This window comes from Lucilia sericata, unplaced genomic scaffold (genome assembly GCF_015586225.1).
Source record: "Lucilia sericata isolate MDLA Ls3-8-SP2 unplaced genomic scaffold, ASM1558622v1 Contig000125F_arrow, whole genome shotgun sequence".
NCBI classification, from domain to species: domain Eukaryota; kingdom Metazoa; phylum Arthropoda; class Insecta; order Diptera; family Calliphoridae; genus Lucilia; species Lucilia sericata.
The window spans coordinates 289,377-356,827 of record NW_023994157.1 but is presented as its reverse complement, the minus strand read 5'-3'; the positions used below and the strand labels follow the sequence as shown (position 1 = coordinate 356,827).

The window sequence follows — 67,451 nt, the reverse complement described above, 5'->3', positions numbered from 1 at the left end:
CATGGATTTCCTTAATACTAAAGACTTGATAACATTGAACTTAGGTAATAAAGCTACCTTCGTCAATAGAATCAGAGAAGTATTAGATATAACTATATGTTCAGAAGAGCTTATAAACGAAATTTAGGATTGGAGAATTTCGGACGGACACTCCAACCGGAATCTATGATCGAAGACACGGGCAGGAGGCTTGAGGATATGGAGGAGACAATGAAACTCCTAATGGATTCTCATTTCCCACCCGGTATATCGAATAACATAGACGAACCGATATTGGAGGAAGGGGAGGGTAACACGGAAATAGTTATTACAACTGACATGGTTAAAAGCCGATAAAGTTTCGGAATAAGTCTAAAACTAATTGGACAATGTTCGTGAAATTACTAAAGAATCGTTTAGGTCAGGACACTTTTCAATGTCGAAATAAAGAGGATATAGATGCCAAAGTGGAAACGTTCACAAGTGCCCTGGTTGAATCGTTCGAGGACAGCTGCCCTCTGCGAGAACGGAGATCTGCCAAGGAAAAACCCTGGGTATCTGGAGAGATCCGGAACCTTGGGAAGACTCTTCGCAAACTATTTAACCGGGCACGGCGTAAAAAGACCGCAGTATACTGGGATGAGTATCGTAATAATCTTGGTGAATATAAGAAAATTGTTCGAAAAGCCAAACGAGACTCCTGGAAACTTTTCTGTGAACAGGTAGATAGAGTAAATGACGTATCGAAGATAAAAAAAATTCCTATCCAAAACTCATGTCCAACCGGAATCTATGATCGATGACACGGGCAGGAGGCTTGAGGATATGGAGGAGACAATGAAACTCCTAATGGACTCTCATTTCCCACCCGGTATATCGAATAACATAGATGAACCGATATTGGAGGAAGGGGAGGGTAACACGGAAATAGTTATTACATCTGACATGGTTAAAGCGGCAATCAAGAGCTTTGCTCCCTATAAAGCTGAAGGGCCGGATGGCATTTTCCCGGCACTTTTGCAGATGGAGGCGGGACTGGTTTCCGTACATCTGTCACAGATATTTACTGCATGCTTAAAATTGGCATATACCCCATTTAAATGGCAAAATGCAAGGGTAATATTTATACCCAAACCAGGGAAACCTAGCTATGCGACACCTAAGTCCTATCGACCGATAATTCTTACGTCCTTCCTACTTAAAACCTTGGTTAAAAGCAGTATACCATACTAAGACCTTAAATATAAGCAGCATGCTTATGTAAAGGGACGATCGGTGGAAACCGCTTTAAACGAAGTCGTCTACTACATAGGTAAATCTTTCGATAGCAAACTGTATACACTGGCGGTATGCATTGACATCGAAGGCTCTTTCAATAATGTGCATACTGATACCCTTATCCAATCAATAGACCAGTTTTATGTTGACCGGGTGCTCCGTAACTGGATCAACTACATGCTAAGGAACAGATGGATAAGCTGCGAGATGTACGATATAACTATCAGGAAAAAGGTAATTCTCGGTATACCACAGGGTGGCATTTTGTCACCTTTACTCTAGGTTACCACAATTAATAGCCTCCTATTGACCCCAACCGAGAAAGGACTTAGACCTGTCTGCTATGCAGACGATGTCGTAATACTTTTAAAGAGAAAGGATCCAAATTACTTGTGTGGAAGAGCTGAGGAGGCTCTGAATACGGCCTTGAGCTGGGCTCAACCGAGAGGCCTCAATGTTAACCCGGCGAAGACGGAAATCTGTCTTTTCACAAGAAAGACAAAAATTTCTACATATACTGAACCTTGCTTCCTGGGCAAGAAGATACCGGTGACAGACAAAGTTATGTACTTAGGTGTAATACTTGACCGGAAATTAAAATGGAGACACCACATAGAGGATAGGATCAACAAGGCACATCGGTGCTGGGCGATATGTAGGAGAACCATAATCATGAAATGGGGTCTTAGTCCTACTATGACAAATTGGCTTTATAAAAGTGTAATTAGACCAATTCTAGCTTATGCTTCAATAATCTGGTGGACTGCTTTGGACTGCTGCTTGGGTATAAGTGGTGCCATGTGTACTACTTCAACCAAGGCTCTGGAAACATAAACAAACAAAACAAACCCTCCACCAGCTACATTTATGCTATTACTTTTTTAATTGATCAAATATTTGTAGAAATAAGTTTTCTCATGTCTTAAATAGAAAAACCCCAAGATGTAAACAGCTCAAATCTGTTACAATTGCAAGATTTATTGTACATTACCAACGCCATTTTCTTTTATATTTTTAAAGCGCCCTAAGAAATGATTTAGCGATATTTAATAATTTGTATGAAAGATTTAAGGAAATCCAAATTTTCGGATCACGAACTATTATGGGAGATATGACCAATTATGGACCGATCGTATAAAAATCGTTAAGTAACATTTCTGTATATAAAAGCTATATTTCAGTCAAATTTTGTATCTAGATAGTAATTTAGTAATAAGTAATGTGTGTTTAAGTGATTTTCGGAAGGGAACCTTGTATGGGACCGATCGCACCCATGTTATGAACCGATCGTGAAAAAATCTTAAAATATAATTTTTGTACACAAAACTAATATTTGTGCAAAATGTTGTATCAAAAGCTTTATTTGGTAATGAGTAATGTGCGTTTGAGAGATTTTCATAAGAGGACCTAGTATGGGAGCTATGACCAATTATGGTCCGATCGTAAAAAATTCCACAGTAACGTTAATGTATATAAAGACAAAATTTTAGCTAAATTCTGTATATATCATTATTTGGTAATGAATATTGTGCATTCAAGTGATTTTCTGGAGGGGACCTTGTATGGGAACTATGACCAAATATTGACCGATCGTGAAAAAATTTTATAGTGTGATTTATGTACATAAGAGCAATATTTGTGCTAAATGTATCGATATCAATATTTAGTAATGAGTTATGTGCATTTAAGTGATTTTCAGAAGGGAAACTTGTATTGGAGCTATGACCAAATATGAAAAGTGATTTTTATGGATATCACTTTTTGGTAATGAGTTGTGTGCCTTTAAGTGTTTTCTGAAGTGTTATGCGCGTTTAATTGATTTTCGGGAGGGGACCTTGTATGGGAGCTATGACCAATTAAGGACCGATCGGATATGGATATCTTAATTAAGTAATGAGTTATGTGCGTGCAGTAGAACAGTGTTTAGCATTTCGCAAAAATTTATTGCAAATTTGAACATAATGGTGTATTGGTAATAGGATAATATCAAAAAATAAATTTTATTCACTGTTCCAAAATTTGAATTTCGCACAGGAAAACTGGTAATTTGAACTATAGTGCAATGGAATAAAAATATTAAAAAATATATAAAAACTTAAAATTATGATTTTTAAAACAGTAATTGTCTCAAAAAACATTAAAAAATATAAAGAAATGACGCGTTGTGCGTAACTTACAGCTTATAAGGCGTGAAAAGTTTGAAAAGCATGAAACGCATTGCCGCCTCAACGCGTGTTGTGTATTTCCACCTTTACATTTTTATATTTATAAATTTCCGTTAAAACAGAAAAAAACTTCGTTAGTACTTTAAATAATTGATGTAAAAAATCTGAAAATACCAAGCATTTTATAAACGAATATTTTTATTATATAATAATTATAACAATAATATTTTTTCTATTAAATGTTAACAAATTAAACAATATTGTTTTATATTTACACTTTGTAGATAACGCGATTAACTAAAAAAATTCTCTTCCGAAACACTTTATATAAAAAACCTACATGAGGTATTTACCCTACCGGCGGCAGCTGTCTTCTAAATTGTGGTTAAATTTTGAGATCTAAATAATAAATTGTTTTATGTTTACACTGTTTATATAATGTGATTATCTAACCATATTCTGTTCCGGAAAGCATTTTATAACAAAACCGATATGAGGTCCCTACAAGAAATGTATGACCGAAACTAACACATACAAAATGATTTTAGTAGCACACGTCCAACATTTTTCTTTAAAAATTGCTAAAAAAAAATAGTTAACAGATAATTCCATCAATAATGACAGTCAAATGACCGGAAAAAATTAATGTTGATGTACTCAATGTGTGGTAAAGGATTTCATTTGCTATGAAAGAGTGAGACAACTTATTTTGACTAACATTTCCATCATCCTTGATTAGTAAACAACAAAAGAGTGAGCAGTTCAAATATATGTTTTAAAGTCGATAGAATTCATAAGTGCGAGGGTAATTTTCTCGAATCGAGAAAAAATTTAATATATAATAGTCTTCCAGTTGTTAACAGTGTGACTCTGATTATTTTTAAATTTCTTATATTCACCCTGTTTTACACAAGATGATCATAAAATTTTCGACAGATTTTCTCGATGCGAGAATTACAGAAACGGGGTACAGTTAGAAACTTTTGTTGGATATTTTCATCACCGGTTAAATGACTGGCACTGTTCTTGTAGGGGTATTTATCCGTCCGGCGGCAGCTGACTACAACGTGTAAATCTTAAAAATTACTCCGCCGGAGTAGAATTTTCCATTCACAACAAAGATTCTTTCATTCGGTATATACTTTTTCCATAAAGTTTTACATTTTTATGTTTATTTTTCACAAAAATATTAATTTTACACAATTTTGGGCAAAAATCTTTTTCATTTGGAACAAACATTATTCCACTCAGGGTATATTATGTTCACAAATTTATGTATTTTTATGTGTATTTTTTATAAAATATAAAAATTTCATACTTAATACAGTTATACTACATTTTTTGTCTTTTCTGATCGTTTCTTCATTTAAAAGGACTTTAAAGTTTGAAAGGAAGAGTAAGTATAATTATATTTAGCTAAAATTTGGTTTGGTCTAGTAGGTCAATATGGGTATCGAATGAAAGAGGATAATAACAGCCTGGAAATAATTTGTATACTTACCATAGAATTATACAGTATTATACCGAAACTTTTTATATTATATATGATAGGAAGATTTTTTTTAATTCCATTTTCCAACTAGGATATGACAATGCAGATAATATCCAAAGTCTGTATACAATTTCCACTACATACTTCAATAAATGAATTCGCCGCAATTATTGTTTTTCATATCAGTGCCAAGATATATTAATTATAAGGTAGTGTTATCAGAACAGCCGATCGTTTATTGCTACTATGTTCATTTTTCGCCGTGGTGTAGAATAAATGTCAAACTTTGTTTACATTTTGTAAATGTCAAACTTTGTTTTCATTTTGTTAATGTCAAATATCCATTTGATATTAATAATTTTATATAAATGACAATAATTGGTAGCAGTTCATTTGTAGAATTTTTGCTGAAGCATTTTGCTCTGTTTGTTTGCTTTCAAGGCCTTCTAAAAACGTTATTTAAATAATACCAATAATAATACTACACGAAATTAGTTTTATTTTTAAAAACATTTAATTAGACGTTTTTAAAAATGAAACTAATTTCGTGTAGTATTATTGGTATTATTAAAATAAAATTATTATTATATTATTTAACAAACAGACTCCAATTTATAAAAATTTTTTGTTCAACAAAAATTCGCTTTGATTTATTTGTCAGCTGTTTTTGAAATTTTTCCCTGACAGGCAATTCGCCTTCAAGTGCAGGCACAATGTCAAACAACATATGTAATAAAATATAACCAATTCGCTCGATATTCTGAATTCGCCGATGACACTACCTTATAAAATTAATATACCTTGATCCAAGGCGAATTCAGATATGGTGGTGTTATTCAATCAGCTGATAATTTTTTTCTTAATTCGCCTGGTTTACGTAGCTGTCAAAGTTTGTTATTGTTTACATTTTTATATTTAAAAATTTCCGTTAAACGGAGAAAAACTTCGTTAATATTTTGAATTATTTATGTAAAAAATCTAAAAATACCAAGCATCTCGTAAACAAATATCAGTTTATTTAAATAATCGCATAATTGGTATGTATACAAATATGTTATTTAGGAAAAATATTTTTTCTATTAAATGTTAACATATTAAACAATATTGTTTTATATTTTATATTAACATTGTGTAGATAAGGTGATTAACTAAAAAAATTTTTCCGGAACACTTTATATAAAGAAACACATATGAAGAATTTAGCCGAACAACGGCAGCTTACTTTTACATATGGCTTAATTTTGAAATCTATTAAATGTTAACAAATTAAACTATATGTAGATAAAGCGATTAACTAAAAAAGTCCCTTCCGGAACGCTTTATATAACAAAACCCATATGAGGTATTTACCCGGCCGGCGTCTGCTACATTATGGCCAAATATTGAAAATTACTCCGCCGGAGTAGAATTATCCATTCGCAATAAAGATTCATTCGTTCGTTATATATATTTTTTCGTGAATATGTACTTTTTTATGTTTATTTTTCACAAAAAATTAAGTTTTACTTAACTTTAGGCACTCACTTAAATTTTGCAAATTAATCTGCCGGAATAGAATTTTTTGTTTGAAACAAACATTATTCAATTCAGAATATATTTTCTTCACAAATTTTAATATCTTTATTTTTAATAAAATATAAAAATTTTACAAAAATTTTTTATTTAATGAATTCGCCGTACTTATGGTTTTTGATATCTACGTAAACCAAATGCAAAAACAAAATACATGTAAAATGTTGTTGTTGCAGAACTGCCACCACCTTATCTGAATTCGCCTTGCCTTGATCAGTGCGTACTAGGGTTATCGACTCGGCTTTTCAACCGGTTTAAAAACCGGTTTTTCTGCTTTTCCAGTGTCGGTTTTTTTAAATGTCGATTTTTCGAATATCGAATAACCCGGTTATTTTTACTTTTTAAAAACCGGTTTGGAATATTTTAAATTTTAAAAATATTGGAGTTCAGGAACTAGAGTATATTTTTCTAACGCATCTTTGGTTAAACTTTTTTGATTTTCATAATTAATTAACAAATTTTATTTTTAAAATTTATTGGAATAACTATTTAATAAAATTTTATAAATCTTAAGATTATATTCCAATTACAATAATTACTTGGCGGCTACACTATTATTGATGTGTTGGAATGCCTATGAAAATTGTCTAAACTGGGATTTAAGCTAGGATTACATAGTTGTTTATATTTAACAGAGGTGTCCCACTAATTTCCAATTTTTTACATTAAAGAAATAATGTGAATCAGATGACTATATCTAAATTTATAATCTTTTAAACCATTAAAAGTCACTTCGGGTCATCAAATTTAAACATAAACGTTAATTTTTTCAAAATAAAATGGATTTTGTTATTAATAATAAGAACCGGTTAACCGGTTTTTTCTGAATGCCAACTATTCGAACTATTCGAACTATTCGAAAACCGGTTTTTGGAAAATGTCGAATAATTGATCACCCTAGTGCGTACCAAATGCAAAAACATATTCCATGGAAAGTTTTGTTGTTGCCGAACTGCCACCACCTTATCTGAATTCGCCTTGATCTTGATCTGATCGTGTAACTTCCGATTTTAGCTGGCTTTCTTTGGTTTTAGACGCCGTCGTTGTTAATTTTGATCGTCGTAGGTCTCTGGTGCGTCGTTGAGATATTTGACTTTGGCGGAAAAAAATAATTTTGTATTATAGAAATATTTAAAAATGAATATAAGTGATATTAGGAATAAAGATGAATTTTCCGCAATTATTATAAGTGAACTTAAGACATTCGGAGTGAAATATCAAAAGGAAAAGAAGAAAAAGGATATTCAGGTACAATTATTTATATGTATTAAATTACTGTTTCTACAAATTAAAAATACCTATTCAATTTAAGAATAAAACCCAACGAAAAAACATATTTCGTACGCATTTGCATCTTTTGGACTTAACTGATGTTATTCTTGCAAATGGAAGAGTTGTTCAAATACCATCATTTGTCGCAGAGGCATGTAATCGAATACTAGAACAAGTAGAAACGGAAGGCATATTTAGAAAAGCTGGATCTTTCGTACGACAGAAGCAAATTCGGGTAATTGAAATATTTTACTAGTTATTTTTTGACAAGTAAAGTTATCATTAAATTTACAGGTCAGCCTTGAATCGGGAGTAGACTTGGGTAAATCTCATCATGTAATAGATGTTGCAAATGTTATCAAATATTTTTTTCGCGAACTTCCGGAACCAGTTATTCCTAAGTCTATACAAGAAACCCTTCTTCGAAGTTTGCTAGTAGGAGATAATTACGTGAAAGCCATACTGTTAGCATGTTTGCTGTTACCGCCACTAACAATAAACACACTATCATTCTTCATGCAATTTCTATACACCGTGTCACTTAGCGAACATCTCAATAAAATGTCGGTTGAAAATTTAGCCATTATTTTTACTCCAAGTCTTATGCCATTTCCAAACATTAACAGTCATCGTTTTAAAAATCATGTTAAAATTGTTCAAATTCTGATAGAAAATGCTAATGCTATTGGGACTATACCAAAAAATATTGAAAATAAGCTACAGGAATCTACGGTTTCGGAGAAAACTTCATCAGATCAATCAGTTCCTGATGCAGTAGAAAATTTAAGAAGTGAAACCGGCTTGAAGTCAACATCAGCTAAAAAAAAGAAAAAAAGACGCAGTGGTTCGCTAACCCGTAATTGTGTTTTATTCGAAAACGTTTAATTAAACATAATATTTTCTTTTTACATAATTTATAGAAATGTTTAACGGCCTGAGGAGAATAGTTGGATCGGCAATGGGAAGTTCGGAATATTTAGACTGTACCCCTAATGAGAATTCACATATCCCCAAAGTAAATAAAAATATACACAAAGAAAATGAGGATTATAATACAACACCCTGTTGTAAAGATAATAAGAAGCGAAAACTTGGTGATCCTGTCTCTACATTCAGTTCAAAAAAGAAGTAAGTAGTAACGGCCATACCTAAATAAAAGTATTGACCGTTGCGTTACTTGTAGATTATTATTGTTTTCATAAAATTTGTATGGGACTCAACGCTTTTATTTAGGTATAGCTATAATAGATTTACATATATAGAGATTACTATAAAGGTAACATGCCCCCTTCCTCCCGGGGGCATGTTACCTGGATGAAAGATACCGTATTAGTGTGATTGAATTCCGGGGAAAAGAGGTGGTACAAGTATCTGTAGTCTACTGGGACTATTAACTGATAATCAAATATATCCTTGGTAGAGTTGTGTCGGTCATGAGTAACCTAGTTCAATTCAACGATTCATTTTAGTAAGCGGTACACAGTTCAGTACATTTCGCTCTTTTGTTTCATTTGCTAGAGTTGTAGAGTAGAGTTGTGTTGGTCATGAATGACCTAGTTCAATTCAACGATTCATTTTAGTGAGCGGCACACAGTTCACTACATTTCGCTCTTTTGTTTCATTTGCTCACGTTTAGTAATTGGTAATTTTTCTTTAATTAAAAAAATATACAGTGGTGGAAAAAATAATAGAAACGACTTTATTTTGTGGTGAAAACTAAATTTTCTCGAAAACTACCCGTTAGAATTTGATGATTTGTATCTTAAATAAAAGGTATTTAAGTCTTATTTGCTATGATATATGGAGTTTTTAAGTTTTTTTTGCTCCGTCGCCATTTATTGGTATTTAAAAAATTTGGCATTGGAAAAAATAATAGAAACGATGCACAGTATTACACTGGGGACACAAGCTTTGATTTCTTAAACTGCGTTTTGTATTTATTTTAAAAAATTTTAATTATTAATTAAACTCTTAATATAAAAGTATTCTTTTTACCTTAATTTTTATGTGAACATTTGTTTTTTCGAATCTTGATTGACCATATGGATCCTGACAGCTGATTCAGAGGGCCGACTTTCAAGTTTTCTTAAATAAAAAGTTGAGATAGTGAAGGAAATGACTTCTAATGGTTAAATTATCTAAAAAATTAGTTTTTGAGATTTCGAGAAGAAAAAGTTTTGAAGCCACTTATAACGACAATCTAAATGAGGAAAATAAAAAAAAACATATTTTATTTTCCTCATTTAAAAATATTCTGTTTTATTTTTTGCAATATATCGTATTGGGTCTATATACTAGTATTGATTCCCAAACAGTTCTATACCTAAATTTAAAATTAATTTTCGAAATTGTTACATTTCTTGAAATTTTAGTCTTAAATTCAACTTATTTTACCTGTCCATCAAGATACTTTGATATTTAAGCCACTTTTTAACCACCAAGAACGGGTTGAGTTGCCAAAATGTGAAATATTGCTCAAAATCTGGGCTAAAAATCTGGATTATTGTTATCTGCAAGCGGATTCAAAACTTCTTCGGCTCGAAATCTGTTTTAACTTTTTATTTAAAAAAAATTTGAAAGTCGTGACTCCAATTCAGCCGTCAGAGATATGGTCAACCGGGCGTTGAAAATAACACAGGTTAACATAAAGAACCTAGGAAAAAGTATATTTTGATATTGGGAATATCATTCTGTTAAATCGTATACAGAGCAGAAACTGCAGAATTTATAGATAATTATGCTCTAATAATTGATTTTATAGGAAAAATCAATAAGAATGAGCTTAATTTCACACTTTTATAATGCTTCAAAAGTGCATTTAGTGTTATCCAGAGATGCAATTTTTCCAAAAAATATTTCAATTTTTTTTTCTTTGCACATAATCAAAGTATGCTTTTTGCTGAGACAAATGGTGCAAAAACAAGAATTTTATCATTATTCCTTTTGATGTGATGAGACTTTAAATGTTCAGATTTTAAATTTTACAACTCTATATTTCGAAAACCACGAAAGTTTTAAGGCCCAAAATTTGTCATTATACAAGTTATATATGTAACATTAATTGGATGGAGTTTTATTAAATTCGGAGATGATGATGAAAAATACCATTGTTCGATGGGAAATTATTAAACGACAAGCCAACATAATAACCATCATAACTCCTAAACGGATTACAATAAATTAAAAATTTTAACAGTATTTTTTTAAGGGCATTGAATATTATATTTACGAATGATAAAATCAGGTTTTGAAATAGTTTTTTTGAATATTTGAATATATATATATATATATATATATATATATATATATATATATATATAAATAATTGATGTCATACTTTACAAACGACATCTTAATCACATCTAAAAATGCGATTGCATACTTTTCGCTTTTATAAACCAAACATATCCTTACAAATTAAAACACAGTTAAAAATGAGAAAAGAGCTGTAGAAAAGTCACTACAAACAACATATTCTAAGTACTTCAAATTTTGATGAAATTTACATAAGCGTTTCATTGAAAGAATGTGGTTTATTTTTGACATACAAATATCGGATTTTTACCGCTTCTAAAGATAAGATTAGATGTAGTTCAAAGTTGTCAAAAATGAACAACATCCCTCCAATGACACGCTAATGTAAAATTCATAGGTTTTTCACCTGAATTTGAAGCACTTCGGGTTACTAGTTGTGATGAAAATTCTACATCTTTTTCCACACTTTTTTTGCTGGGTATATTCTCATAATACGACCTTATTTTGCGCTAGATAATAATTTTTCTGAAAAATTCCTTTGAATTTTATGTTTTGTATCTTAAGTAAGAGGTATTTAACTCTACTTTCTTACGATATACAGACTTTACAACTTTTTTTGCTCCATCGTATTTTTTTGGTATTTAAAATATTTAGCATTGGAAAAAATAATAGAAACTATTCATAGTATTAGTGGAGACATAAGCTAAAATTTCTTAAACGACCTTTTTGTACTTATTTTAAAAATTTTAATTGTAATTGATATTTCCAATATCAAAATATACTGTTGCCTCTGTTCTTTATGTTAACGGGAGCTTTTTTCAACGCCTGGTCTGACGCCTGAATTGGAGCCACGACTTTAAAATTTTCTTAAATAAAAAGTTAAAACAGTGAAAGACATTGCTTAACATTTTTAAATTATTTTAAGAATTAGTTCTTGAAAAGATTTCGACCCGAAGAAGTTTTGGATCCGCTTACAGATAACGATAATCCACCGATTTTAGACCCAGATTTTGAGCAATATTTCACATTTTGGCAAATCAACCCGTTCTTGGTGGTTAAAAAGGTGCTTAAATATTAAAGTATCTTGATGGAAAGGTAAAATAAGTTGAATTTAAAACTAAAATTTCAAGAATTGTAAAAATTTCGAAAATTAATTTTAAATTTAGGTATAGTACTGTTTTGGGAATTAATACTAGTATATAGAAAAATAAAACAGAATATTTTTAAATGAGGAAAATAAAATTTGTTTATATTTAATTACCTTTTCTAAAATCTAATACGTTTATTTTTTTAAAAAATATTACAAAGAATATTCTTTCTGATGTTTTTATATAATAGAGTGCATTTTATCTAAACTTACTTTACGGTAAACTACCTACAATTCCAACTGAATTTTATTTTTTTTTTAGATTTTGTGAACTTTTTGTGTTAAATTTAACTTATTTATAGCTTATTTCAAGTCCATAAACATACTTTGATATTTAAGCCCCTTACTAACCACCAAAAACGGGTCGAATTGCAAAATAGCGAAATATTGCTCGAAATTTGGCCCAAAAATCGGTGGATTGTCGTTATCTCCCAGCAAAAAATAATTGATGTCATCCCAGCAAAAAAAGTGAGGAAAAAGAAGTAGAATTTTCACCACAAATAACATACTTGAAGTACTTCCAATTTTGGTGAAAAACCTATGAATTTTACATTAGCGTGTCATTGGAGGGATGTTGTTCATTTTTGACAACTTTGAACTACATCTAATCTTATTCATAGATGCAGTAAAAATCCGATATTTGGATGTCAAAAATAAAACACATTCTTTCAATGACACGCTTATGTAAATTTCATTGGTTTTTCACCAAAATTTGATGTACTTCAAATATGTTATTTGTAGTGACTTTTCAACATCTCTTTCCTCACTTTTAACTCGGTTTTTATTTGTAAGGAAATATTTGGTTTTTAGAAGCTAAAAATATGCAATCGCATTTTTAGATGTGATTAAGATGTCGTTTGTAAAGTATGACATCAATTATTTTTTGCTGGGATACTTTACAAACTACATCTTAATCACATCTTAAAATGCGATCACATATTTTTCACTTTTATAAACCAAATATTTCCTTACAAATGAAACCCCAGTTAAAAGTGAGGAAAGAGATGTCGAAAAGTCATTACAAATAACATATTTGAAGTACATCAAGATTTGGTGAAAGAGTAGTGAAATTTACCCAGCAAAAAATAATTGATGTCATACTTTACAAACGACATCTTAATCACATCTAAAAATGCGATTGCATACTTTTCGCTTTTATAAACCAAACATATACTTACAAATTAAAAAACAGTTAAAAATGATAAAAGAGTTGTAGAAAAGTCACTACAAACAACATATTCGAAGTACTTCAAATTTTGATGAAAAACCAATGAAATTTACATAAGCGTTTCATTGAAAGAATGTGGTTTCTTTTTGACATACAAATATCGGATTTTTACAGCTTCTAAAGACAAGATTAGATGTAGTTCAAAGTTGTCAAAAATGAACAACATCCCTCCAATGACACGCTAATGTAAAATTCATAGGTTTTTCACCTGAATTTGAATCACTTCGGGTTACTAGTTGTGATGAAAATTCTACATCTTTTTCCACACTTTTTTTGCTGGGTACATAAGCGTATCATTAAGAGAATGTGTTTTATTTTTGACATCCAAATATCGGATTTTTACTGCTTCTAAAAATAAGATCAGATGTAGTTCAAAGTTGCCAAAAATGAACAACATCCCTCCAATGACACGCTAATGTAAAATTCATAGGTTTTACACCCCAATTTGAAGCACTTCGGGTTACTAGTTGTGATGAAAATTCTACATCTTTTTCTACACTTTTTTTGCTGGGCTATAAGTGAATTCAAAAACGTATTTTTTAGATAATTTAACCATTAGAAGTAATTTCTTTCACTATCTGAACTTTTTATTTAAGAAAACTTGAAAGTCGGTCCTTTGATTCAGCTGTCAGGATCCATATGGTCAATCAAGCTTCGAAAAAACAAATGTTTACATAAAAATTTAAGTAAAAAGTATACTTTTCTATTAAGAATTTCATTTATAATTAAAATTTTTAAAAATAAATACAAAACGCAGTTTAATAAATCTCAGCATGTGTCCCCAGTTTAATACTGTGAATCGTTTTATTATTTTTTCCAATTTTTTTAATTCCAAAAAAATACGATGTAGCAAAAAAACTTAAAAATTCCATATATCAAGCAAAGTAGACTTAAATACCTTTTATTTAAGATACAAATCATCAAATTCTAACTGGTAGTTTTTGAGAAAATATAGTTTTCACCACAAAATAAAGTCGTTTCTATATACATATATACCCAGCAAAAAAAGTGAGGAAAAAGGAGTAGAATTTTCACCACAAATAACATACTTGAAGTACTTCCAATTTTGGTGAAAAACCTATGAATTTTACATTAGCGTGTCATTGGAGGGATGTTGTTCATTTTTGACAACTTTGAACTACATCTAATCTTATTCATAGATGCAGTAAAAATCCGATATTTGGATGTCAAAAATAAACCACATTCTTTCAATGACACGCTTATGTTAATTTAATTGGTTTTTCACCAAAATTTGATGTACTTCGAATATGTTATTTGTAGTGACTTTTCTACATCTCTTTCCTCACTTTTATCTGGGTTTTCATTTGTAAGGAAATATTTGGTTTATAAAAGCGAAAAATATATAATCGCATTTTTAGATGTGATATATATATATATTAGTCTATTTATATATATACATATGTTATTGTTATATGCATTTATTTTTAAACAACTTAAAAATGGCGATTTTTCGCTATTTTTTGGGAAAAAAGTACATTTTTTAGTTACCCAGCAAAAAAAGTGAGGAAAAAGAAGTAGAATTTTCACCACAAATAACATACTTGAAGTACTTCCAATTTTGGTGAAAAACCTATGAATTTTACATTAGCGTGTCATGCTGGGATCAATTATTTTTTGCTGGGTATCTTTAAAAATTTCTAAGATATATGTGCAAAGAGTTTACTTTTGGAAAAGCTAACATTACATGAAATATTTTAAGTAAAAAAAATTAAAAATTTTCTATATCGTAGGGACCAGGTTCATACCAGAGAACTGCAAAACTGAATTTCTTTTCCTGACTTAACCATACAATAAAATTTTTATTCAGTTCTGTGCATTCAAAAAAATTCAATATTGAATAAAATCAAATTCAAATATTTCAAAGCAACACATTTGTATAAACAAATCAAACAAAGAAAAAACAATTTGAATTATTTTATGTTCTAACACAATTTTTTATTCACACATTTGAATGAAAAAATATGGTTTTGAATAAAATCAAAACATTTAAAAATGAATGAATATAATCAGAACGTTAGGATTGAACTGATTAATGTGAATTTAAGATATACGGACATGAAAAAACTACTTTTAAAAATGTTAAATGACCAATATTAAGGGCGGGTTTTTCTGATAAAGATAATCTACATTCTTTGTTTAAACCTAGCTTAGTCTATATTTTGTGTTTTTCAGTAATTAGTTACGTTACATATAATCTTAGTTTAACTGAGTGATATTGGCCAATTAAACCTAAGTTATAAATGAGAAGACACAATCAACAAAAACAATAAAATAATCAATTCGGAAGAAGAAAAACTTAATTTTTTTAGTAAATAGTATTTTTTTGTTTGTTTTATCAATATAATCAACAAAAACAATAAAATAATCAATTCGGAAGAAGAAAAACTTAAGTAAATAGTATTTTTTTGTTTTATCAATATTATTATAGTTTTAAATGTTTATTTTAATTTTTTCTAAAATTTTTAATTTTACAAAAGTAATATTTTCAAACAGCTCTTAATTGTTTATGTTTTTGACTGAAAAGTTGGCAGTACTGACAAAGATAACTGCTCTTAACTCCATAACTGAAAAACACAATTATCGGTTAAAGTCCGCCTAAATTTGTTCCGAGTTTAATCTAACAGCAATTTAAGCCTAGTTTAACTGAGTAGTAAGAAACCCGCCCTAAGTGTTAGACTAAATTTGTAAAGATTTGTATACATTATCGACGCAGTGCCAGGATAGACTTCAATATTACCCAAATTATTGGCAATTTTAAGCAATATAGAGTTATTTTTGCAATTTTGAGAGTCAATATGTTTAAAATTTTTGCAGCAGATGAGAAAGGGCATTAACGTGAATGGGATTACTAAAGATGTCCAACGAATTTTATACCTCTATGGTTTCATAAAACTTCCAGACTTTTTCATAAATATTTGAGCAATAAATCACACACATTGATTGTTGCCTTTTTGACTTTTATTTCTAATTAAACACTCAAATTGATTAGAATGAATTGAGCAATGATTTATTCATTAAACAAAACAAATTTGATTTATTTAAAAACAAATTTGAATTTTTTTGTTGAAACAATTTTGAACCTTTGAATAAAAATACACAAAAATACAATCAGCTTTATAGTTTTTTAATCACCCATTGCAGTTCTCTGCTCCATACAAAAAATGCCTATATTATACATAAAATTAAATTTTAGGCCAAAAATTCTAAAATCGCAAAGACGATTTCGGAATATATTAACCCATTTTAGATGGCCCAATATGTTCTTAATTATTTCCTAAAGGGTTTCGATAACCCCGTCCCTGTTGTGGATAGTATAGCCAAAAAACTAAAAAATTCCAGTTTTGGAATTTTCTTTTTTGTTAATTAAGGGATTTGTGATAACAAATTTCATAATTTTTAGTTTTACATTCTCAAGGAAAAAGTCTAACTGTAATTTTTCGTTAAAAAATATTTTTAAATAGCATTTTATTTAAATTTTAAAATTTTTGTCTTCGTACTTTTGGCATATTTTTTAAAAAAGTCTTCTATGAAAGTAGAAAGTACTCATGCTATATTCTTTCAGCGAAATGTCTGTTAAATGATTATTGAATATGCATTATATTATATAATATACATATTAACTAAATAAATCGCTGAAAGAATATAGCATGAGTACTTTCTACTATATTATTATATATGCTACAAAAATATGTAAATTCACTTTTTTGTCGGACTAAATAAAGTGTAAATTTTATATATCGCACACTATGAGAGAAGTCGTTAGATTTTTATTTCATACTGCCAAAACAAAATAAAATGAAAATTGGTGTGATTATAAAAAAAAAAAAAAAATCAAATAGAAAATATATTTTGTTTTTACAGAAATAAAATGAAACTTCAATTTGAAAAAATTCAAAGAAAAAACGTAAATTTTCATTTTGATTCTGTTTTCTTTTAAAATTTGTTTCTATTTTTTTCTTTGTTTGAATAAAAATAAAACGAAAAAATGCAATCGTTTTGAAATTGTTAAAAAAATTTAAAAAAATCATACGATTTTCAATTTTTTATCCGTATTTTTAGTAAGTTTTATTACATTTTGTATCTACACTATAATATTTTAAATTTTATTTGAAAATTTTGACATGTGGTTTTACTCATTATTAGTTAATATTAGGGCGATCGGCTCGGTTTTTCAACCGGTTTTTTCTGCTTTAACAGCGTCGGTTTTTTCTTAATGTTGATTTTTCGAATATCGAATAACCCGGTTTATTTTCTTTTTAAACCCCGGTTTCGAATACTTTTGTTTGCTTTGTATTCGAAGATTACTTAATTAAATTTTAAAGTAAATAATAAAATAGCTCGTCTAAATTTTTAAAATTTCTAGCGCACCTTTGGTTAAATTTTTTGGATTTTCCTAATTAATTAACAAATTGTATTTGTAAAATTTATTGGAATAACTGATTGATACAATTTTATCAATCTTAAAGTTATATTCCAATTACAATAACACAGTGATACAGCAAAAAAATGCAGGGGTTATATAGGAATATATTTTTAATTTTTCCCGATCACTTCGTTTAGTTCCTTTTTAAGAGCAAAAGATGTGAAAAAGAGCTATTTTTGAAGATTTAACTTTAAAAAAATATACGTTTGGTAGTTTGCAACCGATTTTCAAACTGGATATTTTGTTTTAAAGATACAAGTGTTGTCTTTCAACCCAAAAAAATAAATCCAAAATTTATGATTAATGTCTTGGTTACGTCCATTTAAGTAAAAAAACTCACACTTTTTTCACAATTTTTAATTTTCATACTGCTCTACGTTGGCCATGAAGCAGTAACTTTAGCTTTTATTACATTTGAAAAAAGGCACATTAAGTTGGGTTTCCAATGATGGTCAATTTATAATAATCGATGAAAAAGGTTATGAGTTGTGCTAAGTTTTTTAAAAATATTGCATATTTCTTCCATACAAAAACGTTCATGTTTCTGGTTTTCTTTGTAACAAGTTTAAAAAATGTTTATAAACATTTTTATACAAAAATTAATTTGTATGGAGAAAACCAAAAATTCGAGGAACATGCTATTAGAAAAATTGGCATAAATCATCCAGTTTTTCATAGATTTTTATGAAATAACAAGTTTTAGAAACCTTCCTTTATGTGATTTTTCAGGAAAGTAAGAAAACTCACTGCCTCATAGCCAAAGTAGAGCATGATGAAAATGAAATTTTTTTAAAAAAGTGTGAGTTTTTTTACTTAAACGACCGTAACTCAGACATTTGACCATAAATTTTGGATTTCTTTTTTTGGATTAAAATGCAACACTTGTATCACTAAAAAAAATATCGGATTTGAAAATCGGATGAAAACTACTAAACTTATGATTTTTCAAATTTAAAACTTCAAAAATGGCTCTTTTTCGCATCTTTTGCTCTTAAAATTAATATTCGTACTCTATGGACTATAACGAAATAGAATTGGTATATGAGAACGCCTGCCTTTTATTTTTCTTCACTTTTGTATCACAGTGTAATTAATTTGCGGCTAAAATAATAATCTTTTAAACTTAAAAATTCGTTCGGTCCATGTTTTATTAATCAAATTTAAACATAACACTTATTTTTTCAATAAAAATAGATTTTGTTATTTATAATGAAAAATCTGTTAACCGGTTTTTCCTGAATTTGAAAAATTTCACCGGTTTTTTTTTCAAATGTCAACTATTCGAACTATTTGAAAACCGGCTTTTGAAAAATGTCGAATAATCCATGAACCTATTTAATATACAATGCTACAAAAATAACAATAAAACTAAATTATTATACTTACAATTTTTCTGTATAACATCTATATTTAAAGTAAATTCACTTTTTTGTCGGACAAAATAAAGTGTAAATTTTATATATCATTATTTAAATTTCTTCTATATCAAAATTTTTAATCTGTTTTGGTTCTGATTTGAATTTTTGCATCTACTTAAGCCATTTTGGTAATTTTTTACCATTATCATTCGCAATCTCCTTCCCTTCCCCTTGCATTCTCCCCTACGATTATTTTCAAATGAAATCCGTTTTTTATTTATTTAAAATTCATTTTTATTCACCATTCACTATTTCATCGGAATTGTTCGATCAGTTGTGGTCAAAATTAAATCTATTGGATTTAGGACGGTTTTCTGATCAGGCCACTCCAATTTTTCAGTGTTTTTTCTTACAATAATGGTTTTTAGCCTTCATCGTGTGCTTGAAGTCTTTTTTACGGCATTTATTTTAAGATTTTTATTAAATATTCTCGTGTATAGCTGATTTTTCATTATTTACTCCATTTTCACAAAGATTCCCTCTCCTAAAGTTGAATATTGTACCAATACCGATAGCCCTCCACTATAATGTTTGAAAACCGGGACATTGTTTTTAAATTTTTGTATTTGAGCTAAAAAATACAAAATCTAATACTAAAATCGAAAAAAAAAAAAAATTCTACGCTTTTAAAAATGTTGGTGGAAGATTCAAGGTATGGATCAGTTGACTGTTCGTATGTGTCAAATTTTTAACTTTAGGAGTGTGGAACCTAGAGAAAGTTGGGAGATATTTTGTATTATTTTCATTTTATACTGTCAGGATAAAATGCTGTTCAAAATGCCTTTTAAAATTTTTATCCTTTAATATCTGTTTAGGTTTTCAATATTATTTAAAAAAAAAAAAATTTGAAAGACATTTTTTGATCCTGACAGAATAAAATAAAAATAACACAAAATATTTTACAACTCTTCTTGTTCGCCTGACATCAAATTGAACATTGTTTGATCAGTAGAAGTATTTTAAAATTTTTTTGGAAAAAATAGTTTTTTGTTGAATTTTTATGAAGACAAATATTTTGAAATTTAAATAAAATGCAATTTAAGCTAACTACATACCGTAATATTCAGTAAAACAACATGTCAACATTTTCAAATAAAATTGAAAATCATGATGTAATAAGTAAGATGAGAGCGTTTCGGCAACAAAAATATTTTTTTGAGTTAGAGTTAGTTAGAGTTAGGTACTGCTTGTTATACTTTGGTAGAAACAATATACATATGTATGTATATTTTGTATTTGATTTTTTTGATAGTCATACCAATTTGCATTTTATTTTGTTTTGGCAGTGTGAAATAAAAATCAAATGACTTCTCTCATAGTGTGTAGTTTGTAGAAACAATATACATATGTATGTATATTTTGTATTTGATTTTTTTGATAGTCATACCAATTTTCATTTTATTTTGTTTTGGCAGTGTGAAATAAAAATCAAATGACTTCTCTCATAGTGTGTAGGCAGCTTTAAGAATATGTTTTAACGAGAAATTTCTGTTATATAGACTTTTTCCTTGAGAATGTAAAACTAAAAAAATGTGAAATTTGTTATTATGAATCCTTCAATTCCCAAAAAAGTTTTGAAAAATTTCAAAAATGGGATTCTTTAGTTTTTTTTTTTTGGCTATACTATCCACACCAGGACCGGAATTATCGCGACAGTTTACTAAATAATTAAGAACATATTGGGCCATCTAAAATGGGTTACAATATTTTGATATCGACTTTGCGATTTTAGAATTTTTTGCCTAAATTTCACTTTTATATAAAAATAGGCATTTTTTGTATGGACCTGGTTACATAGATATAAAAAAAATTTTAATTTTGTGCTTAAAATATTTCATTGAATTTGGCTTTTCAAAAATAATAAATTGTTTATATGTATATGTATCTTCTCAGAAATTTGTTAAAATATTTAAAAAAAATAGCGAATAAATGCATATAACTTATGCCTCAGTTCCGCTTTTTATATAGTAATTCTTTTTTTTATTTAATAAACACAATTTGTTGTTGATTGAACAAAAAAATTGGAGAAATAGGGAAATATTAGGACCCAAAGTTACAAAAAAAAAAAAAAAAAATTACCAAGGGTGGGTGTTCAAAAAATATTTATATAAAAACAAAACAAAAAATATTTCAAATTTATGATGAAGATCTCTTTTTATTTAAACCAAAATATTATCATGTGATGACAATCGCACTATTATTAAATCGCAAATGATTTGAAAATCACCAAATTTATTTAACATAAAATAAAAAGGAAAACCGTCAATACAAACAAAAACAATTGAAAAAATTATGAGAAAAAACATACATACATATCGTCATCTGAAACGCAAACGGCCCTAACTAACCAAAAATTCAAAATCGATTTTATTGTTGATTATAATGCATTAATGCATCAAAACTAATGTCCACAAAAAATGTACTACTCCGACCAAAATTAGTGATTTAATTGACAAAAACATTTAAATATTAAAGGTAAAAAGTCCAATTTATATATATACGCCACTGTCAACTGTTATAACAACTGATAGGTTTCACGATTAAAAAATTTGTTTATTTACTACAATTAAATAGCTTTAATAGAAACAAACTTTTCAATTTAATAGTTTTTTTGTTTCTCCTGAAAATTTTTAAAAATGTTGGTTAGGGCCGTTTGCGTTTTAATTGACGATATGTTTTGTGACTCAAAATAAAAATGAAAATCGTCAATACAAAAGAAAACAATCGAATCAAATTATGAGTAAAATCCAAGGCTTTTTATACCCTTCACCTTCGTGAGAAGGGTATATATAAGTTTGTCATTCCGTTTGTAATTTCTATAATATAATTTTCCGACCCTATAAAGTATATATATTCTGGATCCTTATAGATAGCGGAGTCGATTAAGCCATGTCCGTCTGTCCGCCTGTCTGTCTGTCTGTCTGTTGAAATCAGTTTTTAGAGGACCCCAGATATCGGCGAGATCCGAATCTTCAATAATTCTTTCGAGACATGCTTTCGAGAAGATCGCTATTTAAAATCAGCAAAATCGGTCCATAAATGACGGAGATATAAGCAAAAATCCGAGACAACCTCTGAAAAAAGACAATTTTTTCATGCTTTGATTAATAAGCAACAACAACAACACTGCTTATTCATTGAGTATTTCGTTTCACATGTTTGGATGGCTGTGTGTTTCATTGGCATGTGTATATTGTTTTTGTTTCTTGGTGTATTCAGTTTTGTATGTTTGGATGGCTGTGTGTTTCATTGCATTGTGTATATTGTTTTTGTTTGTTGGTGTACAGTTTCGTTTGTTGGTTTTACTGCCTCGTGTATTTTGTTTTTTGAGTGTTTATTTCGTTTAGCGTTGTTGTTGTTCATTTGGTTTTGCTATTGCTATAATAATGATATAATCGGGAAAATTAATTAGGTACATAAATTTAAATTTTATAAAATTTATATTTTTTAAATACACTATGGTGAAGGGTATATAAGATTCGGCACAGCCTAATATAGCACTCTTACTTGTTTAAATTGTTATTATTAAATAAAATTATTAGTTATTAGTCTTCATCAACACTAGATGAAAACATGTCTGATTTAATTTTTCAATCATTTGATTAGCTTTTAAAATCGCAGATTAAAAAACATATTTCAGTGTGCTTACTTAGTGATAATCAAGTAAATTTTTCGATAAAAGTATTTCAGTTCCTATACTACCAAGTTGAATATTCCGGAGAGTTAATAACTGATTTAAATTGATTAGGATTAACTGGACCTGTCAGAATCGTCTTTTGTGCTATTAAAGACCATAATACGTTTTGGTGTATATCCGGTGAAATAATCCAGATCGGCTATCAAAAGGAATAAAATCCGCCAAACGAAGATTTTGCTATAATTTTTGAATGTCGGCGTTAACAGAAGCAAATCGAAGTTAGATCCGATTTTCAAAGAACAGACATTTCTTGAAACAACTGATATACTTTTATTAACACCAGAAAATTCAACATTCGTAGATCGCGCGGAAATGTTAAATGATTCCCATAATCGATCTGTGATAAACGAACATTCCGATCCCGGATCAATTAAAGCTTTTTTTTTTACTTTTTGTTATTATGTAATATATTAAAAGAGGCTGTCCCTAAGAGTACGGACTGATTATGATGAGTATGAAATACTTGACAGTTTGACGTAGTATTATTCGACGTATTCGACAGTTGAGAATTGTGTGGCAAGTCAATGGGTCGTAGAACAGCATCAGAATTTTGTTCAGCAGAAGCAGTAGGTATTTCTGTATGCTGAATATGAAGCATAGAATGATGCCTATTATTGCAAATAAAACAATGACTATTATCTTTACAATTGCTGACATTATATGTCTTCGAAATTAGAACAGCAATTATATTTGTCCACGGTAGAAATTCTTTCCATTATTGAAAGATTTTTAAACTTTCGACAATTTCGCAAAAAATGGGACTGGTTTCGGCACAAGATACATGAGGTTTTTGAGGAAGTAATATCATAAGGATATACTGAAAATTCCATATTAGTAGAGTTTGTCCCTTTATGGCCGTGAAGACATTGCAATGTTTGAATTCTTTCCGTCAGAAAGTTATCAAAATCATCCCAAGTAGACAACACTGATTTTACCCGTAAAATCACTGTAGATTTAGGAAGACGCTGAATACATATGAAAATGTTAATTGGGTCCCAATTATCAGTGAGCACTTTATATATCGAAAGAGCCGTAAGGCAACTACATATTAACTCCTCGTCGTCAAATGAAGACGAAATAAAATTTTTAGTTGGTTATGTACCAACATACGAGAATTTTCTTATGTTTCTTTCAAATCACGCCAAGCTAGGTCAAAACTTTCATTAATTAAGGGATATTTTTAAAAGCTTTTATTTGACTTCCTTTGTTAGTTGGTACACCACCGATTTGGCTGAAACTTGGTACACATAATGACATCTGAAGACAATTCAATGTTATGTTCAAAAAGTTAAGTTCGAAAATTCGGAGTTATGTTAGTATGTTATCGAAAAATTTATCTGAATTTTAATTTTTATCTGAAATTAAATTGAATTGAAAAGTGGAAAAAAATAAAAAAAGCAAATTGGAAAAAAATAAAAATTGTTTGAATTTTCTTCTCAAACTAAAAAAGAACTGAAACAGTTAACAAATTATATAATACTTAAAAGCTTTTCATAAAAGCCTCTTTTTAAATAATCTTGTGTTACTACATCTTTAGCTTCACCCTCGGTTTTACGAATTAAATTGCAAAGCCGTTTTATATTATATGTGTTCTGAATTTCCGGAATTCGAATTTACTTCTGAAGAATCACTATTCTTCGAAGAATGGTTAAATTTGTCCATTTTCTAATAAATAGAGCCTAAACATTGAAAATAAGCCATATATGTATGTATGTGCCACATCTACATCACTAGATTTACTAGAGGGAGATGTTTCGAAAAACTTCTTTTGTAAATCTGTAAATAAACCCAGCCAAAAAGTTTTGAAGTTGCTCAAGAAGAAGGGATATTTTCATGATTTCTTTTGTACGCATTCTATTTAATGCGTTTTAAATATATGCCTAAATTCTAATAAATTTGTCATAAGTGAAGGCATGAAAAATGTACCCAATTCACTCATGTAACTCTACTTTAGGAATTGTAATATTTTACTATAATTTGGTATTCTCTTAGGGCCAATCTTTAGGTGAAAGATTAGCGATTAAATTAAAATTAATCCTCGAAAGATGTTTTTGAGTACTCAATTAGTTAATTTTGTTTGCAAGTTTAAGCGCCCAATGGAGGTGGTTTAATCTTAAGCACGAAATGCAAAAGTGTAAACAGCTGATGCAAAAAAATTAATAAAATTTTTATAAATATACCCAGCAAAAAAAGACGTGCAAAAAAAGTAGTAAATGCATGGGTTGAACTGATAATGAACTGGTTCATATTTAGGGGAAACATGCATGATTTTAACATTAGCGTGTCATTGGCATGCATGGGTTCGTATTTGCAAAAATAGTTCGTCATTTAAATGAGTTCTTATAACCAATGAATATTCGATGATTCTCAAGCGAATTTTCATTGGTGCACTATATTTATTTAAAAATGCATTAATGGTATTTCGATTTAATTGTCAATATTTAAATAATTTTTTTGAGTGATATTGACAAAAATAGAATAAGATAAAACATAACTAACTGATTTTGATTGGATTTAAATTCATGCAGAGGAAAAATACCCATTGTGTTTTAAAATCCGTTAAGCAGTCTTGGTTTTTTCCTTCTCTTATTAATGGACTTAATATTACTAATTTTAATGGACTTAATATCACTAATTTTAACAAAAATCTAATAAAGAAATTAATGTCACTTTTAATCTTTATTGTATGAAAGGCACGTTTTCGTTAAATCTCCTAAGAGAATACCAAATTACAGTAAAATATTACAATTCCTATAGTGGAGTTACATGAGTGAATTTGGGTGCATTTTTCATGCCTTCACTGATGACAAATTTATTAGAATTTAGGCATGTATTTAAAACGCATTAAATAGAATACTTGCTAAAGAAATCATGAAAATATCCCTTCTTCTTTAACAACTTCAAAATTTTTTTGCTGGGTAAACATTAAAATGTTCTATTTATTGATTAGTATAAATTATGGACACTTCAAAATACATTTTTTTGTTTTTAATTTAAGTTTTCATTAATATTCATATTAAATTTACAATTGTCTTCTTCTTTTTTATAAAATATGCATTGTTTTGATAACAAACAGTGACATTTTCTGTTGTTGTTGTTGTTGTTGTTGTAACAGCTTAAACTATACAATTTTAATCCGGGGGTTCTGTATTTAGGTCCAAGCCAAGAAATTGGGCTACTTCAACAGGGTTAGTCCATAAATCCATTGGGCTAAGTGAAGTAGGGTGGGCTGGACAGTTGAATATGTGGTGGGTATCATGGGGACCCTGTCCACAAGATGGGCATATATTGGGGACGGCACGGTCTATGCGGGACCAGTAGGCGTTGAGCCTGTTGCTCCATCCCGATCTCAGTTGTGCCAGAGCAACTCTTGTTTTCCGCGGCAGGTTCTTCTCTATTTCTGCTATGGGCGGTGGGCGACCTCCAAGAACGACAGTCGCATGAGCTGAGGAAGTAAACAGGCTGTCAAAGGTGACCCCCAAAATCTTTGGGTGGTTCACAGTCGGAATTTGGTTTCCATCGACTACGACGCCTAGGTTCAAGTTTATCTCCTTCGTCCAGGTGGTGAAAAGTGTAGCTGAAGATTTCGCTGGTGACAGTTTCAGGTTACGTCCAGTGAAGAAGTTGTGTATTTCTCCGAGATAACCATTCACTCGATCGCATAGCTCATCAACGTTTTGGCCCGTCGCCATAATGGTACAGTCTTCCGCATAAGATATCACTTTAGAGAGGTAGAAGTTAAACAATAGGGGGGATAAGACACCGCCCTGTGGTACTCCCTGTTTAACTCTACGGGTTTTGGAACATTTGTCTCTAAACTCAACGAACGACTGACGGCCACTCAGATAATTTACAATCCATCTCTTCAAGTTGTTGGGCATGGTGGACTGTAGGATGTCCTGGAAGAGTGTGGCATGGCTGACTGTATCGAAGGCTTTCGATAAATCTAGCGCCACAAGGAGTGTCCTTTCACAAGGCCTCTGCTGGTTTAAGCCTTGTGAGATCTGAGTGGTTATGGCGGTTAATGCTGAGGTGGTGCTGTGCATCTTACGGAATCCATGCTGGTGGCGAGCTGCTATAAGATGGCAGGACAGCTGGGGGAGGAGGAGCGCCTCAAGACTCTTCGCGACTGGTGACAGGAGGGAAATCGGCCTGTAGGATTGACCCTCTGTCGCGTTCTTCCCTGGTTTCAGTATCGGGATGACTCTACCCTTTTTCCAGGCATTGGGTATTATCAGGCTGCTCATTGACAGGTTAAAGACCATTGTCAAGTACTCGACTCCCCGTTCGCCAAGGTGTTTCACCATCAGCATGGATATGCCGTCGGGGCCAATCGCCTTAGATGGTTTGGCTGCGTTGGTGGCCTCTGCAACTTCAGAAGGGGTGAAATGTTGTGGAATGTCCGAGACTGGAAGGTTGTGAAGTTTGCGAACAACACTTCGTTTCGCCTTATCTCTCTCTGGGTCCTCAATAAAAAGTCGGTGGCCTCTGCAACTTCAGAAGGGGTGAAATGTTGTGGAATGTCCGAGACTGGAAGGTTGTGAAGTTTGCGAACAACACTTCGTTTCGCCTTATCTCTCTCTGGGTCCTCAATAAAAAGTCGGCAAAATGCACGCGAGCACCGTTCAGGGTCGGAAATAGTGGTATCTGCAAACTTAATCGCGACCCTGTGATCCTTCTTCGTCGGGTTGGAGAGAGACCGAACCGTAGACCACAACTTACCTGAGCTCAAGTTGCAGTTCTTCAAATGATCTAACAATTTGTTCCGCTTGTCCTCATTTACCAACCTGCTGATATCATGATTCAGCTGGACAATACGTGGGTCGTCGGGGTTGATACTTCGGAGGTCATCGCGCTCGTCTGCTAGTCTCGCTGCCTCTGCTGGGAAGTGCGGCCGCACTAAGGATAGTCGACCAGCAGGAATAAAGCGGGCTGTTGCTGCGATGACAGTTTCGCGGAACTTGCTCTCTGCTTGGTGTACGTTGCTAGGAGCTGGAAGATCATTGAAGATGCAATCAGTGAATTCTCTGAAGCCGGGCCAGTCTGCTTTCTTTTGGTTTATGTAGAGACGGCGTTCAGAGACGATGAAGTCATTGGGTCGATCCAGACAAACGATTATGGGTAAGTGGTCTGAGGCTAGAGAAACTACTGCTCTCCAAGTTGCGTAGTTTATCAGACCAGGGCTCGCTATTGTGATGTCTGGAGAGCTGGCGCAGTAACTGCATTTTCTGTTGTTTTGTATGGCAACACTGCGAAGTTTAATCTTCTACTCAATGGTATTAACATTGGATTAAATTTATTTTTAGATTAACTAATCTAATTATTAATTGCCATTTGATTGCCAACTCAAAAACCCGGTCTTAGAATTTAACGCAAACGTACATTTTATACAATATTAAAAACAACATTAATTTTTTTATTAGATTGTTAATTAAATTAATATTAACTCAATTTTAACATTAATAAGAAAAAAAAAACGTTAATAAAAAAAAGTTGACTGACTGCTTAGGGGGTTCAAAACAAAATTTTACTCTGCATGAATTCTAATCTAATTCCAAATCAAATAATGCACCAATGAAAATTCAAATGTTCATTGGTTGTACGCACTCATTTTAATGCGGAACTATTTTTCCAAATACGAACCCATGCACGCCAATGACACGCTAATGTTAAAATCATGCATGTTTCACCTAACCCAGCGACAGCTATATTAACCAACCAAAAAACCATCTTTCTTGGACCATAATAGTGCTATATTCCAAATTTTTCCCATATATCTTTAAGCTTCTGATCTGTAATTTAACACTAATCAACTCTGGAAGTTGTTTTGAGTCTATTGAGTCTATTTAAGTTTAGTTAAGTATGTACTATTATTTTTGGTTTTTACTAACATTACCTATTTCACATAATATAACTTGTAATGTTATAGGGTTTACAATTCAGTATAATTCCTGATTTTTATATTCATGTAAAGGTGAAAAATAATGAATATATGTATTTATTTGATAGATTAACTGCATTTCAACTTGTTTTAAAACCGGTAAAACTATTTTTTCAAGAAGTAAAAAAAAACGAATATCCCGAAACCCGATTTTTGAAAATAGTTAAAGAATGGAATTTTCTCGGATTTTTTCTATTAATTATTACCATTTTTAATGAAAATTGCCTTCCATTGGTATTTAATTTCATCCAAGATGTATTATTATTCACAATTCAAATTACATCTTTTTCTAAAAAGATAAAGAATACCACTAAAACAGGAAAATATGTAAATTTTTTTATATTAACCACTATTTTTAGTATTGACAATACCAAAAACTATGGTACCAAAATATTTTTAAAATTATCATTTTAACAAAACATTCAATTCTGATTGAATGCTATTTTGCGTTATTTATTATAAGAGACTTTATAAATATTTTCTTAAGCTTAGATATTATTGCTAAGTAATATATAAGTTTGGCCTATAAGGATTTGTTACTGAATAAATAAATATATGGAGGTAGGGTCAATTATGGGCCAATCCTCATAAAATTTGGTAGAGAGTTTTCGGTTCCTATAATGTCAATTTTCCATTGTCGTTTGTCTGAATCGACCCAACGACTTTATCGTCTCAGAACGCCGACATTACATAAAAGAGAAAGCAGACTGAATCGGCTTCAGAGAATTCACTGATCGCATCTTTAATGATCTTCCAACTCCTACCAACGGACACCAAGCAGATATCAAACTCCCTGAAACTGTCATCACAGCAGCAGCCCGCTTTATTCCTGCTGGTAGACATTCAAAGTACCATCCCCGACGACGCACATATTGTCCAGCTGAATCATAACATAATCAAGTTGGTAGATGAGGACAACCGGAATAAATTAATTTCAAGAACTGCTACTTGAGCTCAGGTAAGTAGTGGTCTTAAGTTCGGTCAATCTCCAAACCGAGGAAGAAGGATGACAGATCAGGCATTTTGCCGGCTTTTTATTGAGCACCCAGGGAGAGATAAGGCGTAACGAAGTGTTGTTCGCAAACTCCACAACCAAAGTCGGACCTTCCACAACCCTACACCACCTCTGAAGTTGAATAGGCCATCAAAGATACCAAACTATTGAAGACGATTGGCGCCGACGGCATATCCATGCTGCTGCTAAAGCAACTTGGCATGCGGCTAGTCGAGTACTTGACAATGGTATTTAACCTGTCAATGAGCAGCACAATAATACCCAATGCCTGAAAAAAGAGTAGTCATTCCGATACTAAAACCAGAGAAGAACGAGACAGAGTGTCAACCCTACAGGCGCTCATCCTTCCCCAGTTGTCCAGTCATCTAACAGAAGGTCGTCACCAACAAGGATTTCGTAAGATGCACAACACCAAGTGAAAAATAATGAATACATACTTGTATTTATTTGATAGATTTACTGCATTTATCCTTTCTTTAAAACCGGTAAAACTATTTTATCAAATTTTTTTAATGAAAATTGCCTTCCATTGGTATATTATTATGCACAATTTAAATTATATAATTTTCTAAAAAGATAAAAAATACCACTAAAACAGGGATAGAAAATTATTTATAATAACCACAATTTTTAGTACTGACAATACCAAAAACGATGGTACCAAAATATTTTTAAAATTATATTTTTTACGAGAGATATATCAAATTTCTTTTTAACAGCCTATTATTTTGCACAGCACTGTAGATAAATAATAAAATGGTCAAGTCTTTAATGATTATATTACAAATCAAATCATTATTACGTATTAGTTTAAAAAATAGTAAGATATTAACTATCAAACATCTAATAGGTAGTTTCAAAGAAACATTATTTTTCACTGAAATATTTTTTGATGTTTTCCTCCACTATGTATTTTAAATTGACTCAACTCAAAATATATATGTATATATTTTTTGTTTTATTCTTTTTTTTAGAGAATCGAAAAAATCTCGATTAAGTTTGGGTGGTGGGCGTCACATCAAAACTATTTCATTGAACCCAGTAGTTACATCAATGGAGCGAAGGTGGAGTATTGTTGGTTCCGGGTGGTCAAAAACTAAAAATAGACGTGGTCCAGAAAAAAAATGTTATATGAGCAACAATTGCTTATTTGATGTAGAAACTGCTGAAAATGAGAAAAAAGGTCAAAATCGTCACCAACAATCGAGGGGAACTGATGATGATACTGAAAATAAGGGAGATGAAAGTGATTGTATAAAAATGTCTAAAATTGAATATGAAGAAATTAAAGAAAGGGTTGCAGCCATCGAAAGCCATATTTCAAATGAATTCGGTGCCATCCACACATCGACATTAAACAACTCATCTATTTCTGTACAAGTGGGAGGATTAGATAATGTTCAGACACAATATGAACGAATGGTAGTTCAAACAGAAGCCTTATCCTCACCTGCCACCGAGCAGCTAGCTCAACGTCTAAGTCGAGGTTTGAATATAAGGCAAACAATAGACCAACGTGTTATACGTTCGCCTAGTGCTCGAAAGATTGGAACAATACGTCGTAGATCTCAAGATAAAGTTCGTGTATTACGTAATCCCAGCTGGCACATGCATTCTTCAAAATGTTTACCACCATGTAATGAATCCGATTCACTATTACATGATAAGAATCCAACAAGTCTCATAAATACTAAATTGTTTTACGCAAACCATAAAATAGCTGGTCAGCACTTTAACTCTTATAGCGAATTATCATCTTTACCACCGCCCAGAAAACACAACCTTACAAATTCTTTGGATAACATTTTGACCAACGATAATACAAATGAGAAATGGATGTCTGGTGAGGAATTTTTTAGTAATATGCAATTTACTGACCAAAATGACAAAATAAATGATGAATGTTTAAATCAAATTCATGTTGAGCATGTTACTCCTGTGTCTCGTAAAAATTATTATGATGCAGAAAAAACTCCAATGTTACCGCCAAAATCATTGCCCAGAAAGATGTGTAATCTTAAAACGCCATTGAAAACTACAATAAAACCATCAACAACGAGTAAACTACCCTTTGTTAACAGAATTGCTACATCAACACCAGCTATTGAGGAGGTCAGTGGTCGAGCTTCTATTGCCCGATTGAGAGCACAAAATGCTGGTATGGTTATGGCTAAAGCCAAATTATTTGATGGACTAGGAAACAGTGGTGGTAATGAGCCTCGTTCTATGGTAGAGATGGAACAAAAAACAAATACTATTCGGCACACAATGGCATTAGAGAATTCAATATGTTTTAAAAGTACAGTATCATTAGATCATAGTGATATTGGAGGGGAAGTGCAGTCAAAAAAAACATTAACAAGTACTCCAATTGCTAAACGTATTCAGAGTGCGAATTTAAATACCCCAACGAGTTCATTAAAGCGAAGACAACGTTGCAACGCTTCTAAATATCCGCAGAAGCAATTTATAAGATCTATTGTAGCCGATGATAATTTAACAAAACGACGTAATTTGAATGAGCGAACCTTTATTTCGGAAAATAGAGAAAATAGAACACCCAATAATTCGCGGAATCGTAAATCTCCTAGAAGAGTAAAAAAACATCGCCAACAAATTAAACATCGAAGTACACATTCTGGAGTTTAATATCATATTCTTAAGTATTTATAAAAATTTATAAAAAAAACTTATAATTGATTTATAAATCCGTTTTTATATAATATTCAACTTGAGTTTACTGAGATTTTTATAATAAGAATATAATATAAGAGATGCATAATAAAGATACACACACACATATGTATGTATGTATGAATATCCCTGAAATATTTAACGCCAAAATGTTTTTTGTCATACTCCGAAAATCGGAAGTTATTATTGTAATAAATTTATTGAACAGACTGAATATGAACAAGTAAGAGTGTTATATTCGGCTATGCCGAATCTTATATACCCACCATCAAACCTCGTTTGACTCGAATGAAACTTACTTATGTCGAATTTCATCTATATACTCGTATATTTAGGCCAGTTATAAGCGTTAAAGTAATTTTCTGAAGGGGACCATGTATAGGGGGGTAGAGTCAATTATGGGTCGATCCTCATAAAATTTGGTAGATAGAATTTGGTTCGTATTAAATTTATTTGTGTCGAATTTCATCGCTACACTCGTATTTTTTAAACCATTAATGAGCGTTGCAGTCATTTTCTGAAGGGGACCTTATATGCGGGGTAGGGTCAATCATGGACCGATCCTCATAAAATTTTTTAGATAGATTTTGACTCGTATGAAACTTACTTATGTCGAATTTCATCTATATACTAGTATTTTTAAGCCAGTAATGAGCGTTAAAGTCATTTTCTGAAGGGAACCTTATATGGGGAGTAGGGTCAATTATGGACCGATCCTCATAAAATTTCGCATATTGATTTTGGATCATAAGAAACTTACTTATATCGAATTTCATCGCTATATTCGTATTTTTAAACAAGTTATGGCTGTTAAAGCTGCTTTTCGAGGGGCCACTTGTATGGGGGCTATCCGAAAACGTGGACCGATATTGCCCATTTTCAATACCAAACAAACCTTACCTATAAGAAATATTTATGTGAAATTTCAACCCTCTAGCTCTTTCCATTCGGACTCTATCGTGCTTTCAACAGACAGACAGACGGACGGACAGACGGACAGACATGGCTAGATCGTCTTAGAATTTAATGAGGACCCAGAATATATATACTTTTGTGGGTCTATGACCAATATTTCTATGTGTTACAAACGGAATGACAAAATCAATATACCCCCCATCTTTTTTGATGGTGGGTATAAAAATTAAATATACAAATTACACTATGCGACAAAAATAAATTTCTGGGAAGTGATACTATTTTTCTGAAAGGTGGATCCCAGTAGAAAAAGAATATGTTTTTGAAATTTCCCAAACACCTCCAAAATCTTGAGATACGGGTAAAAAACCGGGTTTTCATATTTTTAAGCACTTAAAATTCAGTAACTTCGTTGAATCTCAACCGATTTTGAACGGATTTAGAAAGCATGACATACAGTGAATCAATTAAGTAATTTGCCTATGTAAAATTTTATAAATTTTAAGAAAAAACTTTGTCTGAACAATTATTTTTTTTTTTTCAAAGTTAAGCAATTTGTTTGTTGTGTTTTTTAAGGAATATCTTATATTTTAATTTTCTACCAAAAAAAAGTAAAATCGTGATATTAACTAACGAGATTTTTTATAAAATGTGAACGTATTGTTAATATTTTTAGGTCAATAAAGTATTTTGCTTTTTAGGTTTTTTTGTTTATTTTTTTAATATTGCTGTATATTTTTATACAATTTTACATTTTTATTACTCCTGTATATTAAAATAAACTTTTTTAGATATTTAAGTAGTGGTACGACTAAATTTGGACATTTCTTTAACAGATTTATTATCCTATATACCTATAAGAATTTATCAATATTTGACTTAACATGAAATCGATCGTTTCTTTGATTTTATTTCGAAAATAATAAGTAATTTTGAAAAGGATACATTATATACTAGAAAATCAATGGATTTGGACCTAGAAAAAATGTTTAGTATTATAACAAAATAATCTGGGTTTTTAGTCATTTTGTATTGATAAATAAAAACTACATTACGAGAACCCCATCTATATGGGGAGTAGGTACTGTGTGAATTTTATATAGAATTGTATAATATTGCTCTTATTCAATAAATCTAACACTAGGTACCATCCTAGCCACTCTAAGTATGGGGATATCACCGTATACCACTATAGAACTATTACATGCTAAAATCTTGATTTTCTACCTCATATTTTGAATGCTTTATTTTATGAATAAAATACAGTGGGCGTAGTTGGATCTGGATAGTTATTCTTGATTTGGGTTCTAACTATATATAAGTGTATATATTAGCTGAAAAATATTGCTTTTGTGGACCTTAGGTGATGAGAACCGCCTCTATTTGTAAATATCTAAATTAAGTATTTTTCCCGTACCACACGATAGTTTATATTGTTTCCAAGCAACCTAAGGTCTGTTTAGAGGTCTAAATTTAAACATAGTATTCTTTTAAGTTCGTATATGGACTTTGGAGAAGATAAATGAGGACTTCAATTGTTTTTGCTTAGATGCAAGTCGCTCTCCTTTGGCAGTAAAAGATTTTGAAAGACAACTCAGTGCGTTTTTTTAAATAATTCTTTGTCTTATTTCATCAATTTCTATATTTTATATTTTTTAATGATTGATTAAACATCTCATAATTGAATTTCATTGATTTACACTTGTTCTAAAAATCTAAACTAATTTTTTATATTTGAATTGCCTCATTATTTCCCTTTAAACATTTTTAACGCAAATAACTACACATTTTCACACAATGACGATATGATTTATGAAAATTACAATTGAAAAATACTTAACACGTGTCCTTTTAATAATAAAACAATTAATTCAAAAAGCAATTAAAAAATAATTTGAAAAAACCAACGAAATTAACTGGAATTTTCAATATGCAAAATACTTTATTGACGTGCAAATTCTGATGAAAAATAATAAAATGCAACAACAAATGCACCAAAATTTTTATATTTTTTTCTTGGTTTTCCCATTCTACACAATCTATATTTTCAATTGGAAAACATAAATTGACTTTTTACCTGTTTTTTTTTTAATTTTATTTATGAACAAAAACCAAAATTCTCTTAAAAAAGCAAACAATAGACCAACGTGTTATACGTTCGCCTAGTGCTCGAAAGATTGGAACAATACGTCGTAGATCTCAAGATAAAGTTCGTGTATTACGTAATCCCAGCTGGCACATGCATTCTTCAAAATGTTTACCACCATGTAATGAATCCGATTCACTATTACATGATAAGAATCCAACAAGTCTCATAAATACTAAATTGTTTTACGCAAACCATAAAATAGCTGGTCAGCACATTAACTCTTATAGCGAATTATCATCTTTACCACCGCCCAGAAAACACAACCTTACAAATTCTTTGGATAACATTTTGACCAACGATAATACAAATGAGAAATGGATGTCTGGTGAGGAATTTTTTAGTAATATGCAATTTACTGACCAAAATGACAAAATAAATGATGAATGTTTAAATCAAATTCATGTTGAGCATGTTACTCCTGTGTCTCGTAAAAATTATTATGATGCAGAAAAAACTCCAATGTTACCGCCAAAATCATTGCCCAGAAAGATGTGTAATCTTAAAACGCCATTGAAAACTACAATAAAACCATCAACAACGAGTAAACTACCCTTTGTTAACAGAATTGCTACATCAACACCAGCTATTGAGGAGGTCAGTGGTCGAGCTTCTATTGCCCGATTGAGAGCACAAAATGCTGGTATGGTTATGGCTAAAGCCAAATTATTTGATGGACTAGGAAACAGTGGTGGTAATGAGCCTCGTTCTATGGTAGAGATGGAACAAAAAACAAATACTATTCGGCACACAATGGCATTAGAGAATTCAATATGTTTTAAAAGTACAGTATCATTAGATCATAGTGATATTGGAGGGGAAGTGCAGTCAAAAAAAACATTAACAAGTACTCCAATTGCTAAACGTATTCAGAGTGCGAATTTAAATACCCCAACGAGTTCATTAAAGCGAAGACAACGTTGCAACGCTTCTAAATATCCGCAGAAGCAATTTATAAGATCTATTGTAGCCGATGATAATTTAACAAAACGACGTAATTTGAATGAGCGAACCTTTATTTCGGAAAATAGAGAAAATAGAACACCCAATAATTCGCGGAATCGTAAATCTCCTAGAAGAGTAAAAAAACATCGCCAACAAATTAAACATCGAAGTACACATTCTGGAGTTTAATATCATATTCTTAAGTATTTATAAAAATTTATAAAAAAAACTTATAATTGATTTATAAATCCGTTTTTATATAATATTCAACTTGAGTTTACTGAGATTTTTATAATAAGAATATAATATAAGAGATGCATAATAAAGATACACACACACATATGTATGTATGTATGAATATCCCTGAAATATTTAACGCCAAAATGTTTTTTGTCATACTCCGAAAATCGGAAGTTATTATTGTAATAAATTTATTGAACAGACTGAATATGAACAAGTAAGAGTGTTATATTCGGCTATGCCGAATCTTATATACCCACCATCAAACCTCGTTTGACTCGAATGAAACTTACTTATGTCGAATTTCATCTATATACTCGTATATTTAGGCCAGTTATAAGCGTTAAAGTAATTTTCTGAAGGGGACCATGTATAGGGGGGTAGAGTCAATTATGGGTCGATCCTCATAAAATTTGGTAGATAGAATTTGGTTCGTATTAAATTTATTTGTGTCGAATTTCATCGCTACACTCGTATTTTTTAAACCATTAATGAGCGTTGCAGTCATTTTCTGAAGGGGACCTTATATGCGGGGTAGGGTCAATCATGGACCGATCCTCATAAAATTTTTTAGATAGATTTTGACTCGTATGAAACTTACTTATGTCGAATTTCATCTATATACTAGTATTTTTAAGCCAGTAATGAGCGTTAAAGTCATTTTCTGAAGGGAACCTTATATGGGGAGTAGGGTCAATTATGGACCGATCCTCATAAAATTTCGCATATTGATTTTGGATCATAAGAAACTTACTTATATCGAATTTCATCGCTATATTCGTATTTTTAAACAAGTTATGGCTGTTAAAGCTGCTTTTCGAGGGGCCACTTGTATGGGGGCTATCCGAAAACGTGGACCGATATTGCCCATTTTCAATACCAAACAAACCTTACCTATAAGAAATATTTATGTGAAATTTCAACCCTCTAGCTCTTTCCATTCGGACTCTATCGTGCTTTCAACAGACAGACAGACGGACGGACAGACGGACAGACATGGCTAGATCGTCTTAGAATTTAATGAGGACCCAGAATATATATACTTTTGTGGGTCTATGACCAATATTTCTATGTGTTACAAACGGAATGACAAAATCAATATACCCCCCATCTTTTTTGATGGTGGGTATAAAAATTAAATATACAAATTACACTATGCGACAAAAATAAATTTCTGGGAAGTGATACTATTTTTCTGAAAGGTGGATCCCAGTAGAAAAAGAATATGTTTTTGAAATTTCCCAAACACCTCCAAAATCTTGAGATACGGGTAAAAAACCGGGTTTTCATATTTTTAAGCACTTAAAATTCAGTAACTTGGTTGAATCTCAACCGATTTTGAACGGATTTAGAAAGCATGACATACAGTGAATCAATTAAGTAATTTGCCTATGTAAAATTTTATAAATTTTAAGAAAAAACTTTGTCTGAACAATTATTTTTTTTTTTTTCAAAGTTAAGCAATTTGTTTGTTGTGTTTTTTAAGGAATATCTTATATTTTAATTTTCTACCAAAAAAAAGTAAAATCGTGATATTAACTAACGAGATTTTTTATAAAATGTGAACGTATTGTTAATATTTTTAGGTCAATAAAGTATTTTGCTTTTTAGATTTTTTTGTTTATTTTTTTAATATTGCTGTATATTTTTATACAATTTTACATTTTTATTACTCCTGTATATTAAAATAAACTTTTTTAGATATTTAAGTAGTGGTACGACTAAATTTGGACATTTCTTTAACAGATTTATTATCCTATATACCTATAAGAATTTATCAATATTTGACTTAACATGAAATCGATCGTTTCTTTGATTTTATTTCGAAAATAATAAGTAATTTTGAAAAGGATACATTATATACTAGAAAATCAATGGATTTGGACCTAGAAAAAATGTTTAGTATTATAACAAAATAATCTGGGTTTTTAGTCATTTTGTATTGATAAATAAAAACTACATTACGAGAACCCCATCTATATGGGGAGTAGGTACTGTGTGAATTTTATATAGAATTGTATAATATTGCTCTTATTCAATAAATCTAACACTAGGTACCATCCTAGCCACTCTAAGTATGGGGATATCACCGTATACCACTATAGAACTATTACATGCTAAAATCTTGATTTTCTACCTCATATTTTGAATGCTTTATTTTATGAATAAAATACAGTGGGCGTAGTTGGATCTGGATAGTTATTCTTGATTTGGGTTCTAACTATATATAAGTGTATATATTAGCTGAAAAATATTGCTTTTGTGGACCTTAGGTGATGAGAACCGCCTCTATTTGTAAATATCTAAATTAAGTATTTTTCCCGTACCACACGATAGTTTATATTGTTTCCAAGCAACCTAAGGTCTGTTTAGAGGTCTAAATTTAAACATAGTATTCTTTTAAGTTCGTATATGGACTTTGGAGAAGATAAATGAGGACTTCAATTGTTTTTGCTTAGATGCAAGTCGCTCTCCTTTGGCAGTAAAAGATTTTGAAAGACAACTCAGTGCGTTTTTTTAAATAATTCTTTGTCTTATTTCATCAATTTCTATATTTTATATTTTTTAATGATTGATTAAACATCTCATAATTGAATTTCATTGATTTACACTTGTTCTAAAAATCTAAACTAATTTTTTATATTTGAATTGCCTCATTATTTCCCTTTAAACATTTTTAACGCAAATAACTACACATTTTCACACAATGACGATATGATTTATGAAAATTACAATTGAAAAATACTTAACACGTGTCCTTTTAATAATAAAACAATTAATTCAAAAAGCAATTAAAAAATAATTTGAAAAAACCAACGAAATTAACTGGAATTTTCAATATGCAAAATACTTTATTGACGTGCAAATTCTGATGAAAAATAATAAAATGCAACAACAAATGCACCAAAATTTTTATATTTTTTTCTTGGTTTTCCCATTCTACACAATCTATATTTTCAATTGGAAAACATAAATTGACTTTTTACCTGTTTTTTTTTTAATTTTATTTATGAACAAAAACCAAAATTCTCTTAAAAAAGGTAGGCAAAAACTTCAAAAAAAAACTTCAACTGTCGTCAGTTCTTAACTGATTTAAAAAAACAAAGTTGCATTTTTCTCATACATTTATTAATAGTACGGTTCCTATATAAAATACTTTGCAAAATCATCTCCAAACTTTAAAAACGGTGCGAAACTAAAATCAAAAACATGTTTGCCAATGAAATGCACACATATTTTTCTAGGTTACTTAAACATGATATATGCCATTATAAAGGCCTCGGCTTCTGCTTTCTAAATCCGTTCAGAAACTTAAAATCGGTTGAGATTTGGGATGCCAAACGGGAATTCCCGATTCCCGAAAATTCCGGGATTTTCGGGATTTGAAAGCACCGAAAACCGTGATTTTAAAAAATTAAATCCCGGGAAATTTCGGGATTTTAAAATTCAGAATTTTTAAGTGTTTTTGGCTATTTTAACATTATTGTTCAGCTCCACCACAATTTCCCAAGATTTTATGAAAATAAAACAAAATATTTGTAAATTTAATGAGACGTAGATCTCTCTGTATTTATTTATTATTATTATTTTACCTCGTAGAAGCAATAACGCCAAGAGCACGTAGTGCTTATGTTGACGATCAGAAAAGAAGTGTTTTTTAATTTACAAAACGTAGATTGGTGGCAAACAATATTTAGGTACCGTTAACGGTTTACTCGTTAGAATTTTCCAACAAAGTTGTAAATAAAGCGGAGCTTAATAAGATTCTAACGTTGCAAAAAATAGTATTTGCATATGTTATCAAAACAAGTGTAAACCATAAATCGAACTTGAACATTGCCGGCCACCTTGCAACACTAAAGAGTGTTGCAATTAACAATGAGATCTATATCTATAAATTTATTGTTTTTTTTTTTTTTCTTTTTTGTTAATATTTAATAAAACAAGTGATCAAAGGTATCACATAAAACAAGTGATCAAAGGTATCACACCAGACTGGGCTGGTAAAATAATGGTTCCCATAGAACAAAGCCTATGGGATGTAGTTTTCCGCAGACTACATACTGCTCTCAAAGGGAGAATGGTTTTAAAGCAGACCATGAACTGGGTTCGTAGAAAAAGGGTTCCCATAGGACAAAGCCTATGGGATGTAGTTTTCCGCAGACTACATACTGCTCTCAAATGGAGAATGGTTTTAAGCAGACCATGAACTGGGCCCCTTAAAGAGGGGCATGGTCATAAATGACCCAACCACAAAGTGGTGTATTTAAATTTAGTATGTATATTAAAGTAGACGTAAATATATTCTTGTGAGCATTTTATGTGATATTCAAACAAACGTTAAGAAGCGTTAGACCACGTAGTGTATTGTAAATTTGCGATATGTGATTCAAAGTCCCTAGGATTGGCTGGTCCTGTCAGAATCCAGCCAAATACAGTTTTTTGTGCCAATAATGACCCTAATATATTTTGCTGTACTTCCGGTCAAATTATACGATGATATAAATCCGCACCAATAAGAATATCTACAGGCCTACTATCTAAAAGATTAGAATCCGCCAAACGAAGATTTGGCAATAACTTTTTAATATCGATATTTACGGAAGTTGAAGGCAAATTTCCTGAAATTTTTGGTAAAACAAATGCGTTTGTACTAAGGTTTACTGAAGAGTCTAAATCGGAACCAATTTCCACAGGACAATATTTAGAAACTCCAATAACTACATTATTGATGCCAGAAACTTGAGCGTGTGCAGAATGCGTGGGAAGTTTTAACCTTTTCCGTAATCGTTCAGAAATGTAAGAGCATTCCGAACCCGAATCAATTAAAGCGCGGACCTGATGCTTATTGTTATTATGAATTATATTTACCGTAGCTGTGCCTAATAGAACAGACTGGTTTTGACTAGTATGGAATACATGTGAATTGGACGTTACATTATTGGACGTATGTGATTGTTGGTAGTGGGAATTAGTAGGTCGTAGAACCGCACCAGAGTTCTGTTCCGTAGAAACAGTAGGTCTTTCAACCACAGAATTTTCTAAATGTTGTAAATGAAGCATCGAGTGATGTCGATTATTGCATATATAACAATTATTATTTATTTTGCAACTTCTGGCAGTATGTGTCCTCGAAAGACAATTAGTGCAGAAGTTATGCTCATTCACTGTTGAAATTCTATCAGATATTGAAAGACTTTTAAAACGACGACAATTTCGTAAGTAGTGGGACTGATTAGGACATAAAATACAAGAAATTTTAACGGAAGAATTGTGAGATTGCAATGAAGATTCCATATTAGTGGAGTTTGTACCTTTAATTTCTTGAAGACATTGCAAAGTCAGAATTCTTTCCTTCAGAAAATTATCTAAATCTTTCCATGAAGATAAACTTAATTTGTCCTTAATGCCCTGTTCCCATAAAATAATTGTTGAACTAGGTAGACGTTGAATACACATAAACACGATAATTGGGTCCCAATTATCTGTAGGCACATTATAAATAGAAAGTGCCGTAAGAAAACTATCGATTCCGCTCTGTAAGGTTTTGAGTGCTGTGATCGACTCCTTGTCAAAGGTAGGAAGACTAAATAAAAGCTTTAGTTGGTTATGCACCAACATACGAGGATTCTCATATGCATTCCTTAAATCGCGCCAGGCTACCTCAAAACTATTATTATTTAATGGATATCTTGAAACGATTGTTTTAGCTTCACCCTCGGTTTTCCGTATTAAATGGCAAAGACGTTCTATATTGCTAAGCCGCGAGCTATTAATGTAAATTGCGGTAAATAAATCCCTAAAAGCGGGCCATGAAACATAATCCCCTACGAAAGAGTCGATATCGCATGGAGGGAGCGTCAGATTATGCTCTGAATTATCGGAATTCAAATTCGCTGTTGGAGGTTCATTAGTTTTTGAAGCGGATTCCAATGTTCTTATTTTCTTAGAAATAGATCCTCCACATTCAATATATTCATAAGATGTGGCTTGATATTTTTCCGCTACCACTTTAAATTCACTAGACTCTAGAGTGTTAAGACATACTTAGTACGTCGAATTAACTTCCCAGCAAAAAATAATTGATGTCATACTTTACAAACGACAACTTAATCACATCTAAAAATGCGATTGCATACTTTTCGCTTTTATAAACCAAACATATACTTACAAATTAAAACACAGTTAAAAATGAGAAAAGAGATGTAGAAAAGTCACTACAAACAAATTTTGTACTTCAAATTTTGATGAAATTTACATAAGCATTTCATTGAAAGAATGTGGTTTATTTTTGACGTACAAATATCGGATTTTTACAGCTTCTAAAGATAAGATTAGATGTAGTTCAAAGTTGTCAAAAATGAACAACATCCCTCCAATGACACGCTAATGTAAAATTCATAGGTTTTTCACCTGAATTTGAAGCACTTCGGGTTACTAGTTGTGATGAAAATTCTACATCTTTTTCCACACTTTTTTTGCTGGGTTTGTCCCAAAGTCTTTCTAACTCCCGTTTCCGAATCTCCAACTTAAAAACGTCATGCAATTCATCATCTAAATTATCAAACCTCACGCGGTATGCAACGAGAGCATCCGATGCTCTAATAAACGCATTTAGTGATGTGACCGACATTTTTAATATTTAAAAATTGTAATAAAAATAGATGAATTAATAACTCGATATTAAACTACGAATTGACTACAAAATTTATATCAACAAACTTGATAATAGTCAAACTGACCGACCGTAGGGTACCCCATATAAGGGAAGAACAAGAATACACCGTAATGTATTTTGTTTGTAGAATTTACAGATGTAAATCTGTAAACAAACAAACGCACAAAAGAAATGTAATGAAACACTAATTTATAATAAAATAAGATCAACAATATCGCTTTAAATTATTGTCCGTAAGATCAAAAGAATTTAAATATTTTTTGATATAAATTAAAGTTAAAATTAGTGCAAAATATCCACAAATACAACAAGTTAAACCAATTGAAAAATCACAAAAAATATGTGTGTGTGATCGCGAAACAACTATAGAATTTTTTATCACTTGCTCACAATTGAAATATATTTACGTACCTTATTTCGTAGAAATTTCGTAAAAATTAATAAAAAATATATCTTCGGTGGACTGTATGTTTTCCAAGGGATGATGGAGTGAAGATGCCAAAAATCCGTATATGATACACAAAAATCCGGTTCGCTAGGACCAAATGTTCAGCTCCACCACAATTTCCCAAGATTTTATGAAAATAAAACAAAATATTTGCAAATTTAATGAGACGTAGATCTCTCTGTATTTATTTATTATTATTATTTTACCTCGTAGAAGCAATAACGCCAAGAGCACGTAGTGCTTATGTTGACGATCAGAAAAGAAGTGTTTTTTAATTTACAAAACGTAGATTGGTGGCAAACAATATTTAGGTACCGTTAACGGTTTACTCGTTAGAATTTTCCAACAAAGTTGTAAATAAAGCGGAGCTTAATAAGATTCTAACGTTGCAAAAAATAGTATTTGCATATGTTATCAAAACAAGTGTAAACCATAAATCGAACTTGAACAATTATAAAGTGTTAAATAAGAGAATTTTAAAAGTTTTTGGACTTAAGATGACTCTACAAACTTACAAGCTGAAATATCATAAATAAAAAGGGCAATAAATAGGCATAGATACTATCGGATATATAAAAGTAACAAGTAAGAAATTATAGGTGGGCTAGGTCGATCATATAACCCCCTACACCAGTTATGAGAGTAAAATGTGATTTAGTTTGCATAATAAATCATTTAAGTTGATTTATACCTCGCATCCGATATATTTTATAAATTTATTGTTAAAAAAAAACTATTTTTCTGAAATATACTCGGGGAAGCTTTCATATGAGTCGATCTTCATAAAATCTGGAGGACGAATTTACCTACGGTTACATAAAATGTATTTATGCTGAATTGAACACTAAATTAATTTTTTAAAGCTGTGCTTTGTATGGGGGCTAGGACCAAAAGAAGCGCGATCATTTCAAAATTCATCAGGCTATTTAAGGACAGTATAAAACAAAAGCACTACTCCGGAGAAACCCAATATACCATCCCCACTAAGGTGGTGTAGGGTATAAAAAGGGCAATAAATAGGCATTGATACTATCGGATATCTAATGGGTGTATTAGAATCTATAATGGAAGTCAACCTGTCAATAAGATGGCGAGATGATAATTCCTTTATTTGGGTTAGAGAACACGGGATATAACTAAAAATAATATTGCTAGTACCTTGGCAAAAGCTGGATGGAAATATTTTTATTCTAAGTACTTTGAATTAATTTGTTTTTCTTTTCAAAAAATGCTTATTGGAAGGTAACACCTGCTAAGTGTATGAAATATGAAATAGAAAATGTTATTTATGTCAGTCCCGATTGGCATCCCTAGTTGAGATTCAACGAAGTTACAGACTTTTAAGTGCATAAAGATATGAAAAACCGGTTTTTTACCCGTAAATATAAATTATTACAAGTAGTACCATATATAAATGCAGGAGTAAATTAGATATATTATTCAATTTACATTCTTCTTCTCAACACTCTCCCTGAATGTAAAATTTACTAATATTATCAAAATTTTCTGATGCATTTTTAACATAAAATATAATAAAATAATATATATTACATTTCATAATCAAACATAAAAAATAAATTATTTAAGGCCAAATCTATCTCTTAAATATTCTATTTTTTGTGGAGTAACAGCTTTGGTAAAAATGTCTGCAACCATTTCATTTGTTGATATATACTTCAAAGTTACTTCTATGTCATCTATTTTTTGTCGTTTAAATTTGGCTTTTATGTCAACATGTTTGGTTCTTGGGGAATAGTTATGATTTAAAGCAACTTGAACTGCACCTTTGTTATCACAAAACAGTGTTATTTTGTTATTGCATTTATGATTTAATTCGGTCTCCAAACGTTTTAACCAAACAGAATAGCTGCAGCAACTGACTTAAATTCTGCTTCTGTTTGTTTTTTAGTATTCAAAGATATTGCCCCGAATTGAAATATAACAAGTAAGAGTGTTATATTCGGCTATGCCGAATCTTATATACCCACCATCAAACCTCGTTTGACTCGAATGAAACTTACTTATGTCGAATTTCATCTATATACTCGTATATTTAGGCCAGTTAAAGTAATTTTCTGAAGGGGACCATGTATAGGGGGGTAGAGTCAATTATGGGTCGATCCTCATAAAATTTGGTAGATAGAATTTGGTTCGTATTAAATTTATTTGTGTCGAATTTCATCGCTACACTCGTATTTTTTAAACCATTAATGAGCGTTGCAGTCATTTTCTGAAGGGGACCTTATATGCGGGGTAGGGTCAATCATGGACCGATCCTCATAAAATTTTTTAGATAGATTTTGACTCGTATGAAACTTACTTATGTCGAATTTCATCTATATACTAGTATTTTTAAGCCAGTAATGAGCGTTAAAGTCATTTTCTGAAGGGGACCTTATATTGGGAGTAGGGTCAATTATGGACCGATCCTCATAAAATTTCGCATATTGATTTTGGATCATAAGAAACTTACTTATATCGAATTTCATCGCTATATTCGTATTTTTAAACAAGTTATGGCTGTTAAAGCTGCTTTTCGAGGGGCCACTTGTATGGGGGCTATCCGAAAACGTGGACCGATATTGCCCATTTTCAATACTAAACAAACCTTACCTATAAGAAATATTTATGTGAAATTTCAACCCTCTAGCTCTTTCCATTCGGACTCTATCGTGCTTTCAACAGACAGACAGACGGACGGACAGACGGACAGACATGGCTAGATCGTCTTAGAATTTAATGAGGACCCAGAATATATATACTTTTGTGGGTCTATGACCAATATTTCTATGTGTTACAAACGGAATGACAAAATCAATATACCCCCCATCTTTTTTGATGGTGGGTATAAAAATGTGACCAGTGGTGGATTGACGATCGTCTATATTGCCAGCCCAGTCAGCATAATATCCTTTCATATCATTGTTACCATCATTTTTGTATACGATACCTTTATTAACGGTTCCTTTCAAATATATCATCCTTTTTACGGCTTCCCAATGAGGTTTTCCAGGATTTGAACTAAAACGACCTAACATGTTTACAGCACAGCATATGTCAGCTTGCATATAAGGAACTTTGGACATTTGTTCTTTAGTTACATCATCTTTTGGACACATAGCATTTGTTAACTTTTGATTAAAATCAATTGGGGTTGATGTTGGATTACAATCATCCATACCGAAACGGATTAATACATCAGATATATATTTGGATTGATGAATTTTTATTGAATCTTTAGATCACGTCATTTTTATTCCTAGAATTGAAGAAACCTCACCCATGTCTTTCATTCAAATTTACTGCTAAGTTTTTTCTTCATTGAGTTAATCGAATTTAAATTGTTGGAAAATATTAAAAAATCATCGGCATATATAGCGACATATATCATTTTATTATCCGTAACTTTATAATATATACATTGGTCAACATCACATCTAGAAAGGCCAGCATTTATTAATTCGGTATTAAGTGTTTCATTCCAAGCTCTGGCAGATTGTTTTAATCCATATAATGATCTTTGGAGTTTACAAACTTTGTTAGTACCATCTTTAAAGATTTCTGGTTGTTGCATGTTTCTTTTAATAAGCCATTTAAATATGCACATACTGCATCCATTTCATGTATATGCATGTTGTGTTTCACTGCTAACGCCAGCAAATATCGTATAGACCAGGGATCGGCAGACATATACTACCACATTTTGCACTTGTATAAGTGTAAGAGCGAAAAAAAACAAGAAATGAGAAATAGTTGTACTCTCATCTTCACAACAAGGCAGGCTTGGAAAACTGAAATTTAGAAATAATAGTAATCTTAAACAAAACTAATATTTTTTTTAGTTTAAGAGTAGCACATATTGTTTTTGGGCTTATTTGCACATATTTATTTTAAATATTGAAATAGAAATATGAGCTTTTTAACTAAGTTTTTAATAAAATATATAAAATGTAAAGATTTAACATAATTACATGTATATATTGGTAAATTATTGTAATTTGTAAGAAAAAACATTTAAAAAAGTTTATAATTCTAAAAAATACATAATATGTAGTGTAGATGCTAAAAAATTACAACAATAATTAGAATTATCCATCCCTGCATTAATATATTTTCGTTCATTTTCATTGCAAAAGCAAGAAACGAGCGACAACACAACCTCCTTCAATGACAGCTCATATGAGACTGAATTGTGTTTTCTATGCGTGTGAGTAGTCTGTGTAAATTTAGTAACCATAGAAAAGCTATACATAGAACTGAAACTGAGTATGACAAAACCTAAGTCTGCTGTCAAAAACCTAAGTCGTGAGAATGTATTAGTTGAAAAATATGTAACCCAACAAACACAAACTCTTTCGTTTAAAAAGTTTTTATATTTTTGTTTGATATTATATTTCGATATTTTATGAAATAATGGTTTGAATTAACCATTTTTATTCAATATCAGTTGACCAATGTAAGAAAGATCTTCATTAAAAATTATTTTTAATTTTAAATAAACTCTTTGTGATTGATGGGTTGAGTCAATATTGACACTTAAAAATAATATTAAAAAAATAAAAACGATTGAAAAATTTGTTTTTTTCTGAAAATGTTTTCAATAATTTTATGGGAAAAACATAACCTTTAGCAGTGTTTATTCCAGCAGCAGGGGCTATTTTGCCAAAGAAATTGTGCTAATGCTAAAATTAACGCTTGATATGAACGATTATTGTTAATTTCAAAGCAGCCCAAATGCAGTCAAAATACACCCTACACCACACTAATGGGAACGGCATTTTGTTTATGTCTTAAAGTTTGTAACACCTGCGTCGATGTAATGATGTAATCCGCCCATAAATTAGCCTATTGAACTTTTTTGTAAGTGGAAAATGCTATACAAGAATAGGGTATTTATAAAATTCGACTCAACAAATTTTATATATACGAAATTTTGACTATATATTGTTATAATGAGCAGTACATTCATTAATTAAGCAAACATCAATCTCTTGAATATAACTTCTACATTAAAAAATACTAAATAACTCATTGCTACTTACTCGCAATGTGGTAGGGTATGATGTATTCGGATACATTTTGTACTTTCATATTTTTATTATTTTATGTAAACAAAAATAAAAATACTCATACAATTGTATTAAATTTACACAGAACCAGTGTGACCAGGTCTCAAAAAATGTTGCGGCTAAATCCAATCCAAAATAATGCTAGAAAAAATGCTAAATTGATTTTAAAATGCCAAAAAAAATGCTAAAATTGTTTAAGTGTTTTTATGAACAATTCATAATTATTTGTAACTGAAATTCATTGTAATTTATAACAAGTAAGAAAGTATATTCTGCCGTGGTGGACCATATGAGTATAAAATTTGATTTATTTTTCGTAATAAAGCATTTATGTTGAATTGAACCTTGGTTCCGATATATTTAAACTAATTTTCTGAGAAAGGCTTTATACATTTGTATATGTATGGGGGCTAGGTAAAATAAAGGACGGACTTTAACCATTTTTAAAAGGTTTTGTCATTGGATCAAAAAGCATACGTGCTTATTGTTTTGAAAATTTCAACCTCTACCAGACGGTCAGACTTACATGGCTTAATCGATTCAGAAAATGATTCTTAACCGATTAGTATACTCAAACGTAGTATAGTGGAGTATAAAATAGTGGAGTGGATAAACAGAAATGCTTAAAATTATTTCAAAATTTTTGTAAATTTAGCAATATGTAATGTCTCTAACTTTAAAATTTTTCTGAATGCAAAAATTACATTAAAACTCTATTAATTACACTAGTTGCTCATGGTATAAAACCTATATGTGTTTTCGGAAGGAAAAGTATAATATTTCTAGTTTTACTTTTTCTATATAAACAATTTTATTTGTCTTCCTCAAAACACTTTAAAAATGGTTTTCATGTCACAAAAATATTGAAAATTCCGTTGAAATAATTTTAAATCTCGGTGAATAGATGTCAGGTTTATAACTCATACTTCCAAGATTTTTTCGGAAAAATATATATAAGAATGTATGAAATGAATTGAGAGATATATTCAAATCCGTAAGTTTGTAATTCTGGAATAAATTGTCAATAATATTTTCGAAATTTATGTATTTTTTTTAATTAAAAAAAAAACGTGACAACAAAATTACTAAAAATTTAGTAAAAATAAAAAGAACAGAAAGTAGGATGAGAAAGTCTTAATTATATAGGATGAGAAAGTCTTAATTATATATTGATTTTTTTCAATACTTATTTTCAATAAATTAACAAGAACTCCTGAAGGATGATAAAAATTAAAACCTCTTTATTTCGTATAGGAAAACATAAAATTTGTTAATTAGCCGTCATACATAGCCTTTTTCAAAATTATATGTTTCATTCCATGAGCAAACAAAAAGTATTAGTTTGTAAAATAAAATCTCTTGAATTATTTCTATCACCTCGAATTTAAAAAAGCATTGGGTTCCAGAAAAATATTTTAGAATACAACATTTTAAAGTATTCACTTATACAACATTTTAAAGTATTCACTTCTTTTTTTGTTTATATACTAAAATTGCAAAAAAGCTAAAAATGCTAAAAATATTTTATAAAAATGCTAAAAATATTTTATAAAAACGCTAAATAAAATGCCAAATGCTAAATTAAAATTTTACAGCTAAATCAAAATTAAAAATGCTAAATCTAGCTGCAAAAATGCTAAAATGGTCACACTGCACAGAACCTGTACATGTGAGAGAGTAATATTTCTTATTCTCAGTTTCAGTTCTATTTATTTTTCTATGTTAGTAACGGTCAAAATACACAGTGTATAGGAGTTGCCGATCGTGGGTATAGATACATACCTAACAACTGGAGAAAATGTTTCGTTGAAATATATACAGTTAATCACAAAAATAAGTATACAGAAATACTGACAATTGGTTTTATTTAAAAAAGGATATTATTTTTTCAAAAAACAAAAAAGTAACATTTATTTATTAAAAACAATTATAATAATTATTATTCACTGCTTTATTTGGTTTAATGATATTGACAAATTTTATGAAAATTTTACCTGTTTGAACAAAATTACTTTAAAATAAAATATTTTGTACACAATAACTTTTCCACTTTTATATCCGAAATTTTGAAATTTGGGCCGATTTATTTAGTAGAACAGAACGAAATAATTAGTAGAACAGTTTTTCTCATTTCTACGAAATATTTTCCCACTTTAGACCCGGATTTTGAAAAACAGTTGTTATTTTTAAAATAATGCGGTATGCTTGGATTTGGCCATTTTGAACACAGTACGTTCTTATAATCCGAAATTGAACTCCGATTTCTTAATACTTACAACATATACTGGAAAATTTTGATAATTCCATATATTTCCTTTAATTTAAACAGATTTTTCAAATCCTCCGATTTCCAAAGTATACAAAAATGCTACTAACCATAAGTTGATATACCCGAGACAATAACCATGTTTTATGGATCGGGCATTTTATTTGTTCTAGCAACAAATTAAGACGTATCCTTGTTCAAAATTGTTCAATTCGTATTCATACCACTAATTGAGCCTGATTTAATATAAAAAACTTATTATTTTGGACAATGACCAATTTCGGAACCGATATGTAGTGTAAATTATTGACATGGTCACCATTTGACGATTATTGGTAGTATTTAGAAGTGTGTAATGGATGATTGGAATCAAAAAACTTGTTTTAATTAATGGAAACTAGTACAAGTATTAATAATTTCGCATTTTAAGAAATAAATTTTAGGAAATCCCCATTAAATATCGAATATGAACGCTATATCTTGTTAAAAACGACCATGGACCGAAATGGATTGCAATTATTGTAAAGAAATAATTACTTTAAAAGTTAAAATATCGTCTTCTAATGCATCATAATGAACAAACAAGGGATATTATTGAATACCCGATCCAAAACTCCGGGGGTTTAAATAGCAAGATGGCCTTAATCATGAAAAAATGCTCCTATAAGTAATATTCAGGTCAATTACCAAAAATTTCAATTTTTCGTAACTAAAAGTTGATTTTTTCCATGTTATTGTGTAAAAATATTTTATTATAAAGTAATTATATTCCAACAGGTAAAATTTTCACAAATTTTGTTAATATCATGAAACCAAATATATATTGAATACTTACTTTTGTGACGTAAATTTTCCACCTATTTAGCTTCACCTTAAATGAGAATTCAAATAACAAAAATATCCAGAAAAAAGTAGTGAATAACAATTATCATAACTGTTTTTAATAAATAAATGTGTTACTTTTTTGTTTTTTGAAAAAATAATATCCTTTATAAAATAAAACCAATTATCGGTATTTCTGTATACTAATTTTTGTGATTAACTGTACCTTCACGTTGTGTGAATCCTTTTGCAACCGATAGAGCTTTCCATCACAAAGGTTTTCCATGTTCATCTCGCTTTGTTTTAAATACCCACTTTGATTTCACGGCCTTCTGGTCTGAGGGGAGATTTACTAGTATCCACGTATCATTTTCTATTAAGGATTTAATTTCATCTTGCATTGCAACCCTCCATTCATTAGAATTTTCTGAGGACATAGCATCTTTAACACTTAATGGATCATCAATCTAGTCAACGGAATATTTTTAACTTGGTTTGTATATGGTATCCATTCTTCATTTTGGCTTGGCAGCGACGACCATTTAACCGAATCATCATCTTCTGATTCTTGATTTGTGCTTTCACATATTTCATCTACTGAGTAAACATTGCTTTCATTTTCGGAATTTATTTTCTCATTGATCTGAGGGATGCCATCAACATAAGCTGCAGATGTCAATTCAATGTGGTTAGTACTCCCCCCTGAATTGACATTTTCACCAGATAATAAATCTGGATAATAAACATTGTCATACTTCTTTATTTTTGACTTCTCTTGTTCCAAAAATACATCACGACTAATTAATATAGTATTAGTTTTGGGATTGAATAATAATGGTATACTACCAAATACTCGAACATATTTTAAACTTGGTTGGCGACCAGACCACAATTTTTTAGTGCTACAGCTTTCACCTCGACATGGTATTCTATTAATTAAAAACAAGGTGTATTAGCAGCTTCTGCCCAAAATCGTTGGTCCAAACCACTATCAATTAGCATACAACGTACTCTTTCTATTATCGTTCGATTTATTCCTTCTGCTACACCATTTTGTTCTGGAGTCTACGCACAAGATTTTTGATGTATTATACCATTATCTTTTAATAACGATTTAAATTTATCACTTAAATACTCGCCACCATTATCTGTACGTAGTATTTTTATTTTTCTTGAGCATTGGTTTTCAACTTGCTTCTTGAATTCCACAAACGTATCAAAAACATCAGACTTGTTCTTCAACGGGTATGCAAAATTTTTTTCTTGAAAAGTCATCAACAAATGTTACGAAATACTTTGCTCCTAAAAACGAATTTGTATTCATGGGTCCAATAAATTTTTAAAAAATTTAATTTTTATTGCAGATATGGCCCATTCTTCTATGCCAAAGTTCAAAATTGTTCGTCGTAAGCAATGATTTATCATTTTTTACATTGAGTTTGCTCTTAATTTGGTATAAGTCATTCTCATCAAAAATTTTGCAAGATTCATCATCAAATGTTATTCTTTTTCAAGATTTTGCTTGCTACACTGTCCACAATCCAATAAACACAATTATCATTTTCGGTCTTCACTTTATCATCTTTAATATTTTGGTTGATTTGCATACTCTTACTTGTTTGAGCCATCAACGTAGAGGATGAATGTTGCTTGGTGTTCTTCTTAAATTTATCGTCGCTTTTATTTTTGAAGTTTCGCATCTTCTTTTTGGATTGACAATTCCTTGAAATATGCCCAAATTGTTCACAATTGTAACATTGTATTTGCTATTTCATCTTGAAAACAAAGCATCTTCTTTATTTGATTTTTCATCGAACTTCTCCTTTGAATTTTCAACATCCATTACTAACGGTTTGTAGTCGTCCGGCAATCCAGCTAACATAAAGGAAGCTGTCAACTCATCATCTACATTCAACCCAGCATTTTTTACTTTAAACGCAATAATTACCCATTCGTTAACGTATTCTTGAACGGAATTGTAATTTTTCATCTTATATTAAATAAATTGTTTCAGTAAATCGACTTTTCTTGTTAAGCCTGTATCTTCGTATGCATTCATCAATGCATCCCATGCTTGTTTTGTCGTTGTCGCAGCAGAAATATGTCCATAGTTTCTTGGGTCAACCATTAATGTGATTTCAGCTAAAGCTCGTTAGTTTATTACAGCATCACTAATTACCCCATTTTCAACAACGTTCCAGCAACCCTCTATGACTAAACACGACTTTGCCTGTCTTTTCCAGACATCAAAATTCTCCCTACCTCTTAATCTATCCAGCGGAAATGATCCAAAAATATTTTATTTTTTATATGAAAAAATTTGATTTAAAAAATACATTTTCTTTCAATGTTTTTATATTTTAAAACATTTTTTCACACGCGACATAAGGCCCATAACATATTGTGATAAATTTATTGAACAGACTGAATATGAAAATCAAAAATTAAATATACAAATTATTTAACTACAAAGACTACAAATTATTACAAGTAGTACTATATACAAATGCAGGAGTAAATTATATATATTATACAATTTACATTTTTCTTCTCAACAGTTATCCCCTCAAAATAATTTTATCCGATTTTAATTTTAAGCAATAGAAAGACAAATTCTTCTACTATTTAAAAATATACACATTTCTATATTCTGGGCGAAAAAATTAGCTATTATGAACTGAATCCAAATTTATATATAAACGACACAATGGACAATCTGCCCTACGATGGGTCAATAGGTACATACTGCTCTGCTGTTTTTTTGTAATCGGCTGCGACTGGAAGTTCTTCCCATGAAAATATTAAATAAAATTAATTATTATTGGTGTCATGAGATATTATTTGAAACTGGAGAAATTGTGCCACCTCAGTCGGTCTTAGCCATATGTTGATCTATGGAAGTTAAGTTTGTGGGCTTATGTTAAAAAGATGCACTGCTTGATAGGGCTTTGGATACAGGCAGGGCATCGGCTAAGAGTGACTGGAACAATTTGTTCTTGGTAGCAGTTGAGAATACTGCTCCAACGGGCTCTTAACAGTGAGAGTGTATAACGAGTTTGCCTGGGTAATTGCCTCTCACTATCCGAAATCGCAGGTGGATGTTGATTTAAGACTTTATTGCACCTGTAGCCATTAATGGCTTCAGAGACCGCCGTTTGGTGCCTCCTGTGCGTTTATTATTGACAATCTGTCGACGTTAGATGGGATGGAGTCCAGGATGTCTGTAATATATCGCCGAAAGTCTGACGAATGCCTTTCGGACATTATTTTGGGATTACTACTACTGAGAAATTGGTATGATTTTCCGTTTGTAGCGGGTTTATCAAGTTTTAGAATGGGAATAATTCGCGCAACTTTTCAAACATGAGGAATCACCAATTGGCGAATCGAGAGCGGGATTGAAGGAGTAGGGCTCAGAGTCTCGTTATAGATTCTTGGTTCTCCGGATTAGAGCTCTTTTATCCCGGTTCTGCAAGGTGGGGTCAAACTATCGGCAGAACTGAGTTGCACATTTCCTCGCATTTGTATATTGCATGTTGTTGAAGGCGTCAGCGGCGAGATTTTTATTATTTGTTGATCCAGATAGATTTCTAATAGTAGACCAGAGTTATTTAGAACTTAATGTACACTGGTCGAAATGGGCTAACCATTTACGAGATTATTGATTTCTGCCGCCAACTATACAATTCGTTCATCAGCTGGGTTGCTAGTACGCAGGTTTGGAAAATTTGGTCTTATATAAGGGATTCTTCCTGCAGGGATAAAACGCTTTGCCGCCTTGAGAATGGTTTCTCTCAAAACTTTCTCACACTTTCTGGCACATGTGGGAGGCGGCAACTGACGTATAGAATTGTCTATAAAGTTTGTAAAGCCATGGCAGTTGGCTTTGTTGTAGTTAACAAACGTGCGTTTGCCAGGCTCCACAAAGTCTCTAGGCTTCTCTACAGTGACCAAGATGGGAATGTGGTCTGAGTTGAATACGTCTGGGTTTGCCAGGTGGTTTCGGCAAGTAGCGACGAGCAGACAATGCAGATATCTGGGGAGTTTGAGCATCTTGCAGTAATTCTTGTAGTGAAGTCCTAATTCATTGCAGCGAAGTCTGGGTCATCTATCTGGTCAGCTATACTAATTCCGCGGGGATCGTTCTGTAATTGAAATCGCCAAATATTATTTTGTTATCACCTTGTAAGAGATGGGATATGCTTGGGTGATAACTGTCGCCAATGCTATTAGCAGGCAGGATATATACTTTGACAATTTCGTGTTCAATATCTCCAGTATATATTGATATGCTCATTACTTCTAGGAATGGATCGGATGTGGGAGAGATGGGAGGGACTGTTAGCCTGTAGCTAACATTTCGTTCAATAATAAAAACGAGTCCTCCGCCGTGAGATCTATCTTTATCCCTTCGTATAATGTTATAATTCCCAGAAGTTGAGAGAGAACAATCACTGGTGAGCTTCGTCTCCTCTATTGAAGCTATGAGGATGTTATTATCATGCATATATGTATTTCGTGATTTCCCTGCACCGTACTTTAGCCGACCCAACGACATTATCGTCTAAACGCCGACTTTACATAAACCAAAAGAAAAACATGCAGACTGACTCGGCTTCAGAGAATTCACTGATCGCATCTTCAATGATCTTCCAACTCCTACCACCGGCATGAGTATGGAAGGGGAATCCCTAATTGTCCGTTAGCTAATGAAACCCAGAATGTCGCTTAAGTTACACCCTGCTACATCTCCCAGTTCATTGTGGAATATTTTAAATAGCTATTTCAGACTCTGTATTCTGGACAGTTGCATAAAATATGCCCTACTGTTTCCTGTTTCTTTTCGTCCTCACTTAACCTGCAAAAATCCTGTGTGTTACCGTTCTTAATACCCCCAAAAGCTCCAATTGCGCAGTGACCGGTTATTACTTATACTAAAATACTTATACTCTTCCTGTCCAGCCATAATGCTCATACTGTATAACCTGACTAACCCTTCCAGGTCTCTTATGCAGCTAGTTACCAATTTAGAATGTAAAGTTTTACGATGCAAAGCTTTAAGAGCTGCCTAAATCGTTACTTCCGACCCCTTAGTAATGTGTGTATTAATAATGTCAACAGATTTCCAGATTGCCAAGATCTCCGCCTGAAATACCCTACACTTGTCCGGAAGTCTATAAGACACTTTTATGTTGCCATCTACCAGATAAACTTCGGCCCCTGTGCCAAATTCCATCTTGGATCCATCAGTAAAGACTGTACTTCGGATCCAATCCATTCCTGTTGGATCTACCTCGTCAAATATTCTTGTGTCCTTTTTTTGTTCTTACTAGAGCTGATTCAAACAGTCTGAATAAGTTCCTATCCGCTACACTCTCAACATATTTCTGGGCCTTACTACCGATGTGTAAATCCAATTTACCATGTCTGGTCGTAAACCAAAATTCTTACCAATAGAGTTTCTGCACGTGTAATAGGCATTGGGACAATTTACCTTTGACAAGTATCACCACGTCATCCGCATTAGCGACTATCTTCCTACGTTTAGATTCAAAGATCCTGAGGACAAAGTTGACCGCCAGTAACCACAATAGTGGTGATAACACTCCTCCTGGTGGTGTACCCTGGTAACTCGTTTCCCAATCCTATCATCCCCTAAGATTGAGTTGATAATTTTGCTATCAAGCATCGATACTATGCCGTGCTCAATACAACCAACTGCCTTACTCAATAGGTAGGCATGCTAAGCGTTGCTAATAAGACGGGTATATTACTCCTAAGATAAAAAATATCAGAGGTTGTGAGGTCTTCATAAACGTCAAATAGCTTAAAATGCCTTCAATAAACCATTGACAAATATACGAATTTTATTGTAGGCTCGACCTTTCTTTACGCCAACAATAAGTTGGTTTTTAAAAATTGTTTTCTCAGATACAGCTTTTTTTGTTTTAGGTTGATTGAAAAAATTAATTACATATGTTTTCTTTTAAAATAAAATCTCAGAAAAATTTTAAGCGATTATATTTTGGGAAAAGAAAACTCAAATCTAGGCATTATTGGATAAAATATTTTTAGGCAATTTGGAAATGCCCGTCTGTCAATCAAATGATGACCAAAATCATTTGATTTACCTTTTTCATAGTTTGTTGGTTAAATATAAAGCCATAATGTAATGAATTATGTAAATAATATGAATTATGGTACCAATGCAAAATATATTCGCCGACGTTAAAATTAGTCAAATATCAAAGAAATCCTATATCTATATATATAAAAATCAATGTATGTTTGTTTGTTTATTTGTTCTTTATTAGAGGCTAAACCACTGAAGCGATCTTCTTGAAATTTTCAGTGTATGTTTCCCTATATCTGGAAGGAACTATAGGGTACTTTTTATTTTGAAATTGCAAGTGGGAGGGGTGCCACGCCAACTTCTTCAAAAGTCGAATTTCTCGGAACATGGTACAACTAGAGTCCTCAAATTAGTTATGGACAATTTTGACATCCATTTGATTATTTGATGTAAAATTGGAGGACTAGCAATAGGGGGCGTGGTACCCCCATCTATGAATGTGTGTTTGCATGTTTGTTTGGACTTTATAGTCAGCTAAACGGCTGGACCGATTTTTCTGAAATTTTCAGTGTCTTCTTTAGAAAATGCAAGAGTTGGAGTCCTAAAATTTGATATGGGCAACTTTGACATCCATAAGAATATTTTGGGATAAAATGGGTGGAATGTCTTTAGTGCGCATTCCATATGAAGAAAATATTAAATCAGTTTATCTGAGAAAATGTAACAGATGAATATGTATATATATATATATATATATATATATATATATATATATATATATATATATATATATATATATATATATATATATATATATATATATATATATATATATATATATATATATATATATATATATATATATATATTTTGCATACCGATAGGTATAAGCTCGGAAAGAACTATATGCTACATATATATAAAATCTAGATCCGAACGCACCCCTCTTATACGCCTACTTTTTATAAAAATATCCTTACCTATATCCTATCCTATAATTATATGAAAGAGACTGTCTGTTTGTTACGCTTTCACGGCCAAATGACTCTATATGATATCGATCGATCGATTGGACGTCACGATTCTTTTTTCTACATAAGTTTTTTTTAACGCCAACTTTTTCTAAAAAAAAAAATTATTATAATACCAAATTTACGTTCAAGCTTACAAAAAATACTAATCCCATTTTCATGAAATCTGTTATAGTTAATGTTGTGGAATGAACAGTACCACACATTACATCTTCAAAACGTATAATATATAGTAATAAATATAAATATATGAGACTCTTTTATTACTCTTTCACTACATAATTACTAAACCGATTTACATAAAATTCGGCATATTAATAGGTCTAACCTCAGAAGTTAAAAATGACTCTATATGATATCAATTGGATGCTACGCACATTTTTATGTTCACTTTTAGAATAACAGCTATAATACCAAATTTTTAGGCTAAATATAAAAACACATGAACCAATTTTCAAGAAATTTGGCAACAGACAGTGTATTTTTGGAATCAACTTTTTGATCTGTATTTTATGCTTCATGAAATTTTGCAGGACAATAGTTCTATCGTGGAAGGTTTTGTTAGTTTGAGGAAGATAATCAGTGTTGCCAAAACGGCGGTTTTCCTGCTAGATCTGGAGGTTTTTGATTATCGATTGCGGCAACATTTCAATAAAACCCGCTAAGTGGTTTTTTAAACTGGAAAATATTTTTATTTAGCTGGTTTTAGCGTGTTTTGGCCAATTATTTTTTTAAGTGTATGTAACTTTTTTATCAGATGTTTGGATGATTTATCGGTAAATGCACATATCTAATATAAAATCGAACGGTATTTTTTGTGTTAAAAAAAAGACGAATTTGTTTAAAAAAAGTGAAAACATTAGACCTAACAGAAAAATATATTAAAAAAGCAAACATTGAAATATACAAAAGTTGAATTTTGTTTTTATAAAAAAATATTTTGTTGGTAAGGAAAAATATAAATATATTTGCAATAAGCGTTTTTGTTGACAACCTCTTTATGCAGGAAAATGGGTAAACCAACCTATAGTCAAACATTTAGAAAAGAGTGGAAGACAAATCCCTAATTGATGGATTGGATTAGTGAATCTGACAAATCATCAAAGGCTTTTTGTCACTATTGCAGTTGTAATTTGCAATGTAAATTCTCAGATTTAATTGCTCATGCATCTACAAATAAGCATAAGACAGCTAAAGGTGGCTTTGTACAACAAAATAAAATTCCCTTTCAATCATCAAACCATAAAGTTCAAATGAATGAAGCTGCATTATCAATGTATTTTTGTCAACACGGACCTATAGCCCCTGTAGATCATTTGACGTCGCTTTTAAAGAACCAGTTTGACGATTCTACGAACTGTCAACAAATTCGATTACATAGAACCAAGTGTTCCAAAATTGTTAAAAATGTTTTGTCAATACACATTAAGGAAGACTTAGAGAAAGATATTGGTGACTCATATTTTAGTCTCCTTTTAGATGAATCGACTGATATTGAAATAGCTAAATTACTTGGTAAGTTTATTGCTGAATTTTTAGAAAAGGCTTTATTTTATCAAACATGTATTTTTACAGGTATTGCAATTATATATTATAGTGCGAATCGTCAAAAAATTGTGTCAACCTTTTTAGAGCTTGTTGAGCTTGTTTTGTGTTAAAAAAGACGAATTTGTTTAAAAGAAGTGAAAACATCAGTCCTAAAAGAAAAATATATTAAAAAAGCAAACATTGAAATATACAAAAGTTGAATTTTGTTTTTATAAAAAAATATTTTGTTGGTAAGAAAAAATATAAATATATTTGCAATAAGCGTTTTTGTTGACAACCTCTTTATGCAGGAAAATGGGTAAACCAACCTATAGTCAAACATTTAGAAAAGAGTGGAAGACAAATCCCTGGGTCGGACTCAGAATCTATAGTTCAATGTTCTGAAAATGTTTCACCTAGATATGAAGAAATTGCTTGGAATTGGCACAGGTAATGCGAACGTGATGGTTGGGCATAAAAAAGTGTATATGCTGAACTCAAAAAGGAGAATCCTCATTTAATATTAATAAGATGCGTATGCCATTCTGTACAACTTGCATAAACCACGCTTATGCAACTCTTTCCAAAAACCTTGAGTTTTTAGTTCAGGACACCTACAACTGGTTTTTCAAAAGTTCTGATAGAAAGATGGCATACAAGAACTTAATCAAAACTATTAACGAGGACAAGGTAAGTTTTAAGTAAACATTGTTTTTATATTCTTAAAACTATTTATATATTTATGTATATAGGATCCATTAAATATAACCCGTATATGTGATACCCCATGGCTCTCTATAAATGTCGCAGTCTTAACCAATGGTTAGAGTTAAAAACACCTTTTGGTATTGCTCGTCTCTCAGAAATATGTTATTCAGCTGAAACACTTCATAAAATGTATAAGGATCCTGTAAATTTGATATACCTTTCGTTTTTGAATCCAATTATTTCCGACATAAATGTTGTTAACATGAGTTTCCAAAGTAATAATTCGGACCCAACTAAGCACATTAGTGACTTAAACATAGCAATAAATTCATTAAAAAATAAAATATGTAATACTGAACTACAATTTGAAATTGAATTGTTTGAAAATTCTATTAAGCCGAATGGTTATTTGGGCTACCAGTTTGAAACTGAATTGCGTAAACACAAAACCAATGGCACTATAACATCTGAAAAGGAATTGGAAATAAGACAAAGATGTTTCAATTTTTGTGTATCACTGTTGAAACAATTGATTCAAAGGTAAATAATTATATTTATTTATATTTATATATTTTTGTTTTACAACTAATATTTTCTAAACATTCAGGTTACCGGAAAATAGGGACATTTTGTCCAAAATGCTTTTCTGTAAATAATATATTCCAATTAAAAAAGGAAAATGTTATTCCACGTTTGGAACATTTTGGATGTAGTCCAGAAAAAATTGAAAAGATTTTAAATCAGCTAGGTAATATCAACATTGTTAGATGGAAACATCTTTTAAATACTACATCGTTCTGGTTTGAAGTTTTGCAACACGAAGATTCCGCAGGAAATAAAATATTTAAAGAATTAGCAGATTATGCTTTGCAAGTTCTTTGTATGCCGTGGTCCAATGCGGAAGTAGAACGAGTTTTCAGTCAGCTAAATATTGTAAAATCCAAATTAAGAAATCGTCTACAACCTGGTTAATGCAATTTTGAAAGTAAAGTAAGAACATAATATAGAATTATATTATTTTTTCAATAAGACAGCTGATTATGTTGTTTTTTATTTTCTAACTGTCAAAGTTTATTTACTTTTGCTATTTTATTTTTTTATTTTGTGTTTTAAATTATTTTGTTTTTATATGCCGCCGACATTTTTATGTAAAAAATAGTTAATAGAACGTAAAAAACGCTCTTCAAAACACCCGGGACGCAAATGCACAAATAGTCTCATACAAAGTCAAGGCGCACATACAAGAACCGCGACATAGTTATCATATTTACCGAAAATATTGGAATTTCGCTATTGTTGTTTATATATTTAAGGAAGATTGAAAAATGAATTATCTTCCTAAGACGGAGGCCCCGCACACACGACTCAATACCTTGCGAGGCTTTCTGTGCACTCATATCCCAACAAAATTAAAGAGCTGCAGCAAGGATGTTTATACAAGCGTCTATTAACATCAGTATTCCATAGGCAATGTAACAATGGTCTAAACATGAATTTTTTATTAACAATTATGTCTGCATTTTAAAATTTTCATTTTAATATTAAGAAAAATCATTTCGAATTGTTTTTGTTTATTTTTGTTTTTGACATTTAGAAAATATTTTACAAAAACAAAATACATGTTGTTTTTGCTTAGTTGTTGTATAATTGGGACTACCTGTAAATTATTATGCCATGATATAATTCCATTTGAATATGTTTTCATCAAAATTTGTATCAGATATGGACTTCGTCGCTATGAATGTTAATTCCTGATATACAAGCCTATTTACAACATTATCCTGTAAATATTGTCAGTTAATTGACATTTATATTACTGTATATAGTACTCTGTTTAACAACAGAGATTTCTCTATGTGTAACTCCATCAAAAAACTTCCAAGCTCTTATTCTCTTAGTTTGGAAGTTACGTACGTGTGTTGGAAAATAAATCAGAGAGCTCAATTGAGAGCTCGCTGCGCTTGTATGGTTTAGAGCACACATCAGCAGAGCGTAAGATTTTCTTTCCACACTAACACTACTTCACTTTGTGTTTTTGCATTCCATGCACTGAAAGAAAAGTTTGTAAAATTTTTTTAGTCTTTTTTGGTGTAGTGACTTCACTACTTTACAGTGTACAGTATTATAAATAACAAAAAAAAAAAAAAAAACATTAAAATTTCTGGATTTTTTATGAATAGGATTGGAAAAAAAATTAAACACGACCTATTATTTTTGAACATTGCTCTCAGAAATACATTTATTTGCAATTTTAGATACAAAATGAATCTTAATATATACTACTCCATGTAACAAAAAGTAAAGTAATAATGGAAGATTTTAAAAAATGAAACAAATAATGGATCGTTAGGTGTATAAAAATATCCTCCAAGAACTTTTGCGCTCATATACATTGCTATAAATGTCAATTAATTGAAAATATTTTCAGGATAATGTTGTAAATAGGCTTGCATGTCATGAATTAACATAGTAGCGCGTATTTGTTTAGGAGGAGTTTATGTCGTTTATGTTAAAATAAATTATTGTTTACAATTACTCAGAACAAATTCTTCAAATAAATTTTTTTACGTATTTAATGATAATTTTCTTGAGATTTTTAAAATTAAAATAAATATTAAATATCAAAAAATAACTTTCGGCAAACAAGAACTTATCTTTATGATTTCTCTATGTGTAACTCTATCAAAAAACTTCCAAGCTCTCATTCTCTTAGTTTGAAAGTTACGTACGTGTGTTGGAAAATAAACCAGAGAGCTCAATTGGGAGCTCGCTGCGCTTGTATGGTTTAGAGTAATATAAAAAAAACTATTAAACAAATTTTAGTACTATATCGTTTATTAATTATTAAGTTTATTTGTATTGTATTTTAATTTATTACACCGTGCAGCAGTCATTTTCACACATGAAAAAATCTATGTACTGGAAACAGTGGACCACTTGTATAAACTCTGCGTACTCAGTTTTTCATAATCAGCTCTTATGCTCCTGTAAAAGGACTTTAAATTTTAAAGGACATAGATTTCAAAAGATGGAATTCCAAATTTATATAACATTAATATGAAATGAAGCTGAGAAACTCTGGTTCAAAATAGTATGATATATTTCAATTCATCAGGAAAAAAATGGAAGCTTAAAGAAAATTTGTCACAAAAAAGTAGTTAAAAATGTTTGTTTCGAAAATAAGACCTTTTTAAATTTAATTTCTTTTTAAATTTTTTCTCTAAGTGAGTCAAATAAATAATATAGGTAGAATGTATCAGCTTTCATTTGATACCAATATTAGCATCATACAATACATATAAATATTTTAAATATTCGTTTGAAATTGTAAGTCCTTTAAACCTTGAAGTCATAAGAGCTGATTATAAAAATCGGAGCACGCAGAATTGCTATAAATGGAATCTAGTTTCACATGCATATCAACTTTTCCATGTGTGAAAGCTTTTTTTCAAAATTGTTATAGGGTGTTATCCTTTGAATTTGAAAATGTGTACATTTTTTCTTGAGTAGTAATCAGTATGCGGTTACATTTTTAGCAAAATGGCGCCTACATAAAAAACTGCATTTGATACAAGAGTTAAAATTTGTGTTTGTTGTCATGCTTTCAACAGAGTTGCGTCTCACTCGCACCAATTGATTGTATTACTCCGTATAACTGTTTCCAAGTTATGCGTTGTTTGCATTAATTGCGTGCTTTCGTTTTACTTACCACCTTTGAGGTTATGTTTGATTAAATTGGTGGAGACCAAATACTTTTGATTAATTAATTTTTTGGGGCTCCAACTCCATAAAGGTATAGGTCGATTAGAGGGATCTCTCCGAACCAACGAGGGATAACCTGGCATTTGGAGTGTTTTAAATACACCGCCAACAAATTACAGAGTTAAAAAAAAATATTTTTCTGCTCTAATTGGCATTTTAACCCGTTGACATCATAATTAAGAATTTTCTTTTTAATAAATTTAAATTTAAGATTCTTAAAGAAACAAGTGTTTTTATTTTAAATCGAAATTAGGTTAAATCTAAAAGTCCCAAACTGGGGACCCCGCAAATTGCGCAACAATTTTTGGAAATTGTTTCCTTACAACAAAATGGAGGACAGTAACACATCTAGGAAACCCTCAACAGTAGTGACAGTAGTGAAAGGTTTATGGGCAAAGAGGTTGCCGGAGTTCGACCAACCTGTCGTGGCAGCTTCGTCTGGTACTCCGACAGAATTTACGAGAATAGCTGATTCTATTATTGACGCAGTTGCACCCAACCATATACTGGTACTCCGACAGAATTTACGAAAATAGCTGATTCTATTATTGGCGCTGTTATACCCAACCATATAAATCGAGTCAAGGTAATCGAATTAGGTAAAACATTCAACCAGCTTTCCACCCGCTCACGTTCACGTAGATCAACGATGACACGCAATCGCAGCCCCTGTCGCCATGAGAAGCATAACGTCAACGTGGTTGCTTCTGGTGCTTCATCGTCTAACCAGTGACACATTGGGCAGGTGAAGGATTCCAGCGATGATTCCTCCACCCGATGCCAAATTTTTCGACTGCAAGTATAATATAAGTATTCCAATAATTTTTTGTAGACAGCGGCGCTGACGTTTCTGTCTTTTCACTAACTTCGAAGTCTTTTAATGTCCGTCCAACTGCCGTTATGCTGTATGCCGCAAATGGTTCCCCCTTAAAGGTAATAAGAGAAAAGCGCATAAAACTTGACCTCGGCCTACGTCGTGATTTTCGCTGGTCATTTGTAATAGCAGAAGTGACGTCACCGATCATCGGTTCAGATTTTATAAAATTTTATGACTTACTTATCGATTTATATCCCAGCTTACATCTTCAACATTATCGGGCACAGCCGTCATCAGAACATTTGATCCAACAGAACCCTTTGCCGACATTTTGAAACATTTTGCTGACTTCACCCGACTTTCGTCATATGGTACAACGACGTCTTTCGCTAGAAAAGCTAGCCGCTGCGAGGAAGGAATTTGATTTTCTAATAAAAGCCGGTATTTGTCAACCATCCAATAGCAACTGGTCCAGTCAGTTGCTCTTAATTAAAACAATGACGGTACTTGGAGGCCATGCGGGTATTATCGCGCCCTGAATGCTCAGACATTGCCGGATCGTTACCCGTTACCATATTTAACCGACTTCACAGCAAATTTGAGAGGTAAGAATTTTTTCCAAGATTGATCTGCAAAAGGCTTTCCAATTTATCCCGATGATGCACAGTGATTCGTTTTCATACATTCATTGGACAAATAGAAGGACTTATTGCAGAGTTACGAAATTTTATAAATTAGAATAGTTAAGAAAATTCGAAGTTTAGAAAAAATTGGTCCTAGGATACTTCCTGAATTGTAAAATAGCGTTATTTGCCACAAATTCTGTGCTAAAATTTTGAACGTTAGTAATGTTTTAGTCAAAATAATTTTCCTTATAGTAAAAAACACCTTATTGTAGAGTATAAGTAATATGTGTTAATTGTAATAAGTATACGCTCAATTTATAAACACATATTACTCATACGCTAAAACAGTAAATTTTATATGTGTTATATACTTTTTAATTGTAAATAATTAGAAATATACAAATCTTTCTTATATTAATAAAGGTAAGTATTTTTCATACCTAGTTCTTAGGATTCTATGTGTTTTACTCCGAAAAATTGACATCATCATCTATCAAAATATATTTTTTCACTGTATTTAGCTTGTTGTATATTTCTTTTGGACGACAGCAGAGGGTCAGATGAAATTAGAAAACGCGTCATTAAATCTCTGTTTGAATCTTCACGAGAAGTTTTTCTTGTATGTGTAAGCCATGTTTTTATGGGAAGCTTCCAAAGCTTCTTCAGACAAAGAACCTGCAATATGAAATAAAAATATGTAATGGCACAGTAATTATTTTTGTAACATATTTACCAATTGGCAAATCAAAGAAATCTATTATATCGCAGCCATGAATATTT

At 31.1% G+C, this 67,451-nt stretch overlaps 1 protein-coding gene across 3 annotated transcripts; it reads left to right on the top strand.

Annotated features, from left to right (window-relative positions):
• Positions 1-7,528: 7,528 nt before the first annotated feature.
• LOC119600881 (rho GTPase-activating protein gacN-like) lies at positions 7,529-36,982 on the top strand. 3 transcript variants are annotated; one of them, XM_037951449.1, is made up of 6 exons: positions 7,529-7,734; positions 7,799-7,993; positions 8,053-8,614; positions 8,679-8,886; positions 30,878-31,415; positions 35,656-36,982. In XM_037951449.1, exons 1-6 carry the CDS (start codon positions 7,624-7,626, stop codon positions 36,790-36,792), a joined length of 2,751 nt encoding a protein of 916 aa, XP_037807377.1. In that variant the 5' UTR covers positions 7,529-7,623; the 3' UTR covers positions 36,793-36,982. The 3 variants fall into 3 exon arrangements, with proteins under 3 accessions (XP_037807377.1, XP_037807378.1, XP_037807379.1); XM_037951450.1 differs by having other exon boundaries at positions 30,878-31,448; positions 35,689-36,982; XM_037951451.1 differs by lacking the exon at positions 35,656-36,982 and having other exon boundaries at positions 8,053-8,602; positions 30,878-32,740.
• Positions 36,983-67,451: the final 30,469 nt, after the last annotated feature.

Bases quoted from the DNA above. Each gene is read 5' to 3' on its own strand.
- LOC119600881 (XM_037951449.1), top strand. From the start codon at position 7,624: ATGAATATAAGTGATATTAGGAATAAAGATGAATTTTCCGCAATTATT. The intron at 7,735-7,798 runs GTACAATTATTT...ATTCAATTTAAG, and splicing joins AGAAGAAAAAGGATATTCAG to AATAAAACCCAACGAAAAAA. The intron at 8,887-30,877 runs GTAAGTAGTAAC...TCTTTTTTTTAG, and splicing joins ACATTCAGTTCAAAAAAGAA to AGAATCGAAAAAATCTCGAT.